Source organism: Thermobia domestica, chromosome 3, assembly GCF_964235325.1.
Source record: "Thermobia domestica chromosome 3, izTheDome1.hap1.1, whole genome shotgun sequence".
In the NCBI taxonomy this organism is placed as follows: domain Eukaryota; kingdom Metazoa; phylum Arthropoda; class Insecta; order Zygentoma; family Lepismatidae; genus Thermobia; species Thermobia domestica.
Window position 1 is genome coordinate 307,289,312 of NC_137456.1, and position 72,089 is coordinate 307,361,400.

General features: G+C 37.3%; 2 protein-coding genes and 1 long non-coding RNA gene across 3 annotated transcripts in view; all 3 read right to left on the reverse strand.

Annotated features, from left to right (window-relative positions):
* Nucleotides 1-784, reverse strand: part of LOC145682277 (cytochrome P450 4C1-like) — a 39,544-nt gene extending 38,760 nt beyond the window's left edge. Inside the window, exon 1 of the mRNA XM_081753856.1 lies at nt 599-784. Coding sequence (XP_081609982.1) covers nt 599-784 — 186 coding nt within the window. The remainder of the gene's footprint in view (nt 1-598) is intronic.
* A 12,560-nt stretch (nt 785-13,344) lies between these two features.
* LOC145682278 (uncharacterized) lies at nt 13,345-14,052 on the reverse strand. The gene has a single exon (XM_081753857.1). The coding sequence runs from the start codon at nt 14,050-14,052 to the stop codon at nt 13,345-13,347; it is 708 nt and encodes a 235-aa protein (XP_081609983.1).
* A 24,798-nt stretch (nt 14,053-38,850) lies between these two features.
* Nucleotides 38,851-72,089, reverse strand: part of LOC145682279 (uncharacterized) — a 243,747-nt gene continuing 210,508 nt past the window's right edge. The window contains exon 5 of the long non-coding RNA XR_014130889.1: nt 38,851-38,969. This is a non-coding gene — a long non-coding RNA (uncharacterized LOC145682279). The remainder of the gene's footprint in view (nt 38,970-72,089) is intronic.

Consider the following 72,089-nt stretch of genomic DNA (forward strand, 5'->3'; position numbering starts at 1 on the left):
TTCACTTGTACCTAACTGTATTTTTCTTTGTGTTTGGATTGGGATAGCTGACTACTTCTAATTTATCCACCTTACATTCACATTTTTGTTAGCTGTAATTATATTATTATTCTGTGCTATGCAACATTTACGGTAGTTCGTACAGTTGTTTTGTGTGTAACTGTGTATCCTTAATGCTGTGAACAAATTAAAGTCATTTTAAAAGTCAAAATGTTTACATAAATTTATCCATGAGGCGCCTCTCTAAATATCCATCTCCGCCTAGCTCTGACAGCTTCAGTCCGACACTGACCTATGACATACATACACACACACAGACGCCTGGGGCCTTATTCCCTCACGGTTTGCGTGAATGCAAAGTAAAATCAGTTTTTGCTTGTGATAATGCGCATAACGATTATAATTGATTTTTTTTTTTTTGCATGTTTGCGTTGCGTTACTCTCCGCAATATTTGCAATACTCCGGGGCTAAAAAGGGAAATAGTGAATAATAGCTAATAATAATAGTAGTAGAAGTAACTAAATTATTTCCTTTAAAAGTAAAAAGTACATTTAAAAATAGATTTTCATCTCCCTCGTGACTATGCGATTAGCGTACGTGCCCTTTTGGCGTGGGAGACGCGGGTTCAATTCCTGGTTGGAACTCATCTGGTTCGGATCCAACGTTAAGCTTTAGATCCACGTCTTCTGTAGCCTCGCTGCTGAAAACGACACTAAACTCGTTATCAAAACAAACCAAAAATAGATTTTTCAGAAAAACAACTCTCAACTTCTCCTTCTGCATTATAAACCAGTGAGTGAATTCTCATCATCTCGGCCATGGACGAATTCTATAAAACCCTTGACATTCGAAGCTCAAGAGTTTGGTGTGTGACTGCACTCTCTCATTGAGAAGTACACCTTGTTCATTGAATCTGACAGGAGAACGACAACTTAGTCGAAGACAGATAGACAACCAAGCAAGTGATTCGAGTTTCTCTGAGTGAACATCTTTTCAATTTCTTCAGAAAGGGAATGTGACAGGTTAAAGGGAAATCAATCATGTCTTCTTTTCCATCAAATATTTTTTGACTCGAAAATCTGTTTGAATACATTCATTCTTATTTTGTTGATCTTTGTGATTTCATTGTCAAAATATATATTAATAAAAATAATTCTTCATGCATGCAACCAAAGCGCTTATCATAGATAAATGAACCGTTACCTGACAGCACAGCACACAATCTTAATTATTGATATTATCATATGGACCGCTTGGATGAAAAAAATAAAAAAAGAACTAATGTCTTTAGTGACTTGTATACATGGGTACCACTTTAAAACTTTTTCAACGAACTTAAAAAGTTCCTTACTGAATTCTCTATGTCACTGAGTGTATGTATGTCTGTCTGTTATTTTTCGATTTTTTCAATTTTGAGTCCTCCATTCAATAGAGCAACAAAAATTATCTGAGAAAGTGACGGATTTTTTCGCGTAACTCTTACCGTTCCCGAGATATTGACCAAAAAATGTTTCGATTTCGGGAGAGTTAAGGAGCCATATCTCAGGAATCGTGTCATAGAAATATAATATTGCTGTTAATCAATACCAATATTGATTCAATGAATTTAATCAAATAAATTTAATATACAATTTCATATCAACTTCGAATAAACTAAAATGCAATGTTCTATGATATTAACATCCTTTTCTTTTTCATTTTAGAAGTGAACATGGCTGCACCTCCAGCAAGCTTCAGTCCAGAGGAGCATAGGACCATCATGAAGTTTCTCTTCCTGCAAGGGAAATGTGCGACGAAGACCTACGATGAAATGAATCAAACTTTGGGGGACCGTGGGCCGTCATATGCAACTGTCAAACGCTCGGTGGCAAACTTCAAAACTGGTCATTTTGATGCTGAAAGTGCGAAACCCAGTGGCAGGCCTATTTCTGTGTCTGTTCCCGACAATGTGCAAGTGCAAGCCATCCAGGACATACCGAATATCAGCCAAAAGGATTGATACATGTTTGGGCATATCATGCGAAAGAGTTGGTTCCATTATTCATAATGATCTGGATATGAGGAAGGTTGTAGCAAAATTGATCCCCAAACTTGTGACGAAGGAACAAACGCAAGAAAGAGTGAGAATTTCGCGGACAGTTTTGGAACATTTTACAAGAAGTGAGGTTGGTTTTTTGAAGAAACTCGTAACAGGTGATGAGAGTGGATCTATTGTTATGATCCCGGGACTAAAGAACAGTGTAAGGAATGGAGACACAGTTCTTTTCACAGGCCACAGAAGTGCCATGTGCAGAGGTCTGCACAGAAACAAATGACAATCTTTTGAAATAAGGACGGAATTCTGTTGGTGGACTATCTTCCAGAGGATACAACCATTAATGTAGCATATTACTGTGGTCTCTTGATGAAGTTGAACGAAAACATCAAGGACAAACGTCGTGGTAAGCTCTCCGAAGGTGTTCTGCTTTTGCACGACAATGTCTTCTCGCACACGACATCTGATACACAGGACACATTGGCCATCCTATGCTTTCAAGTGTTTCCTTATCCCGCTTATTCGTCTGACCTAGCTCGATCCTATTATCATCTCTTTCCGAATCTCCAAAACCATGTCAAAGGTCACCGTTCTCAGAGTGTTCAAACGGCAACTGATGCTACAGATGAGTGGTTACAGCAGCAGACAAAATACTTCTATTTACAAGGACTTAAAATGTTGCAGGACAGATGTCGCAGATGCATTGACCTACTACGGGAATAGTGTGAGAGTTTCAGTTTCCTAACTCATTTTTTTTCTTGGTAAGGCAAATCTTTATCACTTATCAGCACCCCCTCATAAAATCAGTGATCAAAGAGCTTTCTTCTTCATTTTATTTTAATTTTTCATGATTATTGCCCTTTATATATATTGTCAATGAACGTAGAGTTTAAAGATTATTTTCTTATTTTCAAATTTATTTTCATTAAAAAATATCAGAATTTAATATTAAAAAACAAACTATATCTTGAATTGGCGTTGTGTATCAAAATTAAGAAGTGCTGCAGACAGAATAATTTCTAAAGAGGATTTCATTATGTTTATGTTTTGCTTTTGTTTACATGTGTGAAGTAACGATACAGACACGAGTCTACACATGTCGTCATTGTAACAACAAACATGAAGAAAACCTTAATTGTAAAATTCTTGTAGAATTTTGTCAACACGAACACATTTTAGGAGTTTGTCAAAACTATCGAAATTTCAAACGTAGACTATTTGGAAATTCAATTCATTGAGAGACAATGGAGAAACCAATGGTTTCAGCAAAGAGATGAAACAACACGAGAATGAAGAAAGAGATGAGAACGCAACATCATTGTCTGGACGATGAAACAAAAAGGCCAAGTTGGAGAGAATCGAGAGCAGTTGGGGCAGTCCATGATCAGTTCGGGTCAGTCCATGATCAGTCAACGAGGAGTTTATGATCGGATACGCGTTAGTCCAATATTAGGCTAAGGTCACGATCTGTGGAAGTCCTCTCCACTGTTAGCTTAGCGAAGTCAACACGAAGTCCTGGGTTTGAGTCTCTTCATTCCATATGGCGAGGTAATCCAAGGAGTAAGCATGATCCAATCTTAAGGAGTCCAGAGTCGATCCAGCGTCCCGAAGGGAGGGAAGTCAAATACCATCAACTAATCAGAGAAAGGTCGACAGGTATGTGGTGTTTCATCTCTATTGCTCTCAATGAGGTAATTACCAGAGATGTCTGTTAGCGCGATCTGATAGTTATTGACAAACCAATTCAATACAATACCCTACACTACACGCAATCAAAGTCAATCTTGAAATGCATGATTTTAATAGTAAATTATTAGTGTTCTTATATAAATGAGTAACCTCTCGCAACAACATATAAGATCTTTATGATTCCCGTTTATTTCAGATAATAGACGGAAGCAAAACGCAACTTTACTCCGAGTGAAGTTGAGAATATCATCCAATTAATGTTTTTAGAGTTGTGCGTATTTCTTGCAATAATTATAGGAATACCCATAGAAAGTACGCACTGTAGTTAATGAGATATAATAACATAAAACTATCATTAATTTTTAAAATTTAATTTTAAATATTTTTCAATTATTATTTTCAGATTTGTACATATTCCTTCTAATAAAAAAGCATATTGGTTTTCTGGACGGCCGAGAAAAAAAAATACTTTCACACAGAACACTAGACTTACTATCATCACTTTACATTTACTTTTCCTGAAAAATATACAATCAAAGATATGTGAGTGCTTTCGTACTTTGACTGCAGTGGCACTGCAGGCCATTTTGTAATTCGTACACTTCAAAAGAAGAGTTGAATGTGTTCTGTCGTGAGCTGAATCAATGATACCAGAGCAAAAGCTTTAAACACGCTATTGGGACTATCACTGGCTAAATCGCACCTTTCGAATACAAAGTATTCCAAATGCAGTGTTGCTGGACTTAACAGTTTCATCGCTAAAGCTAGACGTAAAATTTAGACAGATCGGAGATGGAACCTGTACTTCGGGCGTTGAATCAACTTCAGAGAAAAGTTTTTCCAATATCTTACAAAGGGCTAACAACGCTCATGCCAGTGATAAAAAAGTACCTATGCTTGGATAAATTTCTAATTGCGTTGTTTATGATACTAATTAGAGAGCACTGAATGTAACGGAACTATCTTCAAACATACACGTCTATGGAGTCGCGAGAAAAGTGATTTCAAAGTTGATATATACAGGGTGTCCCGAAATTCCTTTGACAACATTTGGAAGTTGAAAGTAGAAATCAAAACAAAACCGGCGTCGTTTATGAGCTATGAGCGTCGAAAATTTGGCGGCACGGATCTTTGACACGCTATAGCACAAAGACAAATGACCTTGACACAGTCGGTGTAGAACTACACACAGGAAGTTATAGGCATAGTATCTAACAATATTAAAATCAAACCTCCAGAACAATTGCGCAAGGGACTCCCCAAGGAAATAGCGGATTCCCGCACAGGTTTGCAAATAGAGATCGGTCAAAACGAGCTGGGAAGGAAAATTTTATATTAAAGTAGGATTCGTCTGTGCTATGTCGATAGTGGAAACAGAATCAAATAAACATAATGGAGAATTGTGGGGTTGCTATAAGAAGTTGCACAACTATTAGTAAACACGTTGCAACTATACCAGAAACATTAGTTTATTATTGAAGGTTAGATTAATTTGTTATCAACGCATGCAACGTTGAACTCTTCACTGGTAGTACTACAAACAAGTACGGAGTCGTTTGGTTTGTATGGCGTAATATTTTCTTATACCCTAATTAATATTGAAATCCCGGTTTTAGTTGAAATATTAGAGTAGAGATGGAATATTTTATTCGGACACTTATTTGATTGAGAGAAAAATGCTTGTCGCGATTACAATTTTTACTCTACAGTGATCAACTGAGAAGAATACTCGGACCAAGGGCGCCGATCCCAGGGGAAGGGGGGGGGGGCGGGCCCGGCCCCCCCAAAGCTCATGTGAGCCCCCGCATTGTATTTATGAATATACAATATTTGACATAATTTGAATGCAATTGGTCTTAAAAATCCTCATATATGCCATCTGAATGCCCCCCCCAAATTTCCAGAGAAATCGGCGGCCTTGACTCGGACCCAAGAGGGACGGAAATGAGGAATGCCGGAAACTTCATAATGAGGAATGCAGTTCATAGCATTTATCAAAGATTCTTAGGGTCAGCAAGTAATCAGGTGGGCAGGTCATGTAGTCAGAATGGAAGACAGTAGGAACGCTTTCAAAGTTTTAACTGCAAATCCAATCAGAAAACGATCACTAGAAAGGCCGGGTCAGATGGGAGGACAATGTTAAGATGGATCTCGCAGAAATAGGAATACAAAGCAGAAACTGGATCCTGCTGGCTAAGGATAGAAGTTAATGGAGAGCTTTTGTGAACGCGGCATTGAACCTCTGGGTTCAATAGGTCATAGACTTAGTTAATTAGTTAGTGACCAACACTAAAACCGGAAGTGGATGATTTCTACCACTTTCGGTTTGAATTTATGGCTCTTAGAAGAAATCGATTAAAGAAACAGCTTCTCGCTATCAACTTTCGTCTTTTCTCTATGTAGATCAATATTCAAACCGAAAGTTCTAGTGAAATTTCTATTATTTCTGGCTTTAGTAGAGAGCTAAGGATGGAAATTAAATGTATCCTTGGGTAGGCTTACTTGATTGCAGTAAAGCGTTTCTTTCTTTTATTACCGTTTATCCTCTGCAGTGATTAACATTCAAGCCGGAAATAGTTACTTTCTACCACTTCCGGTTTGATTATCACGCCAATAGACAAACTATATTCCTAATTTCTGACCCTCTATATCCTGGCCAAAATTGATGATAATCCATCAAGTAGTTCTCGAGATATTTTGTCTCCCGGATGGACGGATAGTCAGGGTAAATATACAAAGGAATTTGCACGGACACATGAATAGATAGGGTAAATATACAAAAGGAGTTTGGACGGACACATGGACAGAAAGGGTAAGTATATAAAGAAATTTTCACAGACACATGGACAAACAGGATAAATATGTAAAGGAGTTTGGATGGACACATGGACAGAAAAGGTAAGTATATAAAGGAGTTTGGACGGACACATGGACAAACAGGGTAAATATACAAAAGGAGTTTGGACGGACGCATGGACAGACAGGGTAAATATATAAAGGAGTTTGGACGGACACATGGACAGACAGGGTAAATATATGTAAGACTTGGTAAACCACACTCGTTACAAATAGGGAAGAAATACGTATATTTAACTCCTGAAAGAGAGAACGATTTAATTAATACTGTTTTCTATTCTTTTTAGATTTATTTTTTTTTAAATTTTCAAATCCGATTTAATAAAGTTGAGTTACAATCATCTTTTTCGAAAGAACAAGAACATTCCCAACTTTTTTTTAAAACAAAAGGAAGCTCTTGTTTTAATTAGAAGACTAAATCTATTTATTTAAGCAAGTTGTCGTCTTCAGAGTGAAGAAAACTTGACGAAAGACTTAATTCATTAATGAAAATAAATAAACGAAAATATTCTATCTCTGCGTACTCTTTACACTTAATTCTTTCTTATTTGTGAAGAAAACGGAAACGAAGCATATTGTTTTTTCAAGTTTTATATTGTTTAGAGAATTTATTAAAGGAAAATCTTACAACTGCGTTTATCCTTTACTGATGAATAAATCCTTTTGTTTACTGAAAAATACAAGATAGAAACAAATCTTTATTTAAGACATTATGTTAGTTAATTGAAATGAGAAAGTGAATGCAGAAGTATAAAATAAGAATATAAGAGTTCTCATAGGAGGAAATTTAATTCAGCAACAGAGAACCATTATATATGGCCAGATAGATGTAGCAACAAGCTCTGTAATATGCATATTGTCATTCCACTATGCATTGCCAATATGTCCTAATCTATCAGAATATTGTTACACCATCACCTGTCATTCAGTGCTCAACCTTGTTGTTCATTTCATAAATCTTTTCAATTTGCAAGTTTTCTTACAAACTTTTTAATTCAGTCAAATTGTGTTTTTACCAGGAAAGTTGTGGGGTAGTTTTGATTTTTTTCAGTCTATATGTTTTTTGGGGTGCTGAATCCGAAACTGAGGTTTGTTAAAATAATTTCGTGACGCAAAATTGAAAAAAAAATACAAAAAACAAGTGAAAAATATCAGTTTTGGTATTTTTTTGCTTAAAACTCTGAAACTATCTGGAAAGTTGTGAGGTAGTTTTGATTTTTTTTTCATTATATATGTTTTTTGGGGTGCTGAATCCGAAACTGAGGTTTGTTAACAAAATTTCGTGACGCAACATCGAAATAAATGCAAAAACAAGTGGAAAATATCAGTTTTGGCGGTTTTTTGCTTACAACTCTGAAACTATCTGGAAAGTTGTGAGGGAGTTTTGATTTTTTCATTCTATATGTTTTTAGGGGTGTTGAATCCGAATCTGAGTTTTGCTTACAAAATTTCGTGACGCAACATCGAAATAAATGCAAAAACAAGTGGAAAATATCAGTTTTGGCGGTTTTTTGCTTACAACTCTGAAACTATCTGGAAAGCTGTGAGGTAGTTTTGATTTTTTTTCATTATATATGTTTTTTGGGGTGCTGAATCCGAAACTGAGGTTTGTTAACAAAATTTCGTGACGCAACATCGAAATAAATGCAAAAACAAGTGGAAAATATCAGTTTTGGCGGTTTTTTGCTTACAACTCTGAAACTATCTGGAAGGTTGTGAGCGAGTTTTGATTTTTTCATTCTATATGTTTTTAGGGGTGTTGAATCCGAATCTGAGTTTTGCTAACAAAATTTCGTGACGCAACATCGAAATAAATGCAAAAACAAGTGGAAAATATCAGTTCTGGCGGTTTTTTGCTTACAACTCTGAAACTATCTGGAAAGTTATGAGGTAGTTTTGATTTTTTTTCATTATATATGTTTTTTGGGGTGCTGAATCCGAAACTGAGGTTTGTTAACAAAATTTCGTGACGCAACATCGAAATAAATGCAAAAACAAGTGGAAAATATCAGTTTTGGCGGTTTTTTGCTTACAACTCTGAAACTATCTGGAAAGTTGTGAGGGAGTTTTGATTTTTTCATTCTATATGTTTTTAGGGGTGTTGAATCCGAATCTGAGTTTTGCTTACAAAATTTCGTGACGCAACATCGAAATAAATGCAAAAACAAGTGGAAAATATCAGTTTTGGCGGTTTTTTGCTTATAAATAGAAAACTATGAACTTTCCATGAATTATCACTGTTCAACAAATTTTGATCGAAAGTATGTAAATTCTTTGAAATTGCGATTTTTACATTCATTTAAGCATAATATGAAAGGAAATGATAATAGAAGAATTTTCTTAGCTCAGGTTGTGAAAAAAAAAAAACGGCCTTGTACAACAGTAGCTGTATATATACAAATGTATATATACATTTGTACAAATATACAAATTGTACAAATATATACAAATGTACAATATTTATAGAACATTTAAGCAAAATCCTTGTAAAAACCTACATTTCACTTTTTTTTATCTATTTCGCTGTGATGTGATAAGCTGGGGAGTTAAGAAGTACCCTAACCTATAGCTTTCTATACCCTTGTACTTCCTTTTTCAAAATTGCGCAAATACCAGTTTCACAGCGATACAGAAAATAAAGTTACCGTGGTCAAGTTAAACATTAACAATTCCGTAATAAAAATCAGTATTAACATCAAAACATGAAAAATATGTACAAATACCTTTTTGTGCAAGAACTACACTGCAATGTAGACAAAAGTTTCAAGTGATCCCTTATACAGGATTATGTTTATTTTATTTTGAGCGTCTTCGCTTGGCTTGCCTTTTGTAGGTTACATCTGGAGCATCCCTTGCAATAGTCCAACAGTAGTCGGCCAATATGTTAGAACTCCACTTTCCCTCATATCTCTTCTCCATGGCTGCAATATCTTGATGGAAACGCTCACCATGTTTGTCACTTACTGCTCCACAATCTTCGGGAAAGAAGTCTAGATGTGAATGAAGTGGAGTTTCAGAGACATATTGCAACCAAGATTTTCATAGCACAATAACAACTTTGCTACCAGTTGTTTGTAATTTGTTGCTCGGTGTCTTCCCAAGAACTGTGAACAAACACTATTCAAGCTTTCCCACGCAGCTTTCTCCTCACCTTGGAGAATTCGTCGAACTTGTGATCTTTGAATAGTTGCCTAATCTGTGGCCCTATGAAAACACCCTCTTTAACTTTGGCATCACTTAATCGAGGGAATTGTCCTCTTAGGTACTTATAGGCCTCATCCTCTTGGTTCATGCTCTTAACAAAACTTTTCATAAGACCTAATTTAATATGTAGAGGGGGAAGCGAAATTCGGTTACGATCTACCAGTGGTTCATGCTGCACATTTTTCACTCCCGGCTGAAGTTTCTCTGGTACTCCAATCACTTTTGCGGTAATGATATCCACGATCTCTACTGTCCCATTCACATATAAAGCAACAATACTTTGTATACCCTAACTGCATACCTAGCAACAGTGCTATTACTTTAAGGTCACCACAAATGAGCCACTGAAAATCGTAATATTTAATGGCTTGAAGTAAACGTTTCAAGTTTTCATAAGATTCCTTCATATGAATTGCGTAACCTACAGGAATTGAAGGAAGTTCATTTCCAATATGTAAAAGCACTGCCTTTAAACTCACCTTGGACGAATCTATAAAGAGCCTCCACTCCGTAGGTTCGGAATTAATTTTAAGTGCCCTCATGAGACCATTTACATCTGTACATGCCAGAAGTGTGTCTTCCATAGTAAAAAATGAAGTGAACATCTTCTCCCTATTCCGATACACTGAAATATTTACTTTTTCCTGCAATAAATTCCATTGCTTTAAGCGTGACGCTAAAATTTCGGCTTTGCTTTTCGAGAGGTCCAAGTCTCTGATTAGATCACTTAGTTCCTCTTGAGTAAGTCTATGTGGTTCACATGGAGGTTCTTCTACAACAAACGTAGGGTCCTTCGAAGTACTTGATTCAGGAGCTTCAACTTCTTGATCATCATCAGAAAAAAGATCGTATTCTTTAGGTGGGTCAGGAACAGGTAGTCCTTCTCCATGTGGAACAGGGAGCATTGCAGAAGGAATGTTAGGATAGATCAAGGCCCGCTTCTTCTTCGTGGAAATTCCCTTCTTGACGGAAGGAACCATACAAAAATAACAGTCTCTGATGTGGTCGCTTGGCTCCCTCCAAATCATGGGCACTGCAAAAGGCATTGAGCGCCCCTTCCCATTAATCCAATTTCTTAGATTGCTGGCACAAGTGTTACACACAATGTGACACACACACACACACAATGTGACACAATGTTACACACAATGTGGGGTGCCCAAGATTTATCTTGGTCTCCAATTTTACAACCAAAGTAATATTGATAGGCTTTTCTTATTAGTGGTGTTATAGTCTGCTTTTGTGAGGAAAATGTCACTTCCCCACACACGTAGCAGAAGCTATCCGCACTGTTTACACAATTTCGCGGCATTTTTGTTTATTGAAATCCTCAAAATGTCACTTGAAATAGTTCCGACAACTATTTAAAAATATACATTCGAAATACCAGTATTTTTGCGTACTTGTAGTTGTATTTTTATGTCCTGCACTACACAAACGTCACACCCAAAACGCTGATAACTGCACTAAACCTGTCTTTTCTAACAATAGCAGAACACTACTGAGATAAGGAACACAATGAAACCAAGCGTTCATATAGTTTCTCCGGTGTTGCCGGATCAGTGTAACATTTTACCCCAAACGAAGCGAATATATTTATTTTTAAAGCGTTATTATTAGACATGCCTGTAAAACGAAAAGTAGAGCTAATATTCGAAAATAACTTTCAAATTCGTGATCAGCACCACAAAATCAATAAGAATTAGCTGATTTTGTTCAATTTACATTTTCGTTGTTGAACAGTGTTACCTCTCTATTAAAACTGAAAGTACGTAAAATTTCTTAGAAATTCACTATTTTGTTTTTGTTTTACCGATGACATTATTTAGATCGTACACCCCCCCATATATATATATATATATATATATATGAAGATATAGAGTATTTTATTAAAAATTACTATTATTACATATTGTAAAAAATACAGTTACATATTGTTCAAGTTATTAAATGAACTCCGAAATTGTACAAATTTGTTGAAATTTTAACGAAAAATTATTACATATTATTATTTTACACATGATTATACATTGCATTATTATATGAGCAAAAATTATATGGGCCATTGTCGTTTAGCTGGTCCTGGCTGAGATTCTTCGAAGGTAGCTGGTCCTTGGAACACGTTTGGGTTATTCTGTCGTCAGCGTCTGGGCTTCTTCATCTGGGAAATGAAAGAGGTCCTCGGTCTGTTCTCGGTCTCCTTCTTCGGTCTCATTTTCGTCTATGTCAATGCTGCCTTCTGGGTGCTCGACGTTTTCACTCAGCCCTTCGCACGATGTGCAGATTGGGGAGCAATGGAGGCATGATTTCCTGCAAGTACATTTGCGTTGGCATCCTTTTTTACATTTACAAGAAATGTGCCGGAGTATAGAGTCCGGTGCAGGGTTCAATTTGGTTAGCACTGGCACGATACCACGAATTGTCTTTTTCCACCCTACCCCCCTCGTTCGGGTCTCTTTGTTGCTCGTCGAGTGTGGTTTGACTGGATAACCACTGCTGCACCTGAAAGTATACTCTAAATGAATGTTGTCGTGCAGCAGCTTCGGTGGGGTGTAGTGAGGCAATTTTGGCTTTACTTTTGTACGATGAAGATACGTATTGCCTGTATCCCAAATCGTTCAGGCTATTCTCGTGTCCTTTCCCATACAGAGCCATGAGAAACACGTTTCCCGCTTCGGCAATCTCGTCTTGATGTGCATGAGGGTCTGTGAAAATATCAATGACTGGTTGCAAGTTATTTTTCTTCTTCAAGACCTTCATGGGGTTCGGATTCCAGGTAGGTCCCGTCTCATATAGCCTCGCTGCTGAAAGGGACGTTAAACTCCAAATCAACTCTTCAAGATCTTGAGAAACTTCAGTTTCCCTTGATTATAGAAAACAGAAGTGGTGTCAAAAATCACTCATCGCGTGCAAGAACAATATGTGATCTGATACGGTTTTGTCAGCGGCAAGATGAGGATTGTAAAGGGTTTCAGGCGCCTTTCCTTTTTCTGGTTTCAAAAGGAAAACATTCTTTACATCAGGGCTACACAGGCCAATCAAAATCACCGAAAGGTCGATACCTTCACGTACTACTGTTACATATTCATTTGACGGGGCCAACATAAGAGCTGTTCTGATAATTAGGGTATCAGCGTCCTCCACAATTAGGGTATCAGCGTACAGTAAGGGTATCAGCGCCTTACTGTGAACCAATTTCTGCATCATCAAATTTTTCAATTAGCATAGATATCAACCGACTCTTGTTGGAGTTTGCAAGAAAACTCTCCTGCGAGACAGTGGGAAACATCGATTCTGTAAGTGATATTGTTGCTGATTGTTTTATTTGCGCTCATCTCAATCGTTCTGTGCACTTGGTGCTTTCACAAGCTTCGTCAGGATAACCATAGAAAATGGAAACGACATTTGATTTGTAGTTTGACTTGAATATGATACGTATTGGTGCAAAGTTCAGCATATGTCTGACCATGGTGCTACTTGACCCGATGTAACAAAAACCCTCTGTCGATGACATATTTTGTATCCTTCAAATCCATCTGTTCAGTCGGTGCAAAACCCTCTACAAGCTCAATTTTATTCCTTTCCTCATCCCATGCTCATAAAAAAGAGAGAGTGGGTAAGGGCTATGTTCGTAACGCAAAAATTTTTGCAGCTCTTCATCTGAACGTTTCACGATAGTCATTCGTTGGAAGAGTGTGGTAGGATTGATGACTACAGTTCTGTCTTGTATCTGAATAGAGCTGTTCATGATCGCAAGAGGCTGCACTCTTTCGCTTCGTTTGAATTTTACAGTTTGAAAATCACCACCAACAATGCGCTGTATATCTTTCAAACCCATCTCCTTGGGCAAGTGGCAGTTGATTCTCTCATCTGCAACAACACCTGTACTTAGTGACATTAGATCAGTAGTCTCTGGGAAAGGAGGATGCTCGTGGAACCAATTCAGCAACTTATGTGCGTCAGTGTAGTCTCTCTTTTGCATAGTATCTCTGCTGTCAACGTGTTGATCTGATGTTGCGAGTTCCACTCCTGTAAAGTGCTCAATCTCTTGGCATACATTATGTAGTCCTGTCATCCCTTGTGTCCATCTTGCCACAACTCCTGCAGCTATTACACGTCCATGAGTGAGACTACCACTTGTCTTCACCAACTTCATTAGAGTTTGTTCAATCGCCATATCACTCCAGGTGCCACACCAGAATTTCTCACTCCTACGAATGGTGAAACATCCTCGGGTAGTGAGATGCTTGTATTCTGCAGATGACATTGTATATTTCAAGTTATGCATGTCCTGGTGGTAAAGATGGTTGCATTTGGCATACAGATTATGACCACTGGAGTGAAAGAAAGGGAGCATTTCATATATGGTTCGGAGGTGAAGATCCCAGGTGATGCTTCTTTCTGTTTCAATGAAATGCTTAATCAAAGTCACAATTTCAAACTTTACAACCCATAGCTTGGCAGTGGGGTTCTGCCAAGGTTTGAAGCTGTGCTTTTAATTCTTTTTGCACATCATTAACAATCACTTTCACATTATTAGAAAGAACCACTGTTCTGTCCATGTTTAATAAGATTTCCAGTTGATCCATCATTGTTGATGCGAGGGTGTCGAACCATGGACCCCACGCACCAGAGGTGAGCGCTCTACCACTGAGCCACCGAGACCGAACAGAGGGAAAGAGGACTTACAAAACCAGGTGGGGCATTTATAAAATCATTTGGGGAGGCAGGGAGGATATAATAAATAAAATGAAAGCCTACAAAACAGAATTACATTTGCACAGAATGTAAATATAATGTGATTTTGATTTTTGTTTACTACTGGAGATTGTATAACAGTTCAGGTAGCGCTTGAGCCCGAACGGTTCATCGGAGAGAAAGACTAAACAATACAATTTATAGGAAATTTTATGTACTTTCGTTTTGAATAGGGAGCTGATTTATAAAAAGTTAATAGTTTCCGAGTTATGAGCAAAAAGCGCCAAAAAATGAGATTTTTTTACTTGTTTTTTGCATTTTTTCGATTTGCTTCACGAAATTTTGTTAGCAAACCTCAGATTCGGATTCAGCACCCCAAAAATCATATAGAACGAAAAAAAAATCAAAACTACCCCACAACTTTCCCGCTAGGGACCATTTTGAGCGCAAATTGACTGTATTATTTTTACAGAAATTTCCGTTTCATAGCAACTGTTCCCGTATTCCATCTTGCTGGCCCCGAGGAAATTTTGCTTCTAGAATTCTTGGAAATTGTAATATCGTCGCTGTACCTTGAAGAACCGTTATGTGACGTTTTTGTCGAAAATGAGTTATGCCGTGCAAATTAACCTGAAAGCTGTCAGGCAGCGTCCCTCATAATGTGACAAGTGAATATTCAATTGTTTCGCTACAACAATGAAAAAATAACAGATTGAAATTAAAGGCTTCAAGTTCTTTTCACGTACGTATTGATCCTCTATGTGCTTATGAAGGCACAAAAGATAAACCGACATGTGCTACGTAAACATAAAAATAGTAATATAATATTGTTGAAGGAAGATACAACAATGTGTAGTGCATAATATACACAAAACCAATTTTATTATATTTTTCAAGTGTCTCTGTGTATATTTGGCAAAATGTTAAGTTTGGAATGTTTTTTGCTTCTCCTGAAAAGTTGTGGTTTTAACACATAGCGGTTCTTCGAGGCGCAGCGACGATATATTCCTGTGATGTCCCGGATCTTCTACCATGTCCATGTGATTTCAGGATCTTTTAAAATGTCCGAATAATGTTTCAAGATCTTTTAACTTCTCCATGTAGTGTTTCAGAATCTTCAAACACGTCCATATGATGTTCTAGGATCTCCTAATATCTTCATGTAGTATTCCAAAATGTTCTAACATACCACAGTGATGTCCTCGGATCTTCTAACATGTCTCTGTGATGCCCTATCCGCTAGTCTAGTGGCTAGAGTGCGAGTCCTTGATGCACGTGGTCCTGGTTTCGATTTTCGGTGGGAGTGCATTTGAACTCATGTTTCGGATCTACGTAGGTTTACCCTCATATGGCCTCGGTGCTGAAAGAGACGTCAAAAACAACAACAAAATGTTCTTGTATTGTTCCAAGATTTTCTAACATGTTATTGTGAATTGTCTCGATCTTCTAACAAGGGAGGGTCACGAAGTGGCTTCACTGACATCCGAACGAGACAATTGTGTTTGCATTTCATATGTTATTACTAGAGGAATCCCGAAGTTATACGTGCCACCGGGCGGAATATCGTGAGTTACAACATATTTTGTACTGTGAAAGCTACAAAATATTACATAGAGGAATAGTTTGAACCGAGTCATTTGTTCGAAAGCGGTTGGGTAAATGGAAAACTCGGGGAACACGTATTCCATCATTTTCAAGGGCACACTTTTAGGGAAAAAATGTTTGCTCCACGGTCCCCCGCAGGGTCCCACACGGTGTCCAACTCAAAAGTTTCAAATGGCAGGGGAGGTTAAGTAGCACATCGTTTGAAAGCTGTTGTAAAATGAAAGAAAACGGAATAAGTCTCGACTCTCTATGACAACCCTCTGCAAAATGGCGGCGGATCAAAATGTAAACAAAAACTTAAATGATTCTGCTAGCGTTCATGTGATTCTGCTAGCATATTCCTGTGTTGTCATCGGATCTTCTAACATGTTCAGGTGAATTTTCTGAATCTTCTAACAGATTTCTACAGTGTATTCCTGTGAGGCCCAGGACTTTCTAACATGTCCCTGTATGTCCTTGGATTTACTACCATGTTCCAGGATCTTCTAACGTATTCATATGATGTCTCCGATCTGTTAGCATATTCCCGCGTTTTTCTCGTATCTTCTAAGACGTTATAGTGAGTCTTGTATCTAATATGACACTGTAATTCCCCGATTTCCCTCTATTAGGCTGCGTTCAATGATTTTCGTCAGTTTTATTTTGCATATTGTATATTTTGGTATATGAAGATCAGAACAGGAGACGACATGGTAAAAGGGAAACAGGAATTGTTTATTTGAAGACTAAAATAACGAGCTGTAATAGGTGCAAAGATGTAAAATCCAGAATAACTCACACAGAGGCGAGATTTGAAGAAAAATAATTCTTCTGAGAGGAAACGTCAATAAAGAACTGAAGAAAAGGACGAAAACATATGCGTGGAGTGTAACGTTATATGAATGTGAGGAATTAACTAATTAACTAACTAATTCTATGGCCTATGGAACCCAGAGGTTCAATGCCACGTTCACAAAAGCTCTCCACTGACTTCTATCCTTAGCTAATTGGATTCAGTTTATACTTTGTATTCCTATCTCTGCGAGATCCATCTTAATATTGTCCTCCCATCTGCGCCTAGGTCTTCCTAATGGTCGTTTTCCGATGGGTCTTCCAGTCAAGACTTTGAAAGCGTTTCTACTTTCTTCCATTCTAGCTACATGACCCGCCCACCTAAGCCTCTTAGACTTGACGACTCTAACAATGTTGGGTAAACCGTATAAATTATGTAGTTCCTCGTTATGAAGTTTCCGCCATTACCCATTGCCGTTCCTCTTGGGTCCGAATATTCGTCTCAGGATCTTGTTCTCAAATACTTTTAGTCTGCGTTCTTCCCTTAGAATAAGCGACCATGTTTCGCAACCATAGAGAACAACAGGCATGATTATCCTTTTATATATTTTAAGCTTCAAATTCTTCGACAGAATTTGAATGTGAGGAATGCAAATTTTAAAATGAAGTGCTAAAGGAAAATGTAAAGAAATACATAAGAGGGTGGAAAAGATATTAAATATAAAAGTGCACATACAATGTACTATGAAACAAAATATATCTTTTATCAATTTGATGGAAACACTTTGAGTTGGAAGCACGTCAAATGCCTGGGTTGGCAACAGCCTAGGAATGGCGTGAAGACAAAATATAATCTAGTCTCGATTTCGTCTCGGTCTGAAAATACCGGTCTCAGTCTCTGTGTCTTCTCGAGTCGACAATAATCGAATTGGTTTCGGACTTGTCTCGATTAACGCATGCTTGTCTCGATCTCGGAATCAAGGGCCAAGTCTCTATGGTCTCCAGATTGTGTGAAATTAAAAATGTATGAGTAATATCATATTACAGTGCAACGTTTGCTCTGTTTACTTTTTTTAGTTAATTTTTGAGTACAGAACTATTGTAAGTTGAATACTACTTCGTAGCTTTTGCTTTACACAATTTAGTTTAGGATGATCTTGACAACATGGTCTCTGAGTTATTTAAATGACTCGAAAGGGATTAAATATATATTTAATCCCAACTCAAAGTTATGAGCTGAATAAAACTCTTTCCATATACCTAGGTACCAAGTGATCAAGTGCTGGCATTTGCCCCCTTTCTCCCATGTATATAGAGGTTGTGCCACTTACCTAGAAAATACCGTGTTTTCACCACCAGTTGTGTTCGATCCGCTGGCCACCTCTACTTATTACTGCATGGTACCGAAGTTTCCATTACAAGAGATGTAGCTACAGCTGCACCATGGATATTGCATCCCATTCTTCTTTACAGATTTCCACAAGCCGGTAACGGTGTGGACTCAACGATGGGACAGGTACCGCTTGAGGAGTCCGAAAGGACAATAGTCCATTGGACTGGCATCTGGACTCTTGACAGGATGTCAGAGAAGTAAACTGCCACAAATTCCAGTTTCCTGCTCAATACGGCGATAGAATTTCAGCGATGTTTCCGCCATATGACTGGATTCATTTTCTTGGTGCAGTTCAAGCTGGTTCAAGTCTTGTCGGTATAATGCTGGGATCTCATGCTTGTACATTTCCGTCAGGACATGAGTTTGGTTTTCATATATATATGGAAAATTTTTGTGGTGCTCCCTTCTTTTGATGCCCTAAGCACGTGCTTATCTTGCCTAATGGTTGATTCCCCCCTGGTTATTAATTAAATTCTGCAATGGGAGCTGCTCTTGGTTGGTTGATTGACTGTAAAAGCTACCTTGAAACTAGGTATAGGAGACGTACCAAGTGTGAAAAAAGACTAGGTAGTATTTTTGGAGGGGGGGGGGGATTTTAAAGAGAACATTCACTGGAAACTTATCTTTATAAAATGAGGTAGACGTAGAGTTTCTTAGCATTCAGAGAATTCTGGGAAGAGACAGTTGAAAATACCATATTTTTATGAAATGGAATATCCGAGCAGTATCCGAGCATTTAGAGAATTTTGGGAAGAGTTACTAGAAACTCCTTACTTCTATGAAATCTGAGAAAGATAGGGTTTTCGTGTTTTAACAGGATTCTGAAAACAGTCGCTGGAAAATACCCTATTCTTATGAAATGAGGTAAACCTACCGGTTCCGAACGTGAGAAAACTATTAAAGTAGGTCTCGAAGTTGGAAAACCTCACTTATTATATGGACTAGTATGAAAAATTTATTTGTAGATCCTAAACATTTTTTATAACATTGGGTGAATCTGTGTTCTTCAGGTGTGAGAAAGCAACTTCGCTAAGTATCAACTTAAAAAAAAATATATAAATAACTCTAAGAAAACTAATTTTGGAGGAATTAATGGTATGTAGACTGAATATAAAATTCGTGCTAATTGTCAAAACGAAAATATTGAGTAAACAGCCCAGATGTTACTTCAGAATTGATGGGACATATAGGCACGCGCGTTCGTCTGGAGATTATTTGAACTACTTCCACAGTGAATACTAGATTGCCAGTTTTTCACTGATTTGTGTTAGGCAAATCGGCCACATTTTTACATTAAACCAAACTTTTCCACTTTTAGCACTTAGCACGGATTTTGTACGCAGTCTACATACGTTTCTTAGTGCGACAAAACGATTTTGCAAGATTATTCTCTGTGCCTGAGATATGTTTTAGATACGAGAAAAAGTAACTGTAACTCAGAATAGCTTTTTTTCAGATTTATTGTTTCTTTGTTAATTTATTTACAAGCAATAAGTGTGTCACTATTAGAAGTATGTGTGTCATCATTAAGAGGTAATAATAGTAATTAACTAACTAACTAACCACTGGCTTGACAGTCCTTCGGAAGCTTAAAGTGATTAATTCTAGAGTTTTCGGTAGGTATACGCAGACCGTTTTCATAAATATATCGTATACCCACCCCATGCATGATAGTTCTTTCGTGAATTTAAGGTGAGTATATGCTGGACTAAAAAAATATATTAGGTGCGTATACGCTGGTACTCCTCTATACGCCTCATTAATTCTAGGTCTGAGTCTGCTCCAACACCATCTCTTAGCGATAGTTAGAACCATGGGCGGCGATTAGGGGGGCAAAGGGGGGCAGTTGCCCCCGCACTTTTTTTTAAGTAACCAATTAATGTATATAGTTTCATTTGGAAATGTAACGATTTTGTATGTGTTACTGATTAATAGGAAAAAATGCTGCCATATAATATTTGCTGTTGCGTGAATACGTATTGGTTGTCTTCCCGTGGAGTAAAGAAAGCTACAGTAATTGCGTTTTAATCGCCACAGAAAATAACCCCAAAAAATAACCTATTGGAGCACAATTTCAGCATACTTTCATTTCATATATAAAGATGGCGTCAAGCTCGAAGTCGATGCAAAGTGGTGCTCTTATTGTTTATCTTTTTCTCGTGGTTGTGTGTAGTGTTTATGTGCGTGCTCTACTGTCTTCATGTAGTAACGGTGCTGTGACTTTCCCAAATGAAGCATTGCCAATGAAACATGGACTGAAGTGTAGTGGAAGATCATTTCATTTTATTGCTGCTGCCTTCATACCAAGAGGACCGCCATGTGCTCTCTCTGGTACTGCTAACAGTGACGGAGGAACTACCAGTGATTTTGTGACAAGGTATGAGTCAAAAGCAAAAAAACAGTGCCTCATTCTCGTTTGTATTCTCCTCCTTTGTGGTGATATTCACGTAAACCCTGGCCCACCCTGTCCATATTACACTAATGCTTTCAATATATATTATCAAAATGTTCGTAGCATTAAAAACAAATTACTTGAGTGCTCATTGAACCTAGGTGAGATAAGGGAACTGGATTGTTTCGCAGTGACCGAATCGTGGCTGAATGAATCAGTGAACGACAGTGAAATTAGCTTTTCTAATAATTTCACCATTTATCGTAAAGACCGCATAACTCGTGGAGGTGGAGTGATGATTTGTGTAAATAATAAGTGGAAGAGCAAGAGAAGACTGGATCTCGAACGGGATTGTGAACTTATATGGGTGGAAGTATTTATTCCAAAGCGTCGTTCTGTGTTTATTGGATGCTTCTATAGGCCGCACAAGAACACCCCCCAGCACATCTTAGAAGCTTGCCATGACTCACTGTTGCATGCGTTGTCACACGGTGACGTCATCCTATTGGGTGATTTCAACCTTTCAATCACGTGGCTGGACAGCAAGCATGGAGTCGCTAAAGATGGAAACGACAGTTATTTCATGGACAATTTTATTCATGGACTTGGTCTAGGTCAACATAATATGCATAATACCCGCAATAATAGCAATCTTGACTACATTCTTTCTAACTTAGAACCTCGTTGTGTTGTCCCATGCAGAAATCTTTTTCCCTCGGATCACGATTCCTTGGATGTTTCTTTCGATTTCCTCCCCTCCACTACTACAAACCAGCCCCTCAAAAGTAGGTCACAACTTCTATGGAAGAAAGCCCCCTGGGGTGACATCTGCCGGGCTATTGAACTGTTTCCTTGGTGTTTGTTAGAGGTAGGAACTGTTGACGACGCTGTGGACTTATTTACATCCGTTGTCCACTCAGCCATAAAGGACTTTGTGCCGGTGAAAGCATCAAAATCGAACAGGTTTCCGGTCTGGTACGACAATGAACTTCGTGACCTTCTTAAAAACAAAAAGCTTGCCTCGTCTCTATGGAAATCACATCCGAGTGACTACACATATAAAAACTTTGCTAGAATTAGAAGTCTTGCCAAGAAGGTACAGCGACGTAAATATTTTGAATACATGGACTCAATTGGTGATTTTACTGTTAGTAACCCTAAAGTCTTTTGGTCTGTAATTAAATCTAGAACAAAATCTCCGGGCATACCGGCAACAATTCAAGATGAAAATACTGAAGCGAGTGATGATCAAAGACCAGACCTCTTCAATAACTACTTCTGCAAAACATTTACTTCCCTTTCCTCTACAACCCATCTCCCCCCTCTCCATCCCATCTGTTCGGACACCTTATCCATTCTCTCTACCACCCCGGGCGAAGTTCTGGCTCTCTTGCTATCGTTATCTCCACATAGATCACTTGGACCTGATAAAATTAGTCCTCTTTTTCTCAACAAAACTGCTTCAGTTATTGCGGTTCCTCTATCTATCTTATTCAATAGATGCTTCAAGGAAGGGTATTATCCCACCAGTTGGAAACTGGCTCACTTGACCCCAATATATAAATCAGGACTTAAAGATCATGTATCCTCCTATAGGCCAATATCTCTTCTTTCTGTAATATCAATTATCTGCGAAAAAATAATTAAAGACAGGCTACTTAAATTCACCTCACCTTACATCCATAGTTCTCAGCACGGCTTTCTACCGAAAAGCTCAAGTCTCTCAAACTTAAGTACTCTTCTTTCCTGTGCAGTCAAATGTATGAATAACAATACTCAATTAGATGTTATCTACTTTGATCTCTCGAAGGCCTTTGATTCTGTCAGTCACATTCATCTTCTTCACAAACTCTCCAATAGATTTAATGTACATGGCAAATTTCTCTCTCTAATCACAAGCTACTTGAAGGACCGTAAACAGAGCGTTGTTCTTTCAGGGGTGACTTCTAACCCCCAACCCGTGATCTCAGGGGTGCCTCAGGGGAGTGTACTTGGGCCTCTACTGTTTGTCCTGTATATGGATGATCTCTACACGCACTTATCAGCTCAACCTAGTGGCCTTCTGCTTTTTGCTGACGATTGTAAGTTATACAGAGAAATATCGTGTCTCCATGACACAATTGCTCTACAGGAAGACATAAATTACCTTACAGGCTGGTGTGAAATGTGGCACTTGAAACTCAACAGTAAGAAATGTGACAGTATTACTATTACTTTGAAAAAGTCTCCTGTTCCCTCCACATACCATATCAACGATTCCCCTATCACACATTCTGCTAGTCATAACGATCTTGGTGTCATCTTTGATTCAAAACTCACCTTCTCTGACCACATCTCCTCAATACTAAAGAATTCAATGCGCATGTTGGGACTTCTTTATCGATTCACCGAACTACGCACTGTTTCTTCATTAGCAACTTTTTATAAGACTTTAATAGCGCCCAAGATCGAATACTGCTCTCCCATATGGGCCATGGCAGCACCTACACATCTCTCCAGACTTGATTCTGTTCTCAATTTCTTCATTGCTATAGTCCGATTTCGTGTTCCTGCACTTCGAATATTATCTAAGAAGGAGCTCTTGCGACATCTTAATATTCAGACTCCTGAAGTACGCAGAATTATCTCTGATCTGAAATATCTACATAAAATAGTTAATGGAACCTTAAGATCGGAAATATTACTTCAGGAATTATCCTTACGTGTCCCTTCCCGCATCACTCGGAATACCCACCTATTCCATCTTGCCCGTCCTAGGTTGGCTATTATACAGAGGTCTCTTTTTTATAGAATACCAAACAGTTATAATCAAGTAACAACTGATGTGGACATTTTTTCGAGCTACCCAGTGTTTGAAAGAGCAATTAAACGAGCTTTGACGGAATAGTTTTACTTTTACACTCTTTTTTTCTATGTTGTTGTTATTGTTGTCTTGTTTTTTTTCTTTCTTTTGTTAGCATGTCCCTGTGTAAAATGGCAAAGTTATGCTGTATCTGGGAAATTGTTCAATAAATAAATAAATAAAAAATAAATTTCTTCTTACAAGGGCTCGATATGTTAGTGAGCCGCTTTGAAGCTAATCGAAAGAGCATTATGCAAAAAAGTAGGGCTTATTTCACAAGTTATTCTTTAATTGCACAAAAATTGACAGTTCCTAAAATGTCTTTTCTTCTTTCTAAAGTAAGGAATATCGATTAAAAAGAGCGTGATAAGAAACAACTTCTACCTTTTCCATTGTTTTGTAGTGTAATATACGAGTGAAGTGTTGTGTTTAAGGATGTACGAGTGTATATACAATAAAATTTAGTAAATTGAACATAATTCTAGGTTTTAAGTTTATTTTGTATAACTGAAGTGTGGATTGTAAGTATTGTTGTGTTTTGATGTGTTCCAAGAAAGTGAAATCTGCACCTAATGGCAACGAACATATTTCAAGAAGTTGCAAAAGCAAATATTTCTTTAAATGTCGTAGCATATGCTTGTAGTATTTACTGCCTTTCATTTTCTAAGAGTAATAACATACATTTAATAGCATGTGCGGAATTAAATATTAAGTTTTTCATTAATCCTCAGTTTCAATATAACTTTTGCAAAACAAGCATCATTATTCATTACTATGATTAATATTATCCTTTCTATTTATTTGTTTTGCAAATTTATTAAATAATCTGATCACACAATTTTCCAGACAGAATTTTAAGATGTTCATGAGCAAGGAATCAAATCTCTTCTTACACTTTCGTTGTTTAAGAGTACAAAGGGCTAGTATCTACTTGCGTTGTTCTTCTCAATTTACTTAATAAACTATTATATACGATATACGGTATTTTAACTGAAAATATAGTATCCTATTAGTTATACAACCTTTCGTCAAACAAAATGTTAGAAACAACCAGGAAAACTAACATTTATATACAAATATTCAGATCATGTCTTGCCCCCTCACTTTTAACGTCCAACCGCCGCCACTGGTTAGAACCACGTCTAACTTAGCGATGAACACGTGATCACTGCGTCAGGAATCTTCTGGTTGTAGTGGCCGTCACGTCTTTTACTCACGCGAGTCCTCAGTTTGCCTCATGACGCTGGATGGACGACGAAAATTGGTGTACACCGGTCGGGAATTGAACCCAATTCGAACGCGCTAAACACTTTATTACGGAGCCCCCACAGTAAATAAATAAATAAATAAATAAACAATAAGTTTCGGTAGAATAAACAATATAAATTATTACCGGCAACGAACAATCTTGATCTTCACGTAAACTACGCATGAGAAATAATCCTCAACGTCGTCTCTCTATTAATGGCCCAAATAATACCTTTGGACAATAATACAGGGTGGCCGAAAAGTAGGTATACAGTCCCGTACTATATTTTATATAATTTCTTATTGTTATTAAACAGGTAGATCTAGTTTCTTTATTATTTGTTCTTAACGTCTTTTTTACTTATAACTTAAGCCCGAAACAGTCGAAGCAAATAAATCCATAAACTAGAATGTTATACTTGATCAATACAGGGGGGTATACCTACTTTTGGGCCACCCTGTATAAGTAAACAAAAATTAACGTTAAATATTTAATAATAATTTTCGGCTATACCTCATTAGCCATACTGTCTACTACAGTGATAGGAAGTTTGATGATATTATGATTCAATATTAGTTTCATCTTTACATGTATAGTGTGTTCACTCAATAGAAGTGCAATTCGGCAAATGTCTTTGAAGTTCCCATGCTGAATTTTACAACTGTATCCCTTCTTCCTTCTATCCCTGTTTTGACTGCATTGATGGCGTTGCAATGTCTTCATATCCACTGTGTCTGTTCTTTATTCCTATTACCCATACTATGGCTAATATGAAGCAGATGTCAGGCAATGTCACTAACTTCAATTACAGGTTTTGGATTCTGTGGCAACTAAGACTCCACGGGAACTTGACAAGCAGCTGCCAATTGTTTGAAATGAGGGTTCTGGTTGGTCATTTAGTTATTGGGGGTGTTTTCCACAAGTTCCTACCAAGGGCGCCGATTTCTCTGTAAATTTGGGGGGGAGCAGTTGCAGAAGATATATATATATATATATATATATGAAGATTTTAAGACAAATTGCACTCAAATTATGTAAAATATTGTATATTCATAAATACAATATGGGGCCCACATGAGGTTTGGGGGGCCGGACCCCCTCGGCGTCCTTGCTTCCTACTAACGATGAGTTATTTATGGCACAAGTCACCATATGTAGAAGGCGGCATTCTTTATATATGAACTGCACTTCGATTGAAGAAAGAAACTATACAGCATCTTTACATGTACAGTGGTAGCAACGTTTAGGTACAAATGTTCAGGTATTAAAAAAATAACTTTCTCGAAAATTACGCATGATAATTTAAATTTACCCATATCATTTCGTTCAGTTATCGATGAGATGTATCAATTGGTAATAGAGATCTGTCATGAGCAGTTAGAGAGAAATTGATATGATACAGGGGCGGATCCAGGGGGTGATCGGGGCGATTGCCCTCCCAGAAGAGGAAACTTTCTTATTTTTTATATATATAAATAAAACCCATCAAAAAGTTTGGAGCCCTTAAAAATAGCAGTATGACAACCCACCGCCCCCCAGAAGTCGGTCCTGGATCCGCCCCTGATATGATAAAAAGGAAACTGAGGTACAAAAGGAAAGGAGGATGAGAATCAAAAGAAAGAAAAGGAACCCTAGAAGAAGAAAAAAAGGAAAAGAAAATGCGGTGGGGGATAGAGAGTATAGGGGAAGAGACAGAGGTCATCAAAAGAATGCTTAAGAAAACTGGAGATATTTGTACGTACAGAAAAGGAAGCAAGAGGTTACTGGAGATATTAATAGAGAAGTGAAGGAGGAGGAGAGAAGAAGAGGGAGAGGGAATGATGAAGAAAGAAGATCCAGTGCAGTGAGTGTGGTATGTACTACATCGGGGAAACGGGAAAGCGGTTAAAAGAACGAATAAAAGAACATAAGAACGATATTAGGTTGGAGAAAGACAGAAATGCAGTCTACAAGCACACGAGTTAATTCGAGTGAAGTTAAAGTGCTGGGTCAAAAGGAGAGAAAGTTAGTCAGAAAATGTAAAGAAGGAAGGTTTATTGAAATAGAAGGAAATAAAGTTATGAACTGGAACTCTAGACTTAAAACAGACGAACAGTGGAGTACGTTGAAAATGAAATGAAGTCTTTAAGTTTTACATCCCACGTTTATGCCGGCTAGGTTCAAGAAGACAATAATGATGAGAATGAATGAAGGAAGTCGGAGGAAACGGGAGAACCTCCACGGGAGAAAACCCACGTACACGGTGTTTGTCCACCGCAAAGTTCACGGAGTTTTGTTGGCGCGAGCTGGGATCGAAGCAACAACCTCAGGCACCAGAGGTGAACGCTCTACCACTGAGTCACCAGTGAAATAAGTTATTGAGAAGACTAAGTTAATTATACAGGTTTATTTTTGTAAATTTAATACCAATACCTATTTATTATTTAATTAGTACCCATATTTAAGAAATTAATTGTAAAGGTTATTTTATTAATTAGATTAAACTTGGTTATTAGAAATTAGATTAAACTTGGTTATTAGAAATGTATATGTAACGTGTCAACAGGGAAGAAGGGAAATAGCGACTTTTGTTTCTGTTTTCTTTTTCTTTTTTTAATTTTTGGAGTGTGATGTAAGGGAATTGATTGTCTGTAGTACACTATAGTAACTAATCAGGATTCAGGAATTTTATGATGTCTCTTACATTAAATCTGTCACTATCTCTATATTCATAGCGTCTGATGAAGCCAAAGTGGATAGTTGACGAAACTGTTACGTTAATAATTTTAACAATAAACTTTTCTATTGGTTCAGCGAGTAATTTAAATTAAATTTAAGTCTGTAAAAATCAAAGCTTGTCCGATGGAAAACATTACAACTGGTATATCTCATCCTTGGACATTTTTTTGTTAACCTTTCTAAATTTTGGCTTCTTTTAGGTTATTACAGACTTTCAGTCAAGCAGCTACAGCATCATCCCTATTTATCCTAGGATCATGGTTCGTACTCATTCTCTTGAGAGCAGCCTTTCAAATGGTACCATTCACATGTCTCCATCATGTATCTGAGGCGAGAAAATCGCGAAAAAAGGATTTTTGTGTTAAAAATAAATTTTTAACTTTTTGCCCCTCTGCCCCCCTGTTTTAACGCAAAAAATTGAAAAATCTGAAAAATACAGTACTAAGGGGTGCACTGAATGTGTGTGCAAAATTTCAATCTTCTAGGTGTAAAAGTAAAAGTAAAATGAAATGAAATCTTTGAGTTTTACGTCCCACGGTTATGCCGGTTAGGCTAAAGGAGACGGTGATAATGAGTAATGAATGAAATGGTGGAAAGAAGAAAGTGGAAGGTAACGGGAGAACCCCGAGAAAACCCACGCACATGGTGTTTGTCCACCACAAAGTTAGGTGTAAAAGTAAGCCCGCCAAAAAATAATATCCCCACAATACCCCACATTCCCGTATAAAACAGGATCTCAGGTAAAAATTTCCCGAGACATCCCTATGAATCCTAGGATCTTGGTTCGTACATTATTCTCTTCAAAATAAAACAGCTTTTCAAACGGTACCATTCACATGTCTCCATCATGTATCTGAGGTGGGAAAATTGCGGGAAAAAATGATTTTTTGTTAAATAAAATACCCCTTTTTTATTTTTTTGCCCCTCAGGACCCTCCCTGTTTCAACGCAAGGATCTGAAAAAAAATGGTGCACTGAATGTGTGTGCAAAATTTTAATTTTCCAGGTGCAACAGTATGTACGCTAAAAGATAATAAAAATAGGCATAAAAAAAAGCCTCGATGAAGAAAGGCGTGAAATCATAAGTAACGTGTTCTACAATGAATCCAGACTTGAAACAACAACAAAACAAAACAAAAAATCGAATAAAAAGCTTTATTGGTTCTTTTTTAATTGAATAATGAAGACACTACCTAATACACTAAAAATAGTATGATTAAACGCTAATATGTTGTAGATTTAGCCAACCCATCTGACGTGAAAGTCAATATTAAAAGATTACGTGATGCGCTTGTGTACTATGTTACTAAGCGCTACGAATAATCACTATGAATGCTTTTCTTTCGTTCTCTTCTTTTCCATTATGTCACTTCTGTCTTGTCTATAAGCATCTTGAAAGAAAGCAAAAAAAGAAAAGAAGAAAAAGATCTCTTTTTGCATTACAGCCACTTGTGGTTGTCTCCTTTTCAATGAACAAATTGAAGCGGTTGGATAGGATAATACGCGCTCTACAAGCACGCTTTTCATGTGGTCACGTAGCACAAAAGAGTCTAATTCTGTCCCCTGTGATGAATGTATGTTTTGCATTAAGTCATCACATAATTTAGAACCCTTCAGCTGGAACATGCAGAAAACAAGCAACCTACAAAGTCATCTACAAAGAGTACAAAGCGGGATAACTTTCCTTTCCAAAGATATCATGACAAAAACAACGTTCAACCTATTACGATGACGGCAAAAAACAGATACACGAAATATAACGCTAATAAATCCAGTAACAAGCAACGTTAAATACAATGCCGAGTAAAACAATGATCATTAATAATAGCGACTCTAAGTACAGAGCTGAACAAAAACTGTGACGTTAAGTTCAGGCTGATTTAAAACAGCTACAATCAAGAATAGCGACCCTAAATACAGTGCAAAACAAAAACAGCGACAGCTAAGAACGGCGGCGTTACGTTTAACACTGAACAAAAACAGCGACGCTAAGAACAGTGCTGAACAGAAACAGCGACAATCAAGAATAGCGACATTAAATATAGAACAAAACAAAAACAGCAACACTGAAAACAGTGCCAAACAAAAATATTGGTAATACATTGTAGCAATAGCTAGGGTGGTCACGAGATAGGACACAATTTTTGTGACGAGATACGAGGCAAAACGTCACTTTCACGACCTTTTCGAGATGAGATAGACCCAATTCTTATCTCTTAGTTACGCTAGACGACAGTTCATAACAGTGTTGCTAAATATACCAGTGAACGAACCCAGAGAAACTAATCGTTTCTATTCGGCGTTGTATTTACTATCGCTATAATTTATTGACATTTCTCTTTCTGTGCTCCTCCTTGGACGTACGGTCACTTTAAAATACTACAAAGAATTGTTATGGCTATGGTTTACATTGTAGCAAGGTAATAGTTTGAATACCCAAATGAAAGTACGAACAATATTTAAAGGTATATATATAACCGATTCAGGCGATGCGCTTTACCTATCGTTCTTTATTATTATAGCATCGTATTCCCTACACCAAAATCATACCAACATATACAAAGAGCACAATATTCCGTATATCAAAATCGTGCCAACAGAGAGAAAGAACACAGTATTCTATATACCAAAATCGTACCAAAAGATAGAAAGAGCACTGTATTCCGTACACTAGAATCGTACCAACAGAGAAAAAGAACATCGTATTTCACTCACCAAAATCGTACCAACAGACAGGAAGAACGCCCTATTCCGTACACCAGAATCGTACCAACAGAGAAAAAAGCACCGTATTCCATTCACCAAAAACGTACCAACAGAAAAAGCACCGTTTTCCGTACACCAAAATCGTACCAACAGAGAAAAAGAGTACCGTATTCCGTACATCAAATTGTACCAACAGATAGAAAGTGTACCGTATTCCGTACATCAAATCGTACCAACAGAGAGAAAGAGTACCGTATTCCGTGCACTAAAATCGTACCAATAGACAGAAATTGCACTGTATTCCGTACACCAAACTCGTATCAACAGGTAGAAAGAGCACCGTATTCCGTACACCAAAATCGAGCCAACAGAGAGAAACAGCACGGTATTCCGTAAACCAAAATCACACAGAGAGAAAGAGCTCCGTATTCCGTATACCAAAATCATACCAACAGGCAGAAAGAGCACCGTATTTCGTATACCAAAATCACACAGAGAGAAAGAGCTCCGTATTCCGTATACCAAAATCATACCAACAGGCAGAAAGAGCACCGTATTCCGTATACCAAAATCGTGCCAACAGTGAGAAAAGGCACACTATTCAAGGAGAAAGAAAGTATCTACTTCTACGAGGTGCAGGTGTGAAGTTTGGGCAAGATATAGAATAACTACACGTTCTCACGTAAATGATTTTTTTTTAAATATAACAAATAGGTCTACTATCAAGGTTTGTATTCATAAAATAAATTTATAATATTTGCACATATATGCCAGGTTCTAATTCAGATGCAGACTGAATTTTCAGTATTGAAATGAAATGAAATGAGATTTTTAAGTTTTACGTCCCACATTATGTAGGCTAAGCTAAAGGAAACGGTGATGAAGAGAAATTAATAAAATGGTGGAATGAATAAAGTGGTTGGAAACGGAAGAATTCCGAGAAAACCCACGTATACGGTGTTTGTCCACCACAAAGTCCACTAGATGCGAGCTGGGATCGAACCAGGGATCCCACGCACCAAAGGTGAACACTCTGCCATTGATCCGCCGCGACCCAATTTTCAGTATTAAATCAGCATCGTGAAGCAATTGGAGAACTACTTTAATTAAGAGGTCGCGAAGTTAAGTTTATAAAACCAAAGATATAGTGTTGGGAGTTGTGCTTATTACATGTGGCGAGCTGACAGCGCCATCTAGCCAGGGAAAAGACGTAGCAGTATTAATATTTTAAAACAAATATAAAAGAGAGAGAAACTACATAGAACTCTTTCTCTCTTTTGAGCTGAAATGAACCCTGGAAATTAATGTATCCAAGTGTAATATTAACTCTGTCGAACTTCAACGTAATCCTAATATTTTCTGCATAATCCCTGATTCCCATAACAAAACACGTTTTAGATTTACAGAATTGAACAATAACATTTGAACATGATTGTTGACAAAATCAACCTTATTGAAATCGCCACGTGGGTTTAAAAACAATACTTGAAGCTTGGGGCATGCGTCAGTATTGTTTCGCTCGATATCCCGCGTATGACGTCATTGCAGAACGACCAATTTCGTCCAGATTGCATAGCAGAGAAAAGCACACTGGATGCTGTGGGGTTCCGAGGAACTCAAGCGAATCCGCTCGGTTATTTATTTTCTCCCACTGCGCGGCAAACGTTGAACACAAATTTCTATTCACCTGATTCACGCTGATCAGTTTCTTCCCTCCATTTGCAATCCAATAGCTTTGTAGCTGGATACAAAATAAGCAAATACACCCATGAGGAAGTGATTTGTCGAAAGGATACAACTAACTTGTTTTCTTTCCTATTTTTTTAAACAAAAAAAAAAAAAAAACTTTTTCTGTAAATCGTCCTTCTGACAAGGAAAGGACATGAACGTGTCATCCGGGCACCCGAATCAAACCTACTTTATTCGATAAACATAACAAAGATATGTTCATGCACAAAACATTAGGTGCCATGGACAACGGAGTAAGTCCCTGAGGCCTATTAACCTGTTAGTATAAAGAAAATCGTAGACTCGCAGTGAAATAGCTATTGCATCAACAGTTTATTGGAAAGTCATGGTTTATAGTTCATCCTCTTCAGCATGAAACAAGCTTTCCAGAGGTGCTAAGTATTGGGGACCATAAAGTACTTGAACAGGGAAAATTGGAAGAATGTGGGGAAAATCCCTTTCAGAAATCCCTCTTATCAATTTTGGCCCACTCTGGAGTGGCTCCGGATAAAAGCACACAACCCATATGTATCTCGAAAAGTACTATAGGAGATAAGAAATGAGTGTACCAAGTTTTGTTTTAATAGACGGAATAGGTATGAGGGTAAAGGTTGTATACCAATACGATCTGTACATACGAAACCAAACCTATGACCTGACCCCTAAAGTGAACATAATAGAAAAATATAAAGGCAGTACTATTTATCCTGATATCAAGATTTGTACGGCATTCTCTGTAGAATGAAGCAAACGTTTTAAACAGCAACTATGCTACACTTTTATTAGGATAAACCCACGTTATTCACCAACACCCCCAAAGATATCCTTTTGTTCTCTATTCCGTTCTTGCTGTGTAATTCTATATCTTCTCCCTTGTTTTAAGGATATACCTCCTATCCGTATACCTCATAGTAGTTTTCAAGGTATGTTTTAATTGTGTACTCCTACCAGTGTGCGACTTATCAGAGAGGATAAGGGGAAAATCCTCCCTGAGGAATTGGATGTCTCCCATAAATTTTGAACTTTCCCCGTGTCAAATTTCTCGGACGTACGCTTTATTCCCCCTTAAAATGTCATTTAATTAGCTCACTGTCCGGTGTCGCTTCAGAGAACACACAAGTTCACAATTTTGAAAGATATGTTTGCGGTCTACCCCAATTTCCCTCTTCACATGTTACGGAACAATATGCGTGACAACTATTCAAATGTTTGCTTCATTTTGCAGAGAATGTGGTGCAAATCTTGATATCAGGGTAAATAGTACTGCGTTTATATTTTTTATGTTATGTTCGCTTTATAGGTCAGGTCATAGGTTCGGTTTTGTATATACAGAGCGTATTGGTATACAAACTTTCCCCTCATACCTATTCCGTCTATTAAAACAAAACTTGGTACGCTCATTTCTTATCTCCTATAGTATTTTTCGAGATACATTTGGGTTGTGTGCTTTTATCTGGGGCCACTCCAGAGGAGTCCAAAGTTAATGTGAAGGATTTCTGGAGGGAATTTTCCCCACATTCTCCCAATTTTCCCTTTTCAAATACGTTATGGATCCCAATACATAGCATCTCTAGAAAGATTGTTCCATGCTGAAGAGAATGAACTATAAACCATGACTTTCCAATTAACAGTGTTGATGAAATAGCTATTTCACTGTCACTCTACGATTTTCTTTATATTAACAGAGTTAATGGGCCCCAGGGACTTACTCCGTTGTCCATGGCACCTAATGTTTTGTGCATGAACATATCTTGGTTATGTTTATTGAATGGACTAGGTTTGATTCGGATGTCCGGATGACAGGTTCATGCCCTTTCCTTGTGAGTACTAATGATACATTTTTAACAAAAGATATACTTTTTACAACGAAGTAAAATAAAACATTTAAGTTCCAGTCGTATTCAATTTTGCGGGTAGGGTTATTAGAGTTCAAAACCCTTGAATAAGTAAAGGGAATGGGAACCTTTGGTTTAAGGGTGCTTACCGATCAGACCTCCATTTTTTCTCATTTTAAAAAAATATTCCGGTTCAAACCTAATTAGTCAGAAATAAAATGAAAGTATTGTTCATCTTTCAGCAGTACTCTGTAGACTGAAGTTTATCAACCTGGGAGTCGGGACCCATAATAGGGCAGAGGAAGAAATATATGAGGGTTGTCAAAGATTAGTAAAAAAATAAATAAATATATAACCAGTAGAGGGAAAATGTATTTTTACTGATTATTTTGAATTTCTTATTTCGATAGACAGGGGCACGGTGGCTCAGTGGTAGTTATTGGATGTAGTCAAGCGATCTGAAGCGTTAGTCTGACCATCGTGAGGTGAATACAACAGTAAATAACGCAAGTGAGATGGACGTAAAATGAAATGAAAAGCAATCTTTGAGTTTAACGTCCCACGATTATGCCCGTTCGGGTTAGGAAGACAGATGATTAAGGTTAATTTACAGGGACAAGTTTTGCCGATAGATATCACTACATTCTTCGTATCTCTCTCATGTATTTTTTACCTTTCTCAAAAATTCACAATTTCTCTTATAAATTTCAACCTAGAGACTTCAATTTTTTAGAGAAGGGACTTCATAACCTAGCGAAGACAACAATCCATGCCGATTCTTTTTATTTAGAATTTTCTTCATTGTTGAAATGGCTTGATTGTTGAAATGGATATCCAAACCTTTAATAATATAACTATTTCAACAATGAACAAAATTCTAAATAAAAAATCGGCACGGATTGTTGTCTTCAATAGGTTATGAAGTTCCTTCTGTAAAAATTTGATGTCTCTAGATCGAAATTTGTAAGGGGAAATCTTGAATTTTCATGAAAGGTAAAAAATACATAAGAGAGATACGAAGACGGTAGTGACATCTACCGGCAAAGCTCGTCCCTTTACACCAACCTTAAGGCAAGTAAATGACGATGGAAGAATTCATGGAACGAAATGTGGGAGGAAACGAGAGTACCTCGAAAAAACTCAGGAACACGGTGTTGTCCACTACAAACTTACTTGACTGGGGATCGAACCAAAAACTGACGCATCAGAGCTAAGCGCTCTACCACTGACAAGTAAACCTTACGTTTGGGTGAATCGAGTTGCTGACTGAGACACATATGAGAAAGTAGTACTAAATGTGGTCAGTATTTCAGTGAAGTTGTAGGTGCGAAGCTCCAGGGGTTTAGGAGATACAGCTACCAGAACATCACATGGAAGTACAGAATAGTCTTCATACAGTTGGAGGTAAAAGCTCTGTAAGACCTCTTGTAACGACAAAAGGTGAATAACAAATATATGGGTATATATTAGGACTAGGGGAAAGTCATATAGTAAGGGTATACCTGACGGCGGCCATCTTGAAATCCGCCATTTTGAATTAAAGTTAAGTTTTTAAAATAGGAATAGGGTCATGTGATACATGATTTAAGGCGCAAATTTAATCAAAAGAACAATGGTCTCGTTAATTTTGAGTTACGCACAATTGGTAAAAAGTTACAGGGAAATTAAATATTGTTGCAGCATATGTATTAGTCCTTTACCCCACCTTGTAAATTTTGTGTTAATGATAATAATTAAATAAAAAGCAGGTGGATAAATATTAGGTCTATGGTAAGAGTTGCCTTGATGGCAGCCATGTTCAAATCCGACATTTTGAAGCAGACAAAAGTTTTAAACAAAATGCATAACATTGACACCTTATTAATAGCAAATTTTACCATAAATCCAACGGTATAACCATTTTTGCTTTATCATGAACCAGCACTTGTTATCGCATTCACAAGTTGCTAATTTAAGGGAAAATGACCAAAGAGGAATTGATTCATAATTGAACTTGGGTCTTTCTTCCAGAAAAGTCCTCAATTAGTACAATCAATATGTAGTTCAGAAAAGAGTGCATCACTTGCACAAATGCTCTGCTCACAGTGAGCACACCTGACAAAGGCAATCGAGTTACACTTGACACATCTGTCGTTAACAATTCCGTCAAAGCAGTAGTCGTAAGGAGCGATCCATTTAATTTTGTGCTGGTTAATGATAAAGCAAAAATGGTTATACCGTTGGAGTTATGGTAAAATTTGCTATTAATAAGGTATCACTGTTATGCGTTTTGTTTAAAAATTTTGTCTGTTTCAAAATGTCGGATTTGAACATGGCCACCATCAAGGCAAATCTTACCATAGACCTAATATTTATCCACCTGCTTTTTATTTAATTATTATCATTAACACAAAATTTGCAAGGTGGGGTAAAGGACTAATACATATGCTGCAACAATATTTAATTTCCCTGTAACTTTTTACCAATTGTGCGTAACTCAAAATTAACGAGACCATTGTTCTTTTGATTAAATTTGCGCCTTAAATCATGTATCACATGACCCTATTCCTATTTTAAAAACTTAACTTTAATTCAAAATGGCGGATTTCAAGATGACCGCCGTCAGGTATACCCTTACTATATGACTTTCCCCTAGTCCTAATATATACCCATATATTTGTTATTCACCTTTTGTCGTTACAAGAGGTCTTACAGAGCTTTTACCTCCAACTGTATGAAGACTATTCTGTACTTCCATGTGATGTTCTGGTAGCTGTATCTCCTAAACCCCTGGAGCTTCGCACCTACAACTTCACTGAAATACTGACCACATTTAGTACTACTTTCTCATATGTGTCTCAGTCAGCAACTCGATTCACCCAAACGTAAGGTTTACTTGTGAGCTCCCATGCCACCATTTGAGATGGACATGTCAAAGTGCAACGGAAGTATCTTAGTGTCGAATACTATGGCCATGTTAGAGTGTACTTCTAACAAGAAGGAACAAAGTTAGAATTAGACTTTTTTAAAAAGGTTTTTATTTTGAAAAAGTGCTTAGATAAGTACCAAACCCAGTAACATGGAGAGCTTCCAATAAGCGTAAAGATCATAATATTGTTTACAATAATTTGATATCTCAACTCGTTCCAACGATATGAAAATATCGGAAGATTTTGATATACTGCTTAAAGTGAAGTAGTTGTGGGCAATTGTTTTAACCCTTTTAGGATTTTAGGATTTTAAAGGTAAATTTTAGACTTTCAGTTAAACAGCTACTACATCATTACTATTTATCCTAGGATCCAGGTTCGTACCTCATTCTCTTCAGAATAAAGCAACGTTTCAAACAGTACTATTCGCATGTCCGTATCATATGCGTAGAATGCAGTCAAATTACCAAAAAGTAAAGAACAAATTAGTAACAAGCTGAAACTTGGTACAGATGTTCTATCAAATATAACTCAATTAACACAATACTAACAAACTTTTGCTGCCTTAAAAAGCGTTCCTGAACAAGGGGAAGTTCAGGGGAAGCTATACTATAACTAAGCTACAAGAGGACTACGGCGAACGCACCGAGTCAACTTTGGGAATATTCCATTCTATTAATTTCTGAACGTAGCTAAAGGAAAAGTATATGAATGAATGCGTAGTACTCTCCGTGGCTGAAAGTCATGGTTCGATAACTAAGAGGTTCGTGGTTCGAAACTCGTCTCGGAAGATGAAGATTTATAAATTCTTAATTCCCCAGATCTTAAGATCTTTCTGTACCTTCGCAATCATCTGATGCTCTAAAAAGAGTTCTTCACTTTAATTCGACAACTGTTTGATGTGATCCTCGCAGTTGGAAAACATTCCTTCTTCTGTTTCACAAAATCACAAATTTCGTCATAATATGGTTCCTGTCCGATCATTTTTTCTCCAATTCTAAACTTGCATATATATAGATCATCCCTCTCTATCTCCATATTTGAATCTCTTTCTTTCTCTCTCTCAATGTTATCTACTATGAACGCACAAGGCTTGGGATCAACCCTTCGACTCTTGAAAGCAAATATAAGTGTCCTAGCAATGTGCTATCGCAACTCCATAGGTTTGTTGCTAAAGGCAGCATCATTTCAGATTTTGTTCGCTGGAGATTATCCGCCGCCATAAGAGTTTCCCTTTTTATATCAGTGTTTTACTATATATTTCATCAAACAAATGAGTGTTTATCACATTCAAGGGAGGTGGGAATTACACCCTCCTGTCCTGACCAAATGACGGCCACGGAACATTTGCTTGCAATTACTGGGAAACAAAATGAAATTAATCATTGAGTAACACTCATTTCTGTCAGTAGTTTCTAGAGCTTTGCACCGCGCCTACATTACAGGCATGCAACCTACTGCCGAGATTGAAAATTTCCATAGATTTTACAAGGAGCATCTTCTTAGACTGATGTGATACGCAGTCTTTTAAGAAAGGAAAGAATGCAAATAATGGCGTTTATGAAGCTATGGGATCATTTTGTGACATTTTTATTCAGGCTCTACAAACGCATTTCAGAACAAACGAATGAAAGAGATGGTTTTAGAGCTATAAAGCTTGTGAATATGCTTCCTGTTTTTCCATCTGAATGGAAAGAGTATATTACGTCACACAGACTGCTTTAGACGAGGAGAGGAGGAGAAAGGAGAGGAGTTGGATTGAATATTAGGAGTAAATAGTCGATCGAGACGTGTGTTTCTGAATGCATAAGCACACGGCGCAAGAGTTTATTAGTAATTGGACTTAAACTTTTTGTAACATTTTCTATGCCACGAACTGTACCGATGTGAAGTTACCACCGGTTCACAAACACATTTTCGTTCTCTGTCTTTGCGTACCGCGGTGGATCAGTGGTAGAGCATTCACCTCTGGTGCCTGCGGTTGTTGGTTCGATCCCAGCTCCCGTCAAGTGAATTTTGTGGTGGACAAACACCGTATGCGTGGGTTTTCTCGGGGTTCTCCCGTTTCCTCCCACTTTCTTCATTACACCATTTCATTCATTTCTCATAATCACCGTCTCCTTTAACCTAGCCGGCATAACCGTGGGACGTAAAACTTAAGATTTCATTTCATTTCTGTCTTTGCGTATTAAGCAGAATTAGAATCCAATATGTAAACTATACTTACAATTCTCCTCTTCTTCTATGACAACATGTAGAAATTTTCTGTCAAATTCAGCTCACATTGGCGTATGCGTAGAAACGTCCAGCCTTTAAACTCAAGCCGGTCGTTCACAATTCTGCAATAGGAGAAACACAAAGAACAGTGTAGTTATTGCAATAAGTAAATTGCATGAACATTCTTTAGACTACGATCTTAACAGAAAACAATGGGATCTATATGGATTTTATATCACAATAGAATGGACTATTGCTAACTATGGCATAGAAGTTACAGAACATTACACTTTGATAATGTACAAAGAATAAGTGCTTCAGAAAAAAAGAACTGCTTTATGCAATTTTCTACGTTCCTTGTTAATGAGCACTACTCCGATTGATTAAAGCCCAAAACTAACTTCACAACTGGATCTAATTTCTTTGATGGCACTACTGATCGGATCTTTTAGCTGAAAAAAATAAAAATAGTGAGAACAAGGGAAAAGGTTTGAAAATTACAGGAATAGAAGGGAATTTAGTTCGCATTAAAATCCATACTTTGCACCATTCATAACACTACAAACGAACATAAAACTTGACAAAAGAAAGCATAATTGGAAGGACAATTCCACAGGAATATTGGCTCTTATCAGCCAATGTTCAATATCTACTTAGAAAAAAAATAGTAAAGAATCATCCACAGATTGTATGGTTGTTGTTACGGAATCTCAACGGAAAATTTACACAATGTTAGACGACTTGAGGAAAAGCTAAGAAGAATTACGGTTGATTGATTAACAATATTGGGATGACAATGAAAGCTGACAATAAAAGAAATATGTATCGATCAGTGGCGGATCCAGGGGGGCGATCGGGGTGATCGCCCCCCAGAAAAAGCATTTTTAAAATGTTATATATAAATAAAGCCCATCCCAGAGTTTGAAGCTCTTAAAAGTAGCTCCAAGTAGCAGTATTACAACCCCCCTCCGAAGTCCGTCCTGGATCCGCCCCTGGTATCGATTATAGGAGCAGAAGAGAAGGAAGTCAAACAGGTGACTTAGGCTTGGACTGTAACGGCGTTGTAAACGCGGCGTTAGGAACGCAGAAAAATGGGTGTTATTTTATCTTACTATAAGGATACAAAATACACAGCGTTGGTATCGCGATTACCATACTAGAGCGGTTACCAGATTATACAGCGCGTCTTACGCGTGTTGGCGTTAAATTTTTGTAATAAAATTAATCTTCCTTATCCAGTCGTGGCACTGGACACGGTGCAAATGAAATGTATAAGCGCACTTGTCCTATTAGCTGATTGCTTAGAAAGCGTAAGTGTATGGGAAATTAGAAAATAGAGAAGTCGGCTTTCAACTGGTCAGCTTCATTTAATGTTCGCGGAGCACCGGAAGTACGAGGATAAATTCTTCCAATATTACCTGATATAAGTGAAACGTTTTAATGAATAGTTGGGGTGCTCACATATCCGACTTCCACACCAAGTTTTTAGTTATTAGCACGCCCAGACGCGCTGAGTACGCTCAACGCTCGGTTACGCTGGCCGCACACTGAGGAAGCAAATGCGCGGAATCAAACGTTGTGCGTCATTTTCGCTCCATTGAGGTTTGTCGGAAAGTAACACTTCATCCATTCAAATAGGTCTACCACACACTGAATTAGCACATGCTCCAAGATCACTCGCAACTTTGATCGGAACTTGGAGCAGTGTCGGACGCCTAAACCTATTTCTTTCTTAACTGCGGGAACATTTCGATCGGCGCATGCGCAGACCGAGACCTGCACTTTCCGTTGCCTGCTGTTTATGTTTAGTTGTGGATTGTGTTGGATAGTTGGACGTAAACACAGTGGTGAAGTACAGTAACTACGCACACTGAGAGAGCAAATAGCTAAGTTTCTCCAGGCAAAACTGATTCGCAACACTTGCTTTAATCTGTTTGCTCCCTCAATGCGTGGGCAGCTTTAGCGCGACCGCTCTTCGCGTTGAAAGCATTCGTGTAGTCGAAGAGTCGTTACACAAAATCACCTGGAAGTTTCAAGTATTACTACATCTCCCTTATAGTCCGGACTTAGTGCCACGTCATTTCCTCTTACTTGCACCTCTAAAAGAATCTCTCAGAGATCTACATTCCCACAATGATGACAAACTGAAGTACACTGTCCTAGAATGGTTCATCCGCAGTGACAAATCTTTTCTATGCCGAAGCCTTCCAGGGTTTAGTCACAAACTGGAGTAAGAGCACATTTATGGCAGGGGTTATACCTTATACGTAAAAAAAAGAAAAAAAGTAAATGTAGTTTCCACTCCTTTATTTTTTACAAGGCCTTTTGACTAGAATGCTCTTAGTAAGATTAATCAAATAATATGCAAGATAAGATAAAATTAAGACAATGAAATGAACATCAGACAAATTAAAATTTCAGAAAAAAGAAAAAAAATCGAATTTCCATTGAATTAACTGTCAGAACGCGCTGCACTACAAATACAATAGGGAAGACACTGTTGTCAGAAGAGAGTTGTTACGAGTTAATGTAAACAAGAACACGATTCAGTGTCGTTGTTTACTTAACCAAATGTCAACGCTTGTGTACACAAAGTATAAATTGTATAAACTCCACTGCACACAATAGACTAATTTAAGACTGATATCATGTAAACGCAACTTGTAAATACGAAAAGTTAGATTACTGTTATAGTAGTATGTCCAAGGAGTTTGGTTCACTAATTAAAATTCCTTTATACATTTACCCTGCCTGTCCATGTGTTCGTCCAAACTCCTTTATATATTTACCCTGTCTATGTATCCATCAAAACTCCTTTTTATATTTAGTCTGTCCGTATGTCTGTCCAAACTCCTTTATATATTTACCTTGTCTGTCCATGTGCACATCCAAACTCCTTTATATATAAACCTTGTCCATATGTCCGTTAAAAATACTTTATATATTTACTCTGCGCATGTATCCATCTAAAGCCTTTATATATTTACCCTGTCTGATCATGTATCCATCAAATTCCTTCATATATTTACCCTGTCTCTCTATATGTTCGATCAAACTCCTTTACATAATTACCTTGTCTGTCTATGTGTCCGTTTAAAGTCCTTTATATATTTACCTTGTCTGTCCATATGTCCCCTACAGTCCTTTATATATTTACCCTGTCTGTCCAAACTCCTTCATATATTTATACCATGTCTGTACATGGGTCCGTCCAAACTCCTTTATATATTTATGATGTCTGTCCATGTGTCCGACCAAACTGCTTCATATATTTGCTCTGTCTGCCTATGTGTCCGTCCAAACTCCTTTATATATTTACCCTGTCTGTCCATGTGTCCGTCCAAATTGCTTTATATATTTACACTCTCTGCCCGTATCTCCGCTCGTCCGGGAGACAAAAATAAATCTGAAAAACTACTTGATGGATTACCATTAATTTTCTCTTCCACGTCACATATAGCTTCGGTTCTGAGAAGGGACGCTAAGTTTCAACAAAATGTGGATATACAATGACACGTGCGTAGCAAGGTGTCTCAGCCAGCGCTCATCTTTAGTGCAAGAAGACCCTAGTTCGATCCTAAGCCATGTGAATTTATGGTAGACCACATCGTGTCCATGAATTTTTCGGGGGTACTCACATTTCCTCCCAATTCTCATTCCACCAAATATTTCATACATGTTTTGCTTTCATTAGTCATTCATCTCTTCTCGCTTAAAGGGCGTAAACGTGGGACGTAAAACTTAAAAATTCATTTCATTACATCAGCGTTTCCCAACCGGTGTGCCGCGAGGAAATCGAAACAAAATTATTAATTCTCTAGCAACCAAATTGCAAGACATAGGAAAATAATGTATATTTTTGTATTTGGCATTACTATGAATTTCTACCATGGCTAACATTACTGTAATTGTAATATATTATTCTACATCTATTACTGTGTAGCAGACAGTATTTCGGCTCGTACACATTTCCACGGTTAGCTGCTATGTTACGCTTCAATTGAGAGTCATACTAACACCGAGAAATGGAAGCACTTATACGGTGCGCATCAAGTGAACGTTCGTAGAACACTTATTCGCACGTGAATTACAGAACAACACTTTGTTCAACAGGTGTGTTTTGACTTCGACGCATTGCAAGCTGCGTGACTGCAATAATATGCACCGGTTTTGGTTAAAACAGCAAAGTTAGAAGTACAAGACAATTGTTTGTTCGTTCGTTATTTAGTGATCTTCGTTCTTAGTGTAAGGTTGGATACAGTTTTTGAAAAAGAAAGCGTATTTTTAAAAATATGAGTTCTATATTTCATAGCAATTGTTATCTATTTTAAAATTAGAATAAAAAATAAGCATAATGAATTAGCATAGAGAAAACCAGTGATCGAGCTTTCATCTCTGTGAGAAGGAAATCAGTAATCACAGAAAAAAATTCCCATTGTATTTTATATTTGCAAATAATAGTAATAATAATAATATCTATGAGTGTGCCGCGAGAATTCAAGTTACACCCGTAGTGTGCCGCAAGTTGAAAAAGGTTGGGAAACGCTGCATTACATTATAAGAACCCTGCAGAAAGCACGTAAATAAAACAAGCAGAAAAATTGGAATTACTAGGCCACAGTCATATCGGATAACGTAGGAGGCACGTAACTCAGAGATAGAGCGCTTACTTCTGGTGCGTGGGGTAACTGGTTCCATCCCCGCCCAAGTAAGTTCGTGGTGGACAACATCGTGTCCGTGAGTTTTCTCGGAGCACTTCCGCTATCATTCCACTAATTCTCCCATCATCTCTCACTTGCCCTGTCTGTTCCATTATCTCCCTTAGCCTAAAGGACATGATTGTGAAACTTAAAAAAGAAAGATTTCATTTTATTTTCATTTCGGATACCATAGTTTTCTTCGTCGAAATTTAGGGTTCTTTTTCAGCAGAGAGGATATATGAGAAGGATTTTGGACATTTATAAGATAGAATCCAAAGTACCGTAATGTGTTCAATGCTCTCCCGGAATTGAACCCAAAACCCGGTGCACCAAAAGCAAGCACGCTAGCCATGATACGGAAGTGGCCCACAAGACGTGGAAAAATGATTTTGTAACAAATGCACAAAAAAAATTGACAAAAGATTGTAATATTGGACATTTAGTTTTCTCAACGAGACGAGACAGGAAATAAGGTTCTCTCGTCCCGTCTTGATTCTCAGAAGACTTTTCTCGTCTCATTTTCTAAATTTGTATAGAAAATTTATTAACTGATTTTTCTTAATTTCATTTAGAAAATACTACCATCCTTCAGTGTAATGAGAAGTCCACGAAGGGTATGATATCACAACATTTAAACCGTATTTATCATTAGAATATATTAGGGATGGCCAATACCGGAATTTTTACTTTCTGGAATCCGGAAAGTGAAATAAAAAAATTTCGGATTTCCGAAAAATCCTTAATTTAGAAAATTCCAGACTTCGGAAAAGATCCGGAATTCAGAAAAAATTGGAATTTCGGAAAAATTCCGGAATTTATCTGAAATTCAGAAAAAATCGAAATATTTCCGAAATCCGGAATTTTCTAAATTCTGGAATTTTTCCCAATTCCGGAAATTTTTCGAAATCCGGAAAGTGAAATTTTCGATTCCCGAAAATAAACTTTCCGAAATCCAAATTTCAGTCAATTTTGGCCATCCCTAGATTATACTGTATGATGACTTACATATCTTCAAACATTGATAAATGCTCTTCATGGCGGTCGTACAGTTACTTTATCAATTAATAATTTTGTTACTACGTATCAGGTAATACTAAAAGAGTCTTTGAAGTCTAAAACTTGAGTGATTAAAATGTTCCCTATGAGAGTCGTAAAACCCATTTTCAAATTTGAGATGAGATGAGAAAGATGGCAGTTCTCGTTCCGTTTTCGAGATGCGAAGCAAAACCACTGAACGGACGGACGGACACACTCACACACACACAAATACTAAGAAATTTTATGTAAACCCCAAACTAAAGAAAGAAACATAAGAGAAACAATAATATACTTTGATGGTCTGTATGTTACTATATTATCTACTCAGATGAGGAATGGAGAAAACCATAATCAATTGTTTCTTTATGAAAGCAAGACGCCTCACAGTCTGTCAGACACACTAAATATGAAAACCTTTTAAAAAAATTAAGTTGCGGGTTACATAAATATCTAGGCGAAAATAATTAGGTACTCTTAATCTTTTTATTATAAAAGGAAGACGCTTCAGTCTACTAATCACATTCGAATAGTTCACAGTCAGGCTAATTTCTAATAGTTCACAGTCAGGCTAATTTCTAATAGTTCACAGTTAAACCAATTTTTAATAGTTCACAGTCAGGCTAATTTCTAATAGTTCACAGTCAGGCTAATTTCTAATAGTTCACAGTCAGGCTAATTTCTAATGGTTCACAGTCAGACTTATTTCTAATAGTTCACAGTCAGGCTAATTTCTAATAGTTTACAGTCAGGCTAATTTCTACTAGCTCATATTCAAGCTAATAGCTGTAGCTAGCTGCGTTGTCTAGCGTGCATGTAATTTATTTATTTATTTATACATATTTCTGGACATTGTCGGCATTTTTTTCCCGTTACGAACGAGAGATTACGTCCCTAGGTGAGCACATTATCAGAGGAAGCGGACAAGGAAGGAAGCGGTTTGGGATTTGTATGTTAGGTACTATATCGGCATTTACCTGGTGTGAATGAGGAAATAGCAGGAGAAATCACACTCAGGATGGCTGGTCTGAAAAAGCTGTTACATCTTTTCCACCTAACGTCCCCACTGGGAATCGAACCCGGGACGCAGGTAAGCAGAAGGCTTTGGGGAACGAAAACAACAGCAATAATAATAATAATAATAATAATAATAATAATAATAATAATAATAATAATAATAATAATAATAATAATAATAAGAAGAAGAAGAAGAAGAAGAAGAAAAAGAAGAAAATGAGGAGGATAAAGAGAACCATGAAAATACCATTCATAAATGCGTTATATATTTCTTGCTGTATCAAGGTTTAAACAAACAGCTCTTATACAAAATAATATTGAGTAAAGAGAAAATCTGGGAGTTTTAGAGATGCAAAGAAGATAATCAATAACCGACGCGGAAAGCGCTATTTTGAATATATATGACACCCTGGGAGTTAATTACAGGAATATTCTAGATTAATTAACTTAATGTAGTGTGTTCCTGCGTTATATAATTTTTCTGCACAACTGTTTCTAATGAGTACTTCCATGCTTCGCATTACTATTTCAAAGATGTTATATTAAAAGCTTTACAATAAGCTTTGTACCTGAATTAGCAGTAACACAATACATTTACGATATATAATCATGCGTAAGTACATTATTTTTCTCTTAATACCCATTAGCTTTGACGTAATAATTATTACCTTTGAAGTATTTATCCCAGAGATTTCTGTGCAATTAGTTGTCCTAGAGGATTCTGTTGAACTAAGTAGTTCAGTATTTCATAGCGCGCATACATGTAGCTGTCACAGGTAAGTCGCCCAATTAGCTCGTTGTTCTCATCGGAATAAACAAACAGGGTGCGCCAGTGAATCGAGCGATTTTTAAATGATAGTGACATCACGAAGATGCTACATGCTCTGACATGCTTTTATTACAAGGTACAGTAGACTCCCGAGTGTCCGGCTCGCGATTATCCGCCCTACTGGTAGTTTTGTTTTATCGCAATTAAATAAGCAAGGCAAGACGTTGCATGGGCAACATTGCCAAGGCATTAGAAGCGGGCGTCTGCTACGATCCTGCTATGTGTCGTGTGCAAAATGCAAGTTTTAACAGGAAAAGAGCAGTGTTCTGCTCCTTGTTCATTGTTTCGTCAGGGTGTAACGGACCTCTATACAGTACGCTTGCCGCTGTTCCTGCTGTACCGTACATACAATACTGTTGGAAACAAACTAAAGATGGGTTGCCACGTTAGAAGAACTTGTAGCTCTCATAAAAAAATCTTGAAACCCTACCATATTTCACCATGTACACATAGTCTTGAAAGGGTCATAAAACATTTTTTCCATCTTTCAAGGAGTTGAACGATGTGCAACTTTCTGGGACGTCTTGCTTGCTACCTGCTATCGCCCTCCCGCTGACATAAAAGAAAAACCAGTTTCGCCGTTTCCGAAACAACGGATTCTTTTGGACAGGGAGGGGAAGTGCGCCAAAATACACGTTTTTTAATGAGGTGATTCACTGTTTGTCCACTAGAGTGCATTGTTGCATGATTGGTGATACCTTTCTTGCTTACAAGAAGTTGTAAAATCTAAACAATAGATAGAAAGATCGGGTAGCAAGGTCTTTTTAATGAAAGCTACAAGATTCATGTAAAATGGAAACGTACCATTAGAGATCTCTTGCCCCAATCACTACCCATTTTCCCCCACACAACCGTCGGCTGATCTTAGGCAGCAAGTGCGCTGTCATTCTATTCAATGTTGCCGTACTTCCATGACCTTTCATAAACTGGACAAAATTCTGCATTTTTTTTTTTAAGCAATGAATGGAAGATAAAAGAAAGGGACAACAGAGGAATGTGGTAACGTTGATTTTTAGGTAACAGGGGTCATAAATCTCTACCAAGAACAGGAGAGAGAGTTTTGAGAGCCTTCCAGATTTCTGGAAAACAGTGTCTTTATTTGTGTCTGCTAGTATACTGTATTCGTAAATTGTTCTTCGGGTATGCTTAATGTTTTCTTTTACACAGTGAAGATCTGAAAATTGGTGGTAAACGAAAAAAAGGTTGTAGTGACTATGGAGGAGACTATTCATAGAACTCCGGCTTCTTTGTTACCCGGCCTGCCCTTCTGCCACATTAGGCCGAATACTCGGGGTCTACTGTATATACACTTTAGCAACTGCTGAACATTAATTTCGATTTTTCAAAATGACATCCTCAATATGCCGTCCATTTCGAGGCACACACTTAGCGAGCCGATCGAGAAAACTTGTCACTGCCCGATGTAACATTTCTATCGGGATTTTTCGAAATCTTTTCTTGTATCTGGACTTTTAGTTTTTCAGTTCTGTGAGGTATTGGTGAGCAATACATAAGACTTTTCAAATGACTCCATAAGAAAAGAAAATCGCAAACATTCAGGTCTAATGCTCTTGCTGGCCATTCAATGTTAGCTTTTCTGGAGATGAGAAGTCCAGGCAAAAGTAGACGCATCCACTGTGGCTTGTGGTCCCATCGTGTTGAAAGTAGTAGTGGACACAAAAACAGTTTTTTTTTCAGTTTTCGGTTTTTAGAAAAAACGGTTCGGTTTTCGGTTTCCTTCAAAACCGGTTCCGGTTTTTTCCAAAATTCGTTCTATTTCTGACCAGAATAGTGTTTTGTCGTTCTCCGGAAACCGATTCCGTTTCCACAGAAATAGTTCTAAGTGTTTTCCAAAAGTTTCCATCGAAAAACGGTTCGGACCCGCTGGTTTTAAGGATAGGAAAGCTGTAAATTCTCTTATCATTTTAAGAAGTAGGGGTCTACATTGGAAAATATAATTGTTAGTTCAACTGTTGCAACATATTCCTTTCTATGAACCAAGATATCGTTCCAGAAATTGAATATGTTCTATAATTCAAGTCAAGAAACTCAACTTATACCCAATCAGCCATTATAAGAATGCTCAGGGGCGGAGGGACAGTGGCTCAATGATAGAGCTCTTGCTTCTGCTGCGTGAGGTTCCTGTTTCGATCCTCAGCCAAGTAAACTTGTGATGGACAATATGGTGTCCGCGTGTTTTCTCGGGGTACTCCCGTTTCCTCCCATATTCTCATTCCACCAATTAGTCCATCATCATTCACTTGTCTTAATCATCGTCTCCCTTAGTCTAAAGAGCATAATAATGGGACGTTAAACGGAAAGATTTCATTTTATTTCATGTAAAGAACGCTCAGAATCTATAACAAGTTGAATGATACGATGCATCTGTTTCCAGGCAGAAAACGAAATTATGTTCTTTGTTAACACTTTGACCGCCATCCCTAATTTTGAAGTTTGGCCATTCACGCCATGCATTTATAGCGTAGTGCTTGCATTAATATGGAGGACTGTTATAATCATTTTGAAAATAAAAAAAAAAAAAAACGGTTATTTTGGAAAGTGCAAATTTATAGTGCCAGTCCTATGTGACTGGCGCGGCGTGGTAAGTGGTTTATTGCTTCAGGACGCCGTACCGGTCATCTGTATATGTCTCCAAATGAAACCTTCAAACGCCGGTCACATATGACCGGCTCGGCTTAAGCGGAAAGCTCTGTGTCGGTCACAGATGAACCCCATGGCAGACAAATTGTTAAACTTCTGTGTGGAATAGTGTATAATGATCATGTATCATTTATTACTTACATTAATTCACTGGCTTATGTTCTTTCTCTTATGCCTGGATTGTATGCTCTTATTTCTTTTTAATTTTTCTTTCTTTTTTCCTTCCTTCTCTATCTTGTTTTTTTTTTTTTTTTTTGTATTTTTTCTCTTGTAATGTTCATGTTATCATTAATTAGGGTAGCTAAGAAGGCATGTTAGGAGCTGATGCCTGTGTACTTTCAAATAAATACATTTTTAGTCAAAGTATAGCATACAATAATAACTATTTGTTCCGTACGAGCTTTAGGTCCGTTGTACACTATAAGTGAAAATAATGCTTATTTAAAAGCTCTAATTGTTTTGCAATCAACATTTAATTTTTAGTTTACCTACTACCAACCTAAACTCTCAATACTGTACAAGGTGACCCATGATTATGATGTTTGACTGACTGTAGTATTTGTGATTCTGGACAAAAAGTTTTGATATGGCAATACTGTGTATCCTAAGAGTGGGAATAACAGTCACTGGACTTAAAACTGCTAGTTGATTGATTGATTGATTTTTACGTCCCGTTCAGCAGTGAGGCTATATGAGACATGGACCTACTGATTAACGTGGAATCCGAACCATATGAGCTCCCGCCGGGAATCGAACCCGGGTCTCCCGCGCCAAAGGCGCGTTCGCTAACCGCTTAGCCACGGAGGAGCTCTTAAAACTGCTAGTGTATGACAGACAAGATGACGGGGGATGAAAGCTGGATTGGTCGACGTGAGTCTATAGAGTGACCAGCTCGATCTCCCGATTTGAAACCATCTGACTTTATCTTATGGGGCGTTTTAAAGGACAAAGTGCATCAAGATCACATACGCAATTTGGCCGAACTACGGGAAGCTATCACAGAAGAGTTCCAAAGGATAACATTATGGGTCTGGTAAGCTGCTTGTAACAACGCTGTTCTTCGTCTCCAAGCATGTGTCTATTTGAATGGCGCATTAGTGGACCATTCCATGGAGAAAAATGAAATGAAATCTTTGAGTTTTACGTCCCACGGTTATACCGGTTAGGCTAAAGGAGACGGTGATGATGAGTAATGAATCAAATGGTGGAATGAAGAAAGTGGGAGGAAACGGGAGAACCCCGAGAAAACCCACGCACACGGTGTTTGTCCACCACAAAGCATTCCATGGAGAATAGAGATTAAAATTCTTGTAAGGAAAGACTTGTTTATGTTCAATCTTATGTTCAAGTTACGTTACTAGTTTCATTACCGCGGTCTTTGAATCATCATATACACAATTATGAGTCACCCTGTATAATATGCAATTATTCGACTTCGTTATACAGGCTAGCGGTAGCGCAGATAAACACATGTATTAGTGTCAGGTAACCAAGTGGTAGCTCAGGTATCGGAAACAATTAGCATGACTGTTTATTATTAGAATTTTGTTGTGACACACAGACTGAGACGCTTGTCGTTTTTTTTAAAAAAAAATTAGGATTCCGTCATGGTCAGTTTTCAATACTGAAACAGGAATTAATTTTTTGGACGACCCTCGTATGTTATTTATTTATTTATTTATTTATTTTTTACAGCAAAGCAGCGATTGAGTAATTCGCAGCAAAACTAACATTAAGAAATAGGTTAATCTTTACACCAAAAGACATTAAGAAACTTAATCCAAGTAAAAGGCAATTTGGGTTGAGATGGTAAAGTATCATTAAAAACGAAGAAAAAAGAAATTACAAAATAAAAGAGGGGAAAGCTATTCTGCTGCTGGTGCATGAAACAAGGAAACCCATACATATTACTTGATAGCCTTCAGCCCTGAGTGCAAAGAGTACTTGGACGCTATTCTCTACACAGCAGATATGCTTTTAGTTGGCTAGTGTGATATCTCCTTCCGCTTGCGGGGAACCAGAGGAGTGTCGCGTCCACTGACCCTATTTCCGGGTTTCTGGAGCACTTCTTAATGTTTACATATCGCGACGGGTTATCGATCCTCGTACCCCTACCCTTGAGAGGGTGGTTCTTCTCTCCCTCTTACACCTGCAGGATCAATAGCAGACTTACGAATCGGAATAGCATGTATCACCAGGGGCAACTACCCACAACACAATTCATTCTTAACGACTACATATACGTACGTACTTTATTTTCCTTTTTTCTGGAAACAGGTCAGCGACGTATTTGAAGGTATCTATTACCCTCATTCATATTGTAGGTAAGAAAGCCGATCGAAACTTCCACTGTACTTTATTCAATGCTCTCACGCACACTAGTTACGACGATTCATGCCGATCTGTTACCTAACCTCATAACGAGTTTACTGTGCCGACATTAAAATTGGATTTTAAATGTTATATGAGCAAAAGTGAAAATCTATAAAAACATGATTTTCCCCGTTTAATTGTGTGGATATGACAGTTGACTGCTGATGTGCAAAAGAGAACATACTGAGCATTTGTTTTGGGGAAAGGGGATAGGATGGGGAAATATTTGGCATTTAAAAAGCAAACAAATGGTTGAATTATAACTACTATAGTTGACTGGTCGAAAGGCCCACCTCATTAGCCTAGTGATCGCAATACCTTTATGTCACAGATTCGAATACTGCTTTGTTAGTTGAAATTTAGCGTGTTTTTACAGCCTCCGGCTATATGAAACATGAACCTACGATTTAAAATGGAATCCGAGGAAGGGGGGGCGTGGTGGCTCAGTGGTACAGCGCTTTCTTCTGGTGCATGGGGGTCCCTGGTTCGATTCCTTGCCAAGTAAGTTTGTGATGGACAACACCATTTCTGTAGGTTTTCTTGGAGTACTCCCGTTTCCTCCAACTTTCTCATTCCACTAATCTTTCCATCATTATTCACTTACCTTAATCATTCGTCTCCCTTAGCCTAAAGGACATAATCGTGGGACGTTAAACTGAGTTTATGCGAGTGACATTCGTAAATTTCCATCCACGATATGTACACTCATGTCCAAAATGATTGTTACATATCTATAACTGTCTTTTTGTAAGAATATAATTTGATAATGATTTTGCAGGGTACTTTTAATACTGATACTATGTGTATAATCGGGAAATGTATCTTTGCGGTAAATTTCATAGGAAAAGAATTATAAATACGAAAATTAGAATGAGTAAAACAAAATGTTGCTAAATGGACAAGAAAGTTTTATTTTCGTTTTATGGTTCTTATTTACTGCTCTTTTGACATGAAATATGCCATATACATGTCTTTGCCGACTATACACATACTAACATTATAAGAAATACCGGGCGAATTCGTTATCAAATTATATTCTAACAACAACATATTTATAGACATGCGACAATAATTTTGGACATCAGTGTACCTGTAATTATCATAATCGAGATATCAATATGGTTCTCTCGCTGACATTTTTCGTGTAGGTAGCAGTGAAATCACTACCAACTATACTATTCTTTATTTGTACTGGTTCTGTCTAGTTGACGCTATGAGTTCCGTTTGGCGTCATTGGTTTAAATTTTCGTTGCAAAATTTCATTCGTGCAAAATTTCCTACGTGTATTTCTATTTCCTTTAATAATTTGTTTAATGCATAAATTGAATATGAGGATAGGATAGTCACTTTTCGAAAGAAAAATATCGGGACACTTCATGCTTTCTGCCATCTGTCCAAAGCAAAATGACGGGACACTTAATGCTTTCTGCCTCCTGTCCAAAGCAAAAATGACGGGATACTTCATGCTTTCTGCCACCTGTCCAAAGCAAAATATCGGGACAGTTCATGCTTTCTGCCACCTGTCTAAAGCAAAATGACGGGACACTTCATGCTTTTGGCACCTGCGCATAGCGAAACCAAAGAACCTTTCATGCAGCTATTCGGGAGGGGGCACAATGATTCTTTTCCTGTAACAATGTAAAGTAAATCTTTCCATAATGGAGAGATAATCATATATCTCTAATTGATAAAAGGCAAGTGAGACAATTCAAATCATATCATTCTCCTCCTCATAGGTATTCTGCCATTATTGGCAGGTCACTTGCCGCAGTTGAGAAGCTTCCATGCTCCACGGTCTACCGCTAACCTTTTCTTGTTCACGTATGATTTTTCTGTTTTGATATTGTCCATTAATTGTAAAAATATCTGTTAGTCTCCTTCGACCCCGTCCTCTCTTTCCTGCTACCATACCCTTTAGCATGTTTCTCATGATACAGTTCCGTCTTAACCAATGTCCCAAACCGTTTCTGTTCCTCTTTGCAATAATAACTAAAATTGTTGTTTTCTCCTCCACCATTTCTAAGACCCTCTCATTCGTTTTCCGCTCGACTCAGTTAATTCTCTTAATTCTTCTCCACACCCACATTTCGAAAGCTTCCAGTAATTTTTCGTCACTTTTGCATAATTTCCATGTTTCCAACCCTTATAGTACACTACTCCACAGGAAGCATTTTATGAGTCTTTTTCTGAATTCTTTATTCAAGATCCCACGAAATGGTATTTTCTTTCTCCTAAACGCTTTTTTTTCCCGCCATTCATATCCTTGCTTTTATTTCACATTCACACTTAATGTCATCACTAATAACACTAGCCAGGTAAAACTTGTCACCTGTTCTACTAGTATTTTCTCCCTCCTACTTCTACATTTGACACCAACCGCTTCGTTTTGTTTTAACATTTATTTTCATCCCATATTCTTCACAGCCCTTCGTCATGTTTTCTAATACCTCATTGATTTTCTCTTGAGATTCTGCAACAAGCGCCATATCATCTGCAAATTGCATACAACTAAACATTCTACTTCCTACTGAAATGCCGTCTTCAGTAGGTTTTTTTTTTCACTCTCTCTTCTAAAGAGACGATAAATATTGTTGGTAAGAGACAACATTCCTGTCGATCTCTTCTTTCAATTGCACTCTCCTCTGTCATTTCCTCCCCTATACTAAAATTGACTTGTTGGTTCATATGTAAGTTTCTATGAGTCTTCGATCTTTCCATTCCAACCCAATTTTCTTTAGAACTTCCAACAATTCCCAATTCATGCAGCCAAATCCCTTTTCTGCATTAATAAATACCACATACACCTCTTTCTCTTTTCCTATAAACCCTTCACCGATCACCTTTAGTAATCCAATTGCATCTCTTATGCCCTTATCTCTCCTGAATCCGTACTGTTCCTCCTCAACTTTATGATTTGTTCTTCCATATAACCTTCTGTTCAGTATCCGGAGCAGAATTTCAGCTGCATGAGATATGAGACTAATAGTTCTATAATCTTCACATCTCTTTGAGTTCAATTTTTCTTGACATCGGTATCATGATCGTTTTCATGAAGTCTTTTGGCCACTGTCCTGTTTCATATATTTCATTGCAGAGTCAGAATAATACTACTTTCTCGTCCTTGTTTTCCATATCCTTAATGACGTAGATTGATATATTATCTATCCTGGTTGCTTTTCCATTCCTAATCTCAGATATAGCGTTTTCAAACTCATCCCGAAGAATATTAATTCCTTTATCATTCTCACATACTTCATTTCCTACTTCAACATCTAGTCCACACGGTCTGTCTCTAATCTCATATAATTCCTCAATGTATTCTTTCCATCTTTCTAATACTTTACTTCTCTCGCTCATTACCTTCTTTTTATTTTCTACTACCATCGTAATAAATCATAGGCCATATAAAATATACAGGTGAAAGAAAACGTTAAAAAAAATAGTAGTAAACGAAGAAAAGAGCAATGTAGAGGAGTCGCTAAAATTAATTCTCTTTAACAAGGACGATTACGAAACATCACCTACTGATTGAAATCCGGATTATTTTCCAATAAAGTAAATTCCAATAGACTTTCTTGTTATTATTGATTATTCCATATCGGACTCCCGAAGGAAAACTCATCTAAACAACTTATTGACCGTGCCAATAGCGACTACTCTCAATCATGACTCCGTTTTCTTTCATTTAGAAATAGAAAAGAAAGAGAAGAAAGTAGAAGGGTAAAAGAAGGAGGTAGGAAAAGAAGAAAGGAAAGAAATAGGGTATTTTAATAAAAAAAACAGATTACTGGATAATTCCGGAAATATAGTAAAAGGTCGGGAAAGTCGTTGAAAGATGAATCATTCTAAATGTTATTAACGACTAATCAATTTTGGAATGCTTCGGAATAGACACATGTTCCCTCATACCACCCAGACCTAGCTCCAGGCACTACGTTCGTGGGGTTGCCCAGATCTAGACCAGGAAACGAGAAAAGTGAAATCATTCTTTGTACTGTTATTCCAACCGGTGATTGATAACCATCCAGCATCTGAACTCTGTTCTTTAGGATCGACCACACATATGAATTAGCCAAGAAGAAAAAAAAATCAAACTTATAAACTCAATATAAATTTATGTATCGTATCAATAAGAGTCTCAACTTCCTGGAAGAAAGATGTCGTATTTAGGCTCATCCTGCTATTTTTGTTTCACTCCTAGAGCCGATTTAAACCATTAGTAGCGGTCCTTCATGACCTAGGTTATTTACCTTAACACATCTATTAAAACATGACACATATATTGCAGATGTTAATACAACAAATGATATCCCTAAAATGACTTAAATCTATCATGCATTCACAAGCTCACTCACTCAGGACAGTGTATATATGTTTAAAGGAAAATCAACTAGCTACAAGGGTACAAATAGTTTATTACATTCATAGTGAAAAGAAAAGACAAAACAAATAATTATGAAGAAAATATTAAAAGCACAAATTCTTGGTTATATATTAATAGAGTACATAGTGTTATATTTTAGTAAATTTTTATATATTCAATCATATTGACAAATGGAAAAAAATAAATACATGTATCATATCTTAGGCATGCTAAAGCAAAATTATGATTTGCGACATACACAAAGAAGACACTTATTTCACTTTAAAAAAAATTTAGACAAAGAGGAAAGACAAAAAAACTTTTTAGGTGTATTAGAACTTATATGAGTCTCTACCTCACATTGATCAATAAAATATTAATAATTTTGAGCGTTCAAATCACAAATCACGCACTAGTCGTAGTGTCCAAAACGTTTCGCTCCATTTAACTTAGTTTGTGTTCATATATATATCTATATATATATAACTAGTGGTTTACAAAAACCATTCATCGACTATATTTGGTTTGTAACTCTTAACAGTTTATATCTGCAATCGCACACTGCTACGTTTATACCCATCTAGGGATTTCGAAAAAATCACTTTCATCAGAGGATGTTTCTCCTCTTAGACGGTCTATTTCCAAACTTATTAATTGAATAATTTCAAGTTATTTATCCAACACTGGGACACGTCACGAGACGTTTCCTTTAGGTCACTTTTATATATCTGTATACATGGTTCGGATTTAAAAAAAACGATCTTCCACAGGTGTACGGAGTATGATGGTTCAAATTGAGGATAGAAAAAAAAAAACTGATCAAGTCATAGGATACATATGCAGGTGAGAAGGATTCAAGGTGCACTTTCCACAATGATTTTAGGTTAGTTGTTCAGGGATAATATTCGTTATGATGTGGGTTACAAAATCTCGAAGTAAGAAGGAAGAAAGAGACAAGAGAGAGAAAGCGGTGCCAACGAAAGGAGAAAGATTAAAGTACTACTCACTACACAGAAGAGTGATCGAATTTAAATATATAACAACTCATAGCCAAAAATATTCACATATGCCGAAAGAGGGTAGTTTACTTAAATACGTAAACTAGGAGGGAGGCCCTGCTGCCAAGGATGCAAGTTCTGTGTCCATCAGATCCCAACCCCACAAGAGTTTGTTTGTAAGATTGAAATCCGAGCCCCGTATCCGGCCCAGACCAGCAGGATAAAAGGAGAGGGGGGAAGGGACCAGGTAAAAGCGTCCCCAATTTTGAAATCTCTAAGTAAGGAAAAAAATATTCGACCCCTCAGAAGAACTAAGAAGGTTCAAGGACAGTAATGAAACTAGAGTAATAGCTAAGATATCCCTAATTAGTGATTTGCCAAAATAAAAAAAAAAAATTAAATAAACTGAATTTTGGATCGGTGATTTCTATTGCCAAACTTCACCGATAGCTCCCCTTCGCAGAATGCGCTAAATTCTGAGGCATCGATTAATTTCCATCACTATCTAGTTTGGAAACTAAGAAAAGAAGACGAAAATATTCAAGGTGGGATGGGTCGATGCCCGGGTACGGAATAATAAATTGCAATAATTAATTGTTTTGATTCTGTAACTCTGTCAGAGCTGTCGCCTCCATGAACATTGTAAGCTAGCCTGAGTAGGTGACGTGAAGAAAAAAAAATCTCACAGAGCAGGATATTCTATTTTTTAAAACCGACCAGAAAATATAATTCACTACAGCCCTGATGTATAACTACTACTGTCTTTTCACAATTTATTATTCAATATGTCTAGTCAGCGATTATATGATGCTACCCATTCTATCAGATGGTATTACTATGGTTGATTATTACTATAACCCATTAAACTACAAAGTATTACCATAGTCCGACTATATATCGCCCTCCGGTCCGCCTGATATTATGGTGCAGGGGTCAGAACCCGAGATGTTTGTAGCTACACGTATCTATTCAATATCTATATATCAACACGCGGCGAAGTATTCACTGGGCTACTATATATATATATTTAACTATATGGGTGTCCTATCTTCTATATTCATTTACTACAATATTCATATACTTTCATATTCATATTCGTATTAATATTCATATTATATTCATATCATCATTCTTTTCATTTATTACGACGCTATATTTTACAAACACCCTGTCTCCTCTATCTACGCCCAGCTCATATACACATTTCATCATAACACTTTAAAATCTATAATCACTACAAACATTTCCCATTCCGACCACCGCACGACAACCTCACTCGAACTCAAGACTCTTTCACCACACACACAATACTATGTAATACCTGGTAGCTTTATTAAGAACGGAAAAAAAATCCTACGTATGTTCACTGAAAATAGAATTATCTGCGATAATATTTAATGTTTATGAAATTCTGCAGCAACAATGAAATTATTCTGCAGCCACAAAAAAATGAACATTCAATATAATTTCAAAGCGAAGAGCTAGCATTAGGGGTGTTCGGAATTGAGATTTCAATTCCGGAATTCGGAATGTCGATAATTCCGGAATTTTTCGGAATTCCGTTTTTCGGAATTCCGGAATTTTCAGAATCTCGGAATTCCGGAATTTTCCGAATCTCGGAATTCCGGAATTTTCGGAATCTCGGAATTCCGGAATTTTCGGAATCTCGGAATTCCGGAATTTCGAAATTCCGAGATCCCGGAATTCCGAGATTCCGAAAATTCCGGAATTCCTAGATTCCGAAATTTAGTATCGTGTTCTGGATTCCGGAATTCCGATCTTCCGAAATTTCAGATCTTGTTTCGAGATTCTGGAATTCCGAACTTCCGATATTTGCGATGAAGTTCCGGAATTCCGATTTTCCGAAATCAAATCTGTTAGAGGCTTTATATTTTAGTATAGATATGTGGGAAATACCAACTGAAAATGTTCGTTGTGTAACAACAGTAGTGCCAATATTGCAAAGGTCATTGTTGACTTGAGCGATTTCCAACATTTGAGTTGTTTCGGCCATACTTTGAATATTAGAGTAAACAAAGCCCTTGAGCTACAGGGACCTTCGGAAACAGACAAATTACGAGTCAAAGCAGGAAAATGAGACATGCGCTGCAAGAAGAGTAAGATGCATTAGGCCTTCTGCGTAAAATACTTCCGTCATCACGCCAACAAGATGATTGTTTACTTTCCTTTTGATGCTGGTAGTTTTAACACGCCAAGAAGAAATAGCAAAAGTTCTGTCTCAAACAATATATAAAAATCTTAACCTTCAGAACGAAGAAATAGAATTATTAACTATGATTATTAATTAGAATTATTAACTATTATCGTCCTTACAAATGCTTTGTGACAGTATGTCAGCAGAAACATCTGTTACAGCGTCGGACATATGGCCATCATATGAACAAATTTCAAAAGGTTTTCAAGTCGAAGAATCTCAACTGATAGACGATATATCATAACAAGATGAAGCAAGTACGCAGGAAACACATCTTTCATTCTATGACTTTTTGACTGAAGAGGGAGATAGTGAACAGATCTTAGAAGCAGCCTCAAAGAAGATGAAAGAAGCATGAAAATGGAAATTTTGTCTCTTCTGAAATCGCGATTCGAGAAGGATGAAAGAAGCAGAATTCTGTAGAAAATTTGTGCTTTCTTTGATCTCAGGTTTAAAGAATATAATTTGGGTAAAAATATTGAGATAACAAAAGGTAGAGTACTGTATAAGTTGAGACTTATTCCAGCAGGAAATCCTAAAAAAGATAATCGAGGGAATGTTGGTACTAAAAGATTAGACAGTTGCCTAAAACGAAGGACATTTGGTGACAGGATAAAGAAGGCAGTCACATATAATAATTGAACCTGTACCTAAGCCTTAGGGATGCAGATTTGGAGGAAGAGCCACTACTTTGGTGGAATAATCATTCCCACCATCTTTCAAGATTAACAAAATTAGCGAGAAAATATTTGTGTACACAAATAACATTACCGCTGAGCATGCTGGGCAGTTAATATTTCTGTCCATGAACAAAGCTATTGTCCCAAAAACATTTTAAAATACCATTGAATATAAGCTAAATTTTCTCATTGTTTCACATCTCTGGCTTAGTATAACAGGGGATTCATAAATCAACACGAAGTACAGAGTCCGACATAAATATTCTAACATAAACATGTTTACTAGATTTATCATTTCTATAGGTATGCAAAGAAAGTAGACAAAATTACAACTGCTACAAAATAAATTTGAGTCTTCTACTAAATATATAAACTCATGAAAAGCATCGGATACTTATTTCCACTACCAGAAAGGATGAAAATAGTTTGTTTACATCTGGATATCAGCATTCAACAGAGAACAGCTAGTAATTAGTTATGTTCCCCTTTCTATGGATTACTGCGATAATTTTTTAACATGACTGTACTTTTTTGTGCTGACTGCAGAGTTCATATTTCTCCACTCTGAAGAAGTTCTTTCAGATGGTCCTTACTTCTAATGTGATGTTTCCTAACACGATCTTCGAGCTCGTTCCAGATGTTCTCTGTAGGATTTAAATCTGGTGATTTGGTCGGTATCTTCAAAGTGTGAGGAGTGTTATACACCATCCAAAGCCTCATAATTTCCGCAGTATACTTTGGATCATTGTCCTGATGGAAGTAATAACCATTTCCCAATTCTAGCTTCTGTGCACTCCTCTTAAGATTGTTTTCAAGAATTCTCTTGTATTCAAACTTTTCCATGATTCCATCTATGAGCGCCAGTTCCCCAACGCCTGATGAAGCCATACATCCCCATACCATCACACTGTTGCCTCCATGTTTCACTGTAGCTACCATGTTCTTAGCTGTATTTGATAGCCTTCACACTGTAACACGTCCATCACCCTTGTATAAGCAGAATTTGTTTTTATCCGACCAGAGAACGTGATCCCAGAATTCTGTTGGCTTCCCCTATACAGGTTAACAAATTTTAGACTCTTTTTCTGATTCACACAATTGACATATGGTTTCCTCGTAGGAAAACTGGCATTGTAACCGGCACTATGTAAAACCCTTCCAACTGTTCCTGTGTGCATCACAGTGCCAGAATATTGTTCAAGGCTTCCTCTAATCTCAGATGCCGGATTCTGCTTGTTTGGCTCCTGTCTCTAGTAGTAAGTTTAGAAGGAGCGGCGTATCTCGGCTTATTCACAACAGTATTAGTCTGTTTGAAGCGCTGAATGATGGAGAACACCATGATTTTGCTTCTGTTGACTGTACTATCAATTTCGGAGAGGGGTTTGTGTTGTTTGTGCAGATTAATTACAACATTTCTCTCTTCGACTGTTGTCTCCTTACCTTTACACCCCATGTCACTTGTGAATGCTTAGCTTTACACTACAATTGCGAGCTGCTGTTGCGAGGCACAGTATGAAATCAACGACTGTGTGGTGGAGGCATAAAACATGCATCCAGTCATGTGTCTACTCGTTTGGAGACGCTATGTCGTCCTATAAGTGAGACCGCAGGAGAAATATAGTAGACTCTATATATTGTGTGCTAAATACATGCATTATGATATTTTAAATATAGTTTCGGAGACACATAATGGTAACGTTTATATGTTTACAAATTCAACACTACTAAGCAAATATGATGTATGTTGTTTATAATTCATACAATGTAAATAAAGTATTAATTATATTATTCCAATACTTCTGTCGGTCTCTGTATCTGTTTTTTCTTATTTTCAAAGGTACGGTAAATTTAAGCTATTGAGAAGGGCATAGTTACCAGTGTCAATATCACTGCATAGATGTATCTGTATATTATTCAAATAACATTCCCTTTGATTTCATAATGTTAATACATTATTTCAATATAATATTTCAATTAATATATTTCTTAAGTTTCATAATATTTCGTATTTAAAATGTTGTTTGTACAGCATAACATTTTCTTAGTTTTCTAGTGTTACGTATTAAATATGCGTAATATATATTGTTATTATGTTATTTGTATAACATTTCCTTATGTTTCATCATGATAAGTACTTTTTATTTTAATTTGTAGTTAATGTACATTTCCATTCTGCCTTTTACATATGTCCTAGTAAAACTAACCAGACTGAAAACGCTATGAAAGGATAAAAGAATTTTCAAAAGTAACATTTTGTAGTAGAAATAATTTACAGATACAATCAGGTTTAATGGCATCCATTAAATATATAGCATATTATTTCTAATTTTTAAAACATTTATTCTTTTGAAAATTGTCGCGAACATAACTATCCTCTCACGAGTCGGGATCGAAGAACTGATTTTATACATCAGAGTCCGACGAAATAAAGGTTGTTCTATAACCGCGAGTACCGTGTTCAGAAAAGTATTAAAATGTTGTACAATGATAGTATTGGATTTGAGGTAATGTGTATTTTTTTAGTTTTTGTAAATTAATTGTAATAATGTATATTCTAATCTATGAAAATTTATACGAATTTTATATTGCATTAACCAACATCTTTAAACATAATAAGGTATTTTTTGTTTGTTTATTTTATTGATCTTATGAACAGGTAGCCTAACTTATAAGAGTAAGAATCCGCTATTATGTAAAGCTCTGATAGAAAAAATTATGGTAGAAACTAAAATTATAGGTTTCCTTTAAATTAAAGAAATTTGAGAGGATTAACATTCTATTGATATGGCATTTCATTATTACTTTATGTTGAAAGCTAGATTGATTGTATATTTTTCCACTGCTTCTACAAATATTAAATAAAGTTATTACAAATATATTACATTGTATTTCCAATCTTCCGCAGTTCAGATCTGTCATATTTTTATTTCATCTTTATATTAACGCAAAATACATTTGACATTAAGGAAAGTTTTCATTTTGTGTATTAAAAAAGGTATCATGGTATAATTGAATTAATTTTTGAGCCATGCTATCTACAAAAAATACATAATTATGGTATATCATTATGCAAAACCTACGTTATGAAAAACTATTTGCTATCAGCTAGTTACGGGACCGACTACGTATGTGAGCTTCGAACCACATGTTTTCGTTGAAAAGTTGTTTTCCTAATACAAAAAAATAAAAACTAAGAAAACTATGAGGGAGAAGAGCTAGATGCTTTGTCTTATAAAAATGGATGTAAGTTTGTTCCAGCATAATTCTGGAACACCTGAAGCAATTTCAACCAAACTTGGTACACATATGACTAAACTAACTAACTAATTCTATGGCCTATGGAACCCGGAGGTTCAATGCCGCATTCACAAAAGCTCTACACTGACTTCTATCCTTAGCTAACTGCATCCAGTTTCTACTTTGTATTCCAATCTCTGCGAGATCCACCTTAATATTGTCCTCCCATCTGCGCTTAGGTCTTCCTAATGGTCGTTCTCCGATTGGTCTTCCAGTCAAGATTTTGAAAGCGTTTCTACTTTCTACCATTCTAGCTACATGACCTGCCCATCTAAGCCTCCTAGACTTGACGATCCTAACAATGTTGGGTAGACCGTATAAATTATGTAGCTCCTCGTTATGAAGTTTCCGCCATTCCCCATTCCCATTCCTCTTGGGTCCGAATATTCGTCTCACGATCTTGTTCTCAAATAATTTCAGTCTATGTTCTTCCCTTAGTGTAAGCGACCATGTTTCGCAACCATACAGAACAACAGGGATGATTATCGATTTATATATTTTAAGCTTCAAATTCCTCCACAGAATTCGCGAGGACAAGAGATTTTGCGCCGAATAGTAACACGAATTCCCTGCTTTTAGTCGACATTTAATGTCTTCGTGAATATGATTTTCCTTGGTTAATATTGATCCTAGATATTTGAAACTATCCACTTTATCAAAAGTATTATTTAATATTTTAACGCATCCACAATTTTCCGTATTACGGTCCCGACACTCTTCCATGTATTTAGTTTTCTCTGCATTTACTTCTAAATCCATGTCCCTGTAAGGGTTTAATAAGATCTCTGCATTTCTTTCTATTGTTCTCCTATCATCCTCTATTAAATTTACATCATCAGCATATGCCATAACCTGGTGAATACCGTTCAACTGTAGGCCCTGGTTGCTATCTTTGATTTTCCTTATAGCGTATTCCAGAACAAAGTTAAATAATAATGGCGACAACGCATCTCCTTGTTTCAGGCCATTTTCGACGTGAAAGCTCGTGGACAAAAATTGTCCTACCCGGACTTTACTTTGGGATTCATTTAAACATATCTTAATTAATTTAATTAGCTTTCTCGGTATTCCAAGTTCTGTAAGAACGTTGTATAATATTTCTCTCCTAACCGAGTCGTATGCCTTTCTAAAATCTAAAATCTCTTCGTGCGCAGAACGAGCATTTCAGCTACGTATCCAGAACCTGGCTTCTAAACATTAAGGAGTACGAGGGTGAATATCGGCTGAAGTGTGCAAGTAAATATATAGGTAATGAATTCGAAACTCGCAATCTATGGCTTCACCCTGTTTCTAAGTTTTTCATTTTCTATATGTCATTTTGAAGCCACGCAAGGAAGAAACTGGTCGATACTCTATCCGTATTGCACTAGTGACCCAGCTAGCAACGATGTATAAACATGTTAGAACCTCCCCTTGGGTAGAACATTAGAACAAGACAAGAACCAGTAAATGAAGTCTTTACACTTTGTTCAATGAGATCTTCTGCTCAGCTCTTTTCGTTCTGCAGAAAGACGGAGTATTGCCGCCACTGACAATGAGTAAAAAAGAGTAAGTTTCATCATTACATTGTCTGAGTGTTGATGTCCATCTCATAATCATGTTACTTGACGATTTCAGATGCTGACATTTCAGCATTTCGAGATTCCGATATGCTGGATCGACGTACCGTTATTGGGAATTTCGAATTTCAAAGATTCAGAAGTGCTGAACCGAAGTCCTCATATTCTGGAATTCATAAATTTCTAGCTGAAGTTTCGGGATTCCGGAATTCCGAGTTTTGGAAATTCCGAAATTTCTGACTGAAGTTCCGGAATTCCGAGATTCTTGAATTCCGATATTTCGAGGTGAACTTTCGGAATTCCGAAATTCCGAAATTTAGAGATTTCGAAATTTCGGAATGAACTTCCTGGATTCCGAAATTCCGAGATTACGGAATTCCGAGATTCCGAAATTACGGAATTCCGAGATTCCGAAATTACGGAATTCCGAGATTCCGAAATTACGGAATTCCGAGATTCCGAAATTACGGAATTCCGAGATTTCGGAATTCCGGAATAACTAAATTTTTAATTCCGATTCCGGAATTAAGATTTTCATTCCGAAGTATTCCGGAATTCCGGAATCCGGAACACCCCTAGCTAGCATCATATCGCCCGACTTCTGTTTAAAAATTACGTATTGTTTATTTACTTAAATATTTCGATTTCTAGACTAAGCAGAATGTTGAAATTTTCAGGATATATTAATTTTGGGTCACTTGACCTAACTGTACATCCATATAGGCTGTGAATTATACCTTCTAGGTTTTATTTCGAAAAGGAAGGTCAATTTCACGGAAACTAAATCACTAAGAATATCAACATGCGAATGGCGGTTAGTACTGACTTTTAACACTAGGGGGTAGCGACGATATAATCAGCCCTTGAACAACTGAATGTGACCTTGTACACGGAATTATTGTACTACATTACGTTCACTTTTAAATATTGTGTATGAGTTCACTTAATGACGGAATAATAAACAATTTATCGCATAGTAAATACTACACTGTCCATATTTAATTATCTCACACACTCTTTCATCACTTAACTACCACTACCACTGATACTACATTACAAATATACACATACTACTCAAACTACAAGACACATCATGCCAATACACACCAATCATCACTATCATTAATACATGTTATACTAATAAATATACACAGAAAACATTCATATTTTACCATTTTAAATCGGCTCGAAAGGAAAAGGAAAGAAAGGGACAGGGCCAACTGGCCCTTGTATTCACTAAATCACATTCTTAAGCTGTTTAGTCAATGCCCCCGAGAGGACGTATCGAAGTATTAGCTAACAATAGGACCCCTGCCCTGAAGGGGCAGGAACCCGGAACAAACTACATGTTCAACTCATCCTGCTGGAAGCCGTACTCCCAATTTGGGAGTCAGATAGGAGCCCTTACTGTAAATTTACACGTGCATTGTGATTACTATACTAACTACAACAAAATTAAATGCCGCCTTGTATGTTAAAAAAAAAAAATCACTCGCTACCTACATAAACAAATCTATAATGGACAGGTCTTGTAACCCTCAATTAGCAGGAAAATTGGAAGGTGAAAAATATCAGGGGAAAACACTGATCTTCAGAACCGGTTTTAGGAAAAGGAAAAACAGAGATCACACTACTTCGGAATCCTGTCCATAGCGATCGGTGGATGCAATCATGGCGTCACTATATTGCACTTACTATTTCAGCTTTTTAGTCCAGTTTTACTATGAAATTTAATAGTTCATGACTCCTCAAGACTTCCAGTGATTTTAGATGTTAATAAAATCCCAAATATTACCTTGTTTGCAGCTTTTCTAGCTCCTTTTCGACTTTTTTAAGCTAGACGATCAGAATCTAGTGTCTTCAGTAACACTTCCCGGCATGGAATGGAAATAATTGCGCCCTAATATCATAGCGTGGGTTTATCATCCAATCAAAACAAAACATTTTTGGCGGTGGGGCTTTGAAACGAATAAAATTTGGTAAAATCTGGATTAAACTAGTTTTTAGAGGGACCTAGGTATCTAAAAGAGAGGTGAAGGGTGGTCCTGAAAATTCTGTCGAATTTTAGATTGGTTATTTAATCTGAAAGTTCCGTCCAATAGTGGACCTATGTTTTCAAATAGCACTGACACCGTAAGAATTGTAATAATCCATTTACACATCCATATACAAAACTTATAACTAATTTAAAATATAAATAAAGATATTGATTCCCAAAACTATAATTCCCAAAAAATTTTTTTACAGTTTTCCATGTTAATTTGAAATAGAATAACGAACAATATTACGAATTATATGAACAGCCAGAAATTTTTTGTTAAACGTCAGGTACAGTCGGTGCAAAAAATTTCGGGCACCCTCCTATTAAAAACATAATCTCATTAGACTGTAATGGCATATTACACAGGGTGGCCCAAAAGTAGGTATGCACCCTTGATTGATCAAGTATAACATTCTATCTTACAGGTTTATTTGCTTCGACTGTTCCGAGCTTAAGATATAAGTAAAAAGACATTAAGAACAAATAATACAGAAACTAAGTCTACCTGATGGATAACAATAAGAAATGAAATAAAAAAAAAGCAATGAGTTGATCAGTACGGGACTGTATACCTACTTTTGGGCCACCTTGTATAACAAAAATATGGCAAATTTGAATACTATGTAGCCCATATGTTACGTAGCTAAATATCAACGTAACGCTAATTATCAACTTGATCAATAAGTATTCAAGTCAGAACATTTTTAAAGTCCCCACAGAACCACGTCGAGACGCGCGATATTTCCTCCCAAATCGGGACTGTTCCGACAAAATCGGGATGGTTGGCAACCCTATTTGAGGAACCAGCGATCTACACATTTTAGACTTACCTGAAAGGTGGTAACTTCTATGCAATGCATCGAAAACTAAATCTACTGCAAATAACCTGCCAGTGTTGGCAGAATCTGAAGATTACACAGCCACACACAAACACACACATCACACAAAGTTCTGTGTACCGGACCACAGAGTATGGAATCGAGGTATTTTGTTACACAGAATACAAATTTCTAAACCCCAGGACGACTAACCGTGTCAATTTTTTGTTATAGACGAAAAGCTTGAGTGATTTTCGATAGGGAGGACACACGTAGCAGAGCAATACAAAAAAAAAAAAAAAAAAAAAGTTCTGTGCACCGGACCCCAGGATATGGATTCGATGTATTTTGTTTCACACAATCCAAATTTCGAAACCCCAGAATGATTGGCTGTGTCAATTTTTTATGGGCGAAAAACTTGTGTCCTCCCTACCCAAAATTGCACAAGTTTTCGCCTATAAAAAATGGACGGTCAATCATTCTGGGGTTTCGAAATTTGGATTGTGTGTAACAAAATAAATCGAATCCATACCCTGGGGTCCGCTGCACAGAACTTTTGCTTTTCGCGTAGCTGTATTACGTGTATCCTCCCCATCCAAAATCGCTCAAGTTTTTCGCCCTTAGCACAAAATTGACACGATCGATCTTCCTGGGGTTTCGAAATTTGGATTCTGTGTAACAGAATACATCGAATCCATATCCTGGGGTCCAGTGCACAGAACTTTTGCTTTTCTCATAGCTGTATTACGTGTATCCTTCCCATCGAAAATCACTCAAGTTTTTCGTCCTTAGCACAAAATTGACACGATCGATCTTCCTGGGGTTTCGAAATTTGGATTCTGTGTAACAAAATACATCGAATCCATATCCTGGGGTCCAGTGCACAGAACTTTTGCTTTTTTCATAGCTGTATTACGTGTATCCTTCCCATCGAAAATCACTCAAGTTTTTCGTCCTTAGCACAAAATTGACACGATCGATCTTACTGGGGTTTCGAAATTTGGATTGTGTGAAACAAAATACATCGAATCCATATCCTGGGGCCCGGTACACGGAACTTTTTTTTTTTTTGTATTGCTCTGCTACGTGTATCCTCCCTATCGAAAATCACTCAAGCTTTTCGCCTATAACAAAAAATTGGCAGGGTCAGTCGTCCTGGGGTTTAGAAATTTGGATTCTGTGTAACAAAATACCTCGATTCCATACTCTGGGGTCCGGTACACAGATTTTGTGTTTGTGTGTGTGTGTGTGTGTGTGTGTGTGTGTTTGTGTGTGTGTGTGGCTCTGTTATTGTTCTTATGAAACTGGAACATTTCTTTATTAAGAATCAACAAATACAGACGACGTTACTCTCTTTCTTATCAACAAATGTTCCATTTTTCGTTTTCATTCAGTGTTTGGTTCCCTTCTTGCATATCTAAAATCCTCATAAATCGTTCCACCCTTTTTCCTTCCTGTAAAAAATCTTAAAAAGATAAACATGTAAATATAGTTTGAATTACAGATCACGAAATACAATATTTACATGCAGGTAACCTATAATAGCACTGAACATGCGATATCCTATACGAATATATCTCACAATAGAGGGAATTAACTCCTCATCTTTATAAGCTGCGCAAGTACAAAAGAGTTTTTGAGTTCTTTGTTACACATATTTTACATTGATAAATATACCCAACTGCATCCAAAACGCAGCATGAGGTTTAAGCACTTTTAAACCAGACTTTTGTATAAAAATGTCGATTTCATTCCTACAGAACAAAAATGACAGTTTGTTAGTTCAAGATTAGCGTCCCTTTTCAGTACCCAGTCTGTGTGAGACGTAGAAATACGTTTAAGGTTAAATCCGAACTTCAGCAGTGAGTTCAATTTTGTTTAATGGTTTCCTATCGGGAGTCGAACCCGGATCATGTGCACCAAAGGCAATACACAATGGTGTTCATACAACTCAATTTTAACAAAGACCAGTAGTACCTGCATGACTACCACTTTAACACCAGGAATCCGCTGTTGGAGTTAACATTGACCCTGTGTTACGGTTAACATTGACCTGGTGTTACGGTTAACATTGGCGCCGTGTTACGGTTAACATTATCACAGTGTTACGGTTAACATTGACCTGGTGTTACGGTTAACATTGATCTCGTGTTACGGTTAATATTGACCTGATATTACGGTTAGCATTGTCCCAGGGTTACGGTAAACATTCGCCCCGTGTTACGGTTAACATTCTCCCAGTGTTACGGTTAACATTGGCTCCATGTTAGGTCAACATTGACCTGGTGTTACGGTTAACATTAGCCCCATGTTAGGTTAACATTGATCTGGTGTTACGGTAAACATTCGCCCCGTGTTACGGTTAACATTGACCTGGTATTATAATTAACACTGACCCGGTCTTAAGGTTAACATTGTCCCAGTGTTACGGTTAACATTGGACCGGTGTTAGGTTAACATTGATCCCGTGTTACGGTTAATATTGACTTGCTGTTACGGTTAACATTCTCCCAGTGTTACGGTTAACATTGACCTGGTGTTACGATTAATATTGACCTGGTGTTACGGTTAGCATTGTCCCAGGGTTACGGTAAATATTCGCCTTGTGTTACAGTTAACATTCTCCCAGTGTTATGGTTAACATTGGCTCCGTGTTACGGTTAAAATTGACCCGATGTTACGGTTAACACTGTCCCAGTGTAACAATTAACATTGACCTTGTGTTACGGCTAACATTGTCACAGTGTTACGGATAACAATGATCTGTTATTAAGGTTAACATTGTCCCAGTGTTACGGTTAACATTGGCCCCGTGTTACGGTTAATATTAACCTGGTGTTACGGTTAACATTGTCCCAGTGTTACGGTTAACATTGTCCTCGTGTTACGATTAATATTGACCTGGTGTTATGGTTAATATTGTCCCAGTGTTGACCTGGTGTTACGTTTAAAATTATCCCAGCATTACGGTTAACATTGGCCCCGTGTTATGGTTAACATGGCCGGGTGTTACGGTTAACACTCGCCCCGTATTACGGTTAACATTGATCTGGTGTTACAGTTTAAATTGTCCCAATGTTACGGTCAACATTCGCCCCGTGTTACGGTTAACATTGACCTGGTGTTATGAGTAACATTGTCCCAGTGTTAGGGTAAAAATTCACCCCGTGTTACGGTTAACATTGACCTGGTGTTACGGTTAAAATTGTCCCAGTGTTACGGTAAACATTCGCCCTGTGTTACGGCTAACATTGACTTGGTGTTACGTTTAAAATTATCCCAGTGTTACGGTTATTATTGGAACCGTGTTGCGACTAATATTGACCTATGTTACGGTTAACACTGCCCCCGTGTTACGGTTAACATTGTCCCAGTGTTAGGGCTAACATTGGCCCAGTGTTACGGATTAACATTGACCTCGGGTTACGGTTAACATTGGCCCCGTGTTACGGTTAACATTGACCCGGTATTACAGTTAACATTGTCCCAGTGTAACGGTTAACATTGACCCGGCGTTACGGTTAACATTGACCTGGTGTTACGGTTAACATTGACCTGGTGTTACGGTTAACATTGGCCCAGTGTTACGGTTAATATTGGACCGGTGTTAGATTAACATTGATCCCGTGTTACGGTTAATATTGACTTGGTGTTACTGTTAACATTATTCCAGTGTTACGGTTAATATTGGCGCCGTGTTAGGTTAACATTGTCCTGGTGTTACGGTTAACATTGATCCCTGTTACGGTTAATATTGACCTGGTGTTACGGTTAGCATTGTCCCAGGGTTACGGTAAACATTCGCACCGTGTTACGGTTAATATTGACCTGGTGTTACGGTTAGCATTGTCACAGGGTTAAGGTAAACATTCGCCCAATGTTACGGTTAACATTCTCCCAGTGGTACGGTTAACATTGGCTCCATGTTAGGTCAACATTGACCTGGTGTTACGGTTAACATTAGCTCCATGTTACGGTTAACATTGACGTGATGTTACGGTTAATATTGACCCAGTGTTACGCTTAACATTGAACCCATTGTTAGGTTAACATTGACCCGATGTTACGGTTAACACTGTCCCAGTGTAACAATTAACATTGACTTTGTGTTACAGCTAACATTGTCACAGTGTTACGGATAACAATGATCTGTTATTACGGTTAACATTGTCCCAGTGTTACGGTTAACATTGGCTCCGTGTTACGGTTAATATTAACCTGGTGTTACGGTTAACATTGTCCCAGTTTTACGGTTAACATTAGCCTCATGTTACGATTAATATTGACCTGGTGTTATGGTTAATATAGTTCCAGTGTTGACCTGGTGTTACGTTTAAAATTATCCCAGCATTACGGTTAACATTGGCCCCGTGTTATGGTTAATATGGCCTGGTGTTACGGTTAACATTCGCCACGTATTACGGTTAACATTGACCTGGTGTTACGGTTAACATTCGCCCCGTATTACGGTTAACATTGATCTGGTGTTACAGTTTAAATTGTCCCAATGTTACGGTCAACATTCGCCCCGTGTTACGGTTAACATTGACCTGGTGTTATGAGTAATATTGTCCCAGTGTGAGGGTAAAAATTCACCCCGTGTTACGGTTTACATTGACCTGGTGTTACGGTTAAAATTGTTCCAGTGTTACGGTA

Excerpts from the sequence above, each read along its gene's own strand:
- LOC145682278 (XM_081753857.1), bottom strand. The coding sequence starts at position 14,052 with ATGTCATCTGCAGAATACAAGCATCTCACTACCCGAGGATGTTTCACC.